Raw genomic sequence first — 61,407 nt, 5'->3', positions numbered from 1 at the left:
CGTAAATTGCGGAAGGCACACGGACAGCATCCTTTTTTTTGCGGATCTCAATAAACGGCACAGTCATGTGCATGAGTCCTAAGACTGAGCCAAACACGTGTCATCGGGTGCTATAAAGCACCCGATGACACGTTCCGGACAGCCAATCACTGTAATGCCAGTGGCCAACATGGCTACGGTATTACAGTGCGTGCCAGTACCTCCCTGCATGTTTATTGACTGCATCGACGAGTACCGCCATGTGCCGAGCATCGAGATGCTCGAGTCAAACAGGTGTTCGGCTGAGCATGCTCGATCATCACTACTTCTCTCCCCTGCTCACATTTACTAAGAGGAACATCTTAAGTTTGCAGGTCCACGCGATGAAGAGTAGATCTAGAACAGCAAGAGATCTGGTCTAGATCTACTCTATGATCTAGGCTAGATGATAGTACGTGACAGACCGCCTACTTTGGCAAGAGGTGAATAAATCCCCCAAAATTTGCAAAACTTTGCACAACAGCAGTTTGTGACTTATTGGTGCCACTTATATGGCGCAGAGAGGAGGATAAATGTGCCCTGAGCCTAGAAAATAAAACAATAAAAAGATTAATAACCTTATAAACAGTTTCACTGTGTAACATTACATTTCCGTAGACTCATCATTAAACTCTAAAATGACCATAAAGATAGGGAATTGGGCACCATTAAAGCCCCTCAGGTAGCATTTCATAGCAGTCAGTGTAAAGCCCCAATAACCAGAAGCGCAGGACCCTAATCTGACACGTTCCCGCCTTTTCTACGCTACGCTCACGCCTCTACCACATCCCGCAGGCAGGGGGCGCAGCTGCTACAGAGCACTGAATTCCAATACACGCAGCCCGGCAACGAACTCCGCCCACGTAGTGCCGCTCCCGACAGGCAGAGCGCTGGTTGCGCATGCGCACGAGTTGTCCAGACGCTAGCGGTGTAGACCCGGTGTTACTGTGCAGCGCAGGTGAGGAAAGTTTGTCCACTGGGGCAGCTTGTTGTGATATCGCGGTCTTTCTTAGTGAAGGTGAAGCCGCTGCACAATGTGTGAGGTTTCCTGTATTAGTGCACGGACTCCTCTGGTGTAGCCATGTGGCAAGCCCAGCTCTGCTATATGCACCACTGCTCCCATTACAGGGGTATATCAGACAGTGCACCATACCATTATGCCACCTATGTGTCCCCAGATGTCACGGGTGCAGGGTCAGCTCTCCCTACACTGTGCCAATTACACTGTGTATTGTGATCCCTCAACATACAATATTGCTTTGCAATCTGAGAGGTGGATCCAAAGCCTCAAAGTACAAGAGAACAAGGAGGCCGGATGAGAGCGCCAGGTGGCAGGGAGCTGTGGGAACAGCTCTATCTAATCACTGTATCAATGCAATTTCTGCTCACTCTTCATTGGTTTTCTCTATACTCCCATCATCTGGAGGACTTCTGTAGGCAGCAGCTTGTCACATGAGACAGTCAAGCACCTGCATATCCCAGGAGTGCATTGCAGTTAGGTTCGTAGACACTATTAGTGGGGCATTATGTCTGACACTGATGGAGGGCATCGGTAGACACTATTAGTGGGGCATAGTGGCTGACACTGATGGAGGGCATTGGTAGGCACTATTAGTGGGGCATTGTGGCTGACACTGATGGAGGGCATTGGTAGGCACTATTAGTGGGGCATAGTGGCTGACACTGATGGAGGGCATTGGTAGGTACTATTAGTGGGGCATTGTGGCTGACACAAGTGGAGGGCAGAGGTGCATTGGCATAGATAGATTATACATTATGACTGGCACTTAGTGCAGCCTGCCTGCTACTGTGTACAACGGTCCTGTAGGGGGTTTCATCCATTCAGCATTCCCGCAAGAAACAATTGTGCTGATTGGCTGATGGAGACCACCTGATGTGAACGCCAATATTACTTTTTTTATTGTGCTTTTGGGATGTGGAATTGGCATAAAGAAAACAATTTGCCCATTTTTTACATTCAATTTTTTTTAAAGCTGTCCACCATATGTAAATGATATATTTTTTTTTTTTTTACTCCCCCACCCCCCCCTTTTACTGCAAGTTTTTAAGTCCCTGTAGTCTTCTGATCACCCATATAATGCACTGCCGAATAGGCTTCTGTACATAGCAGGCTTTGGGGCGGCCATTGTTAGATCCCTTGCTGCCATGAATACCGCTCGACACCCTGAGATCACATTGCTGGGGTGGCTAATGGGTGGGACAGGGAGGCCCTTTGCTCTGTCTAACCACTTAGATGAAGCAGTCAGCCTTTATTGTGGCATTTAAGGGGTTAAACTGATGGGATCAAAGTTATCTTTAATCCCTTCTGTTAGAGCATGTTGCCAGCTGTATAGTACAGCTGACACCCATAAGTGATGGCGTGGGCACAGCTTCTGAGTACATCAGCTTTTTCCAAAGAAGACAAAAGCCGTGTCACCAGTGGGAAAGTGGCTGTGATTCTGCATGTAGCTGTATTTTTCGGCCAAAGCCCAGCATATAGCCTTACTGTTAGCTTCTATGTCTCTCTAGCGCTGCAGCTCAATCCTCCTCTTCTTTTCATAGACTTGGGCAGCTGTAATCTGATTCATCAGTGAGTTGAGAGCCCATCTTTAGTCTGTGAAGGTAAGTTTTGGCTCAGAATTCAGAGTGCATGTTACTTTAGGAGAAGAAGAGCTTGATAGTGTAGAAAGAGACATTTTTCTCAAATAAGTTATATAACAAAGTTTCTTTTGTCTGTACTGTTGATTTAGGTACAGTCTGACAGCTTCCCGTACTCGAATGATGTTGGCCTGGAACTCCAAGCCTTATAAATCACTGTGATACAGTGAGTTCAGCTCAAATGAGTCGCGGTTGGTCCAGGAGATGCGGCCATCACACAAACCCTGTTGCATTGACTGAATACACCCGTCTGAACGCGACCTTGTGCAACGTTTGTTGAATCGATTTGCAGCATTAACCAGAGTTCTTCCCCTGTGAGGGGCTGTCCCCTGATGGTGAAGAAACTCCTCTGCCGCTTGATTGATAGCAAGTGCAGAGGCTCTGCTTCCGCTTCCAGAGCAGCCACTGTTCATGCGCCTATACCCAGAAGTGTAGCAGTGCCGGTGCATGTACTGTTGCTGCTGTGGTAATGGAAGCAGATCCCCCTACTCGTGGTGCTGCTACTCTCAGCAGCACCACAAGTGCGACATTGTCAAGGGTTGCAAGATGTCTGGCTCTGTCAATCAAGTGGCGGGGGGGGGAGATTCTTCACCAGTGGGCACAGCCCCTCCCTGGTCAAGAACTCTTGTTAATGAGACAAATCAATTTGCTCATTAGTGACCATTAAAGGGGTTGTGTCACCTCAGACATTGATGGCATATCACTAGGATATGCCACCAATGTCAGATAGGTGTTGGGGCCCATCACTATTTCTAGAATGGGGCCCCGAAAGTGAAGGAGAGCACACTGCCCATGCGTTCCATACCACTTCTATGGGAATTCTGAAAACAGCCGAGCGAGCGCACCTCGTAAGCGCAACCACTTGTTATGGGTCTGCCAGAAATAGCCAAACCAGAGCTCAGCTATTTTTGGTACTCCCATAGAAATTAATATAGGGCCGCTGTGCATGCACAATACGCCCTTGTTCGCTTTGGGAGCCCAGTTGTAGGGATGGGACCCGCATCTCTCTGACATTGCTGCCTATCCTAGTAATATTCCACCATCGTGTGCTGTGACACAATTTTTAAAATTTGTAATTATAGCTTATATAACCACTTCCAGATCGTGCCATTTTCCCCCTTCCTGACCAGGCCTAATTTTGCAAATCTGACATGTCACTTTATGTTGGTAATAGCTTTGGAGCTTTAATTTATCCAAGCCATTTTGAGATTTTCTCGTGACACATTGTACTTTATGATAGTCATAAATTTGAGTCAATATATTTCATCTTTAGGGTACTTTCACACTAGCGGTAAGGAACTCCGGCAGGCTGTTACGGCGGGTGAACAGCCTGTCGGATCCGTGCTGCCGCTAGTGCACGCTTGCCCCCGGACTACCGCTCAGGCCCCATTGACTATAATGGGGGCGGGTTGGAGTTCCGGCGTCAGTACGGCAAACATGCCGAGGGGTGGGTGGAATAAAACTACAACATGACGTAGTTTTTTTCCGCCTGCCTCTCGACATGTTTGCTGTGCTGCCGCCGGAACTCCGTCCCACCCCTATTATAGTCAATGGGGCCGGAGCGGTAGTCTGGGGGCACACGTGCACTAGCGGCAGCACAGATCCGACACTCTGTTCACCCAACGGAACAGCCTGCCAGAGTTCCTTGCCGCTAGTATGAAACTAGAATACAACAGTCACAAAATGCACATCGATTTGCGTTCACATTTAGTGATCCTATGTGATGGAGAGTACCCTTTAGTAACGTACCCACTCAGTGTACATAAACATACACAAACAAAGGATAAACTGAGACTAGACGGGTATAGTAGCAAACTATACATATACTTTATTAGACAGTACATAAAAAAATGTATTATATGTGATGTGTCACATCGGATAAAAAGGTGGACTACACCTGAGGGGACATAACAAGGTTACATAACGATTGGGGGAAGAGGGCAGGGAGGCTACCAAAAAGCTAAGATGTACAACAAGCGCACTGACTTATGCGGATGTCGCACACAATTGTCACAAATGTCCCCCCAAAAAATATTCTGGACATTTGTGTGCGACATCCGCATAAGTCAGTGCGCTTGTTGTACATCTTAGCTTTTTGGTAGCCTTACTGCCCTCTTCCCCCAATCGTTATGTAACCATGTTATGTCCCCTTAGGTGTAGTCCACCTTTTTATCCGATGTGACACATCATATAATGTTAAAATTTGTTATGTATTGTCTAATAAAGTATATGTATATTTTGCTACTATACCCGTCTAGTCTCAGTTTATCCTTTGTTTGTGTAGTATGAAACTAGCCTAATTTATGAAAAAATACCAAATTGACAAAAAATAAATATAAGCTGTGCCAAAATCACCAATTTTTTTTAATCACCTTGGCCCGTAAAGTGTAATAATGAATGATCAAAAAAATGTACCCAAAAATTGTACCAATAAAAACGTCAACTCTTTGTGCAAAAAACGAGGCCCTGCACAAGAGGATCAGCAAAAATTAATTAAAAAAAATATGGTGGTCAGAAAATAGACATAGGGGGTTTCCACTATCTAAGCCCCACAAAGTGACTTCAGACCTGAGCTGGTCCTTAATTAGTGGGTTTTGAAAATGTATGACTATAAAAATTTCAATTTCTCTGCTTCTAAAACAGAAAGTCAAACATTCCCCATATGTCTACTTTATGTTGGCATCATTTTGTAAATGTCATTTTATTTTTTGAGGACGTTAGAAGGCTTAGGCCCCTTTCACACGGGCGAGTATTCAGCGCGGATGCGATGCGTGAGTTGAACGCATTGCACCCGCTCTGAATCCCGACCCATTCATTTCTATGGGGCTGTTCACACGAGCGGTGATTTTTACGCATCACTTATGCGTTGTGTGAAAATCGCAATTTTGTGCGTTTTTCACGTAACACAGGCCCCATAGAAATGAATGGGGTTACGTGAAAATCGCAAGCATCCGCAAGTGTGGATGCGGTGCGATTTTCACGCACGGTTGCTAGGAGACTATCGAGATGGAGACCCGATCATTATTATTTTCCCTTATAACATGGTTATAAGGACAAATAGCATTCTGAATACAGAATGCATAGTAAAATAGCGCTGGAGGGGTTAAAAAATCTTTTAAAATAATTTAACTCGCCTTAGTCCACTTGATCGCGAAGCCGGCATCTCCTTCTGTCTTCATCTTAGCTGTGTGGAGGAACAGGACCTGTGGTGACGTCACTCCAGTCATCACATGATCCATCACCATGGTAAAAGATCATGTGATGACCGGAGTGATGTCACCACAGGCCCTGCTCCTCCACACAGCTAAGATGAAGACAGAAGGAGATGCTGGCTTCGCGATCAAGTGGGCTAAGGGGAGTAAAAAATTTTAACTTTTTTTTTTTTTTTTTTTTTTTTTAACCCCTCCAGCGCTATTTTACTATGCATTCTGTATTCAGAATGCTATTATTTTCCCTTATAACCATGTTATAAGGGAAAATAATACAATCTACAGAACACCGATCCCAAGCCCGAACTTCTGTGAGGAAGTTCGGGTACCAAACATGCACGATTTTTCTCACGCGAGTGAAAAACGCATTACAATGTTTTGTACTCGCGTGGAAAAATCGCGCGTGTTCCCGCAATGCACCCGCACATTTTCCCACAACGCCCGTGTGAAAGAGGCCTTAGCATTTTAGAAGCAATTCTTAAACATTGTTACTTTTTTTTTTTTTTTTTTTTTTTTTAAACCCACTTTTTAAGGACCAGTTCAGGTCTGAAGTCACTTTGTGGGGGCTTACATAGTGGAAACCCCCCATAAGTTACCCCATTGTAGAAACTACTCCCCTCAAGTTACTCAAAACTGATATTACAAACTTTGTTAACCCTTTAGGTGTTCCACAAGAATTAAAGGAAAATGGAGACTAAATTTCACTTTTTTGGCAGATTCTCCATTTTAATAAAAAAATTTAACACATCGAGGGTTAACAGCCAAACAAAACTCAATATTTATTACCCTGATTCTGCGGTTTACAGAAACACCCCACATGTGGTCGTAAACTGATGTAAGGACACACGGCAGGGCGCAGAAGAAAAGGAGCGCCATATGGTTTTTGGAAGGCAGATTTTGCTGAACTGGTTTTTAGATGCCATGTCCCATTTGAAGCCCCTCTGATGCACCCTAACAGTAGAAACTCCCAAATAGTGACCCCATTTTTGGAAACTAGGAGATGAGGTGCCAGGTTTATTGGTACTATTTTGGGGTACATATGATTTTTAATTGCTCTATATTACGTTTTTTGTGTGAGGCAAGGTAACCACAAATATGCTGTTTTTGCACAGTTTATTTTTTACAACATTTATCTGACACGTGCTATTTTTATAGAGCAGGTTGTTACGGACGCAATGATATCAAATATTTATTTGATTCACTTTTACATAAAGCATTTTTGAAAAAAATTCTCTTTTCTGAGCACCATTTTTTATTTTTTTTTGCTCATCCTCTTGTGCAGGGGCATATTTTTTGCAGAAAGAGTGTTTTTATTGGTACCATTTTTGGGTACATATTATTTTTTTTGATCATTCATTATTACACTTTATGGGGCAAGGTGATTGGTAATTTTGGCACAGTTTATATTTATTTATTTATTGTGACATTTTTATAGAGCAGATTGTTACGGACATGGCAATACCTAATATGTATAGTTTTTCTTATTTAAGTTTTGCACAATACAGCATTTTTTAAACCCAAAAAATTTTGTTTTAGTGTCTCCATAGTCTGAGAGCCATAGCTTTTTATTTTATTTTTTGACCTATTGTTTCTTAGGGGCTCATTTTTTTGCGGGATGAGGTTTGGTACTATTTTGGGAGCATACACCTTTTCCAGGATGTCCCTCCATGACAGCACCCACTGGAGGATGTCCTATTGGATCTCTGTAGGGACAGGAACCGTGAGAGGTTAAAAGGCCCCACCCCTCCCACCAGTGTTCTTCCTGTCCCTACGGAGATAGGAGCAGTGAGGAGGAATCCCTGCTGTCGGAGTAGGGAGGAACACTAGGCCGAGGCTGGTCGGGGGGCTTATGCCTCCTCTTCAGCCTCAGACACGGTCTAAAGCTAGCACCCCTCTGGGAAGGGGTCCCCTAGCTCTCCTGGTACCTTTCCTTCACTGGATCCAAGCCGCGGTATCGGGACGCTGTTGCCGCTTCTCCGGTGTGGGAGCTCTGGGCACAGCGGTGGCTCCAGCGTTCCTCTGATGACGCGGACCACGTCACTTCCTATGCGACCGGAAGTGACACGGAGAAGATGGCGGCGTGCATCCATGCTGGAGGCCTCAGGATTCTGAGGCCTCGCATGTGGGGTCGACTCTTCTTTGAATGATGTTTAAAGGGAACCTGTCACCGGGATTTTGTGTATAGAGCTGAGGACATGGGTTGCTAGATGACCGCTAGCATATCCACAATACCCAGTCCTCATAGCTCTGTGTGCTTTTATTGTGTATAAAAAACAATTTGATACATATGCAAATTAACCTGAGATGAGTCCTGTATGTGAGTCAGGGACGGACTCATCTCAGGTTAATTTGCATATGTATCAAATCGTTTTTTATACACAATAAAAGCACACAGAGCTATGGGGACTGGGTATTGCAGATGTGTTAGCGGCCATCTAGCAACCCATGTCCTCAGCTCTATACACAAAATCCCGGTGACAGGTTCCCTTTAAGCTGCAGGCTGGTTGCATCATGGAGGCCCAGGTGTTGATTAAGCAAGATGCTTCTGCAGACCCCCTCGTCCAGGGTATTGTAAGTAGTGTCCTCCCTTTAGGATTGGCTCCTGCTTGCCCTGTTATACATCTCCATCTCCCCCTTGTCTTTAAGGTGGAAAAGGAGACTGGACACAGACCGCATGGTGACTCCAAGAAAAAAACTAAAAAGTGCGGAACCTGCAGTAGGTAGCTGGCAGAGTCATATAAGAAACCCTTATGCACAGATTGTTTAGCGAAAAATCCTAAAGGAGGAACAACCTTCCTTTCTGGCGGAACTAAGAGCCATAGTGAGGGAAGAAGTACAGGTGGCAGGAATGAGTCAGCCCCCTTCCCTTCCGGTCCCCTCTTCCCCACCTTCCAAACGATCCAGAGTACAGTTAGACTCGAGGAAGAACCGGGGTACCTTTCGGACGAATTGGAGGAAGACCATCCCCCTTCCTTGAAGGAAGAACCAAGAAGATATCTGTTTTCTACAGAGCATTTGGATTTGCTGCTAACAGCGGTTAGACAAACCATGGCGGTAGAAGAAGAACAGACGCGTACGGTGCAGGACGAAATGTTCGACGGTTTAAGAGTCAGGAAGAGGAAACTCTTTCCTGTGAATTCTAACCTGCGAGATCTAATCAAGGATGAATGGAAAGAGGGTGACAAGAAGCTTTATGTGCCTAGGGAATTTAAGAGCAGGCTGATCTTTAAGCCGGAAGAGACAAAACTTTGGGATGAGATACCGAAGGTCGACATTCAGGTGGCCAAGGTGGTGAAGAAGACATCCATACCGTTTGAAGATTCCTCACAATTAAAAGATCCAATGGATCGGAAAATGGATGGGCTTCTGAAGAAGGCCTGGGAATCTAATGCAGTCACCATAAATACAAATATTACAGCCACCTCAGTGTCCCGCGCAATGTGTCTGGCTAGATCAGCTAGAAAATCATCTTAAGATGAAGACATCCAGGGAGGAAATTTTGCAATCCTTACCTTTATTGAAGTTGGCAGCGTCATTTATGGCAGATGCCGCTGCAGAATCGATATGGTTCGCAGCAAAGAATGACGCACTCAAAAATACGGCAAGGCGAGCCCTCTGGCTCAAATCCTGGACAGGGGACATTGCCTCTAAGAATAAACTCTGTGCAATTTCCTTTACTGGAGCGTATCTCTTTGGTCAAGTCCTCGACTCCATTCTGGAAAGTGCGGCTGATAAAAAGAAGGGCTTCCCAGAGGAGAAAGTAAAGAAATCGCAGCCCTTTCGTAAAGCCCTCAAAGCAGTTTACAACCTCGGAGAGGGGGAAAGGTAAGACGGGAAGATGGAGTTACCCCAAAGGTGGAAGAGGTAGGGGTTTCCTCTTCAACCCAAACTCTAGCTCAAGCAAACAATGACATCAGGCTAGTCAGGGGGAGACTCCGCTTATTATGGGAATCCTGGACCCGGGTCACCCAGAATCAGTGGATCCTCAACACCATCCGGGAAGGAGTGAAAATAGAATTTTGCGGTACCCCCCAGCGGGTCAACAAAATCGATTGTGTCTGGACTTACAGAAGCTAATAAAACTAAATGCTATAGTTCAGGTCCCAGAGGATCAGGGATGCTTGGGCCATTATGCAAGGCTTTCTTCTAGTAAAAAAAACCAGATGGAACCTTCAGGACGATTATCAACCTGAAATCCCTGAACAAGTCGTTGGTATACCACAGATTCAAGATGGAATCCATAAAGTCATCAATCCCACTAATTTCGGTAGGGGATCTCTTATGTAACATGGACTTAAAGGATGCCTACTATCGCATCCCAATTCATCCACTATACCAACAATATCTCAGGTTTGCGATCATCCATAAAGGAACAATTCTTCACTACCAGTTCCGTGTCTTCCCTTTGGGATATCCTCGGCATCTCACATTTTCACAAAGGTAATCACAGAAGTGGTGGCATACCTAAGGCAGCAGCAAATAAGAATTATTCCGTACCTGGACGATTTCCTTCTTATTGCAGAGACAAGGCAGAGTCTAGAAAGCAGTGTCCAACAGACCATCGCCCTTTTCAAGGATCTGGGCTGGATAATAAATGACGCCAAATCGGACCAAGTACCAGGAAACAGTTCCTGGGAGTTCTCTTAGATTCAGAGAAACAATATTTCTTTCTTCCAAGGATAAAGCGGGAAAAGATAAGGAAAAAGATGGAAACCTTTCAAAAAAGAAGGGTTCATACACTGAGGGAGGCTATGCAGGTTCTGGGCCTAATGACATCCTGTATCTCGTGGTTCCGTGGGCTCAGTTCCATTCCAGGATCCTACAGAACACAGTCTTGGCGATTTGGCACATGGATCATCATTCCTTGAACTCAAAGATAGTGCTATCAAGGCAGAGTCTAGTTTCTCTATCCTGATGGACCAACCCAGAAAATTTAAGGAAAGGAGTCGCCTGGAATCCTGCACCGTCCATAGTCATTACCGCGGACGCAAGCCAGTGGGGTTGGGGAGCCCATCTGAAAGATCATTACTTTCAGGGCAGATGGTCCAACCTGGACAGTCGCAGATCCTCAAACTTCAGAGAACTGAAGGCGGTATGGGAGACTCTGAAGAAGGCAGAGCAGATTCTCTCCAACCACCATATCAGCATCCTGTTGGACAATGTGACAACGGTTTGTTACCTAAAACGTCAGGGGTAACCAGAAACCCTCATCTACAGGCTTTGACAAACCAAATATTTTGCTGGGTAGAGAAGGAAGTTCTCTCAGTATCTGCAGTTCACCTAAGAGGAGTAGAAAACTCCACTGCAGACTTCCTAAGCAGACACAGTCTCGACTCAGGTGAATGGTCCCACAAGTAGACCTATTTGCGTCAAGAAAGAACACCCAGTTGAATTATTTTTTTCTCTCTAAATCCGAGAGACAAAAACCGCTAGGTGTAGACGCCTTGTCCCAGGACTGGGACATGGACTTGGCGTACGCCATTCCTCCATTTCCCCTGATCCCATTGGTCCTGAAGAAGCTATAAACATGCTCAATGACCCTTATTCTTATAGCTCCTGCCTGGCCGAAGAGAGCCTGGTTCCCTCTGTTGAAGGAATTGTTTATAAGGGATCCAAAAACTCTTCCTGAAGGAAGGACCTTCTCTTGCAGGGGCCGCTGGAACATCCGAACCTCGAGAAGCTGAGGTTAACAGCTTGGATCCTGAAAGGCAGATCCTAAAAAGAAAGGGTCTGTCAGATAAGGTAATTTCAACCTTACAACAAAGCCGCAAGCCCGTAACCTCGGCCATATATTTAAAAATATGGAAGAAATTTTACTACATGGCTGTCAGATTCACATCCAGAGGTCTCAGTCCCATCTATAGGCTGCATTTTGGACTTTTTACAGACTGGATTCGATTTGGGCCTAAAACCCAGTACTCCTTAAGGTCCAAATTTCAGCCTTGAGTTGTTTTTTTAGAAACCCCTTTAGCAGACCACAGGTGGATTAGGAGATTTATTAAATCTATTTCCAGAATGAGACCCACTATTTGGCAGACAGTACCACCTTGAGACCTAAATATAGTTTTAGAAGGTCTATGTAATTCCCCCTTTGAACCATTGAGCAGTTATCAGACAAATTGCTTTGTCTTAAAACAATCTTTCTTCTAGCGATAACCACAACATGCAGAATAGGAGAAATTCAGGCCCTCTCCATCAGGGAACCATTCTTAAAGATTTTGGATGATCGGGTCATATTAAAATTGGACCCATCCTTTTTGCCAAAAGTGGTATCTCCGTTCCATAAAAATCAGGAAATAATGCTTCCTTCCTTTTGTGCCTCCCCAAAAATGCGCAGGAAGAAAAATTTCACTGCTTAGATGCAAGAAGATCAATGCTGGCCTACTTACAAAGAACAGCTTATTGGAGAAGATTGCAGAACCTATTTATCTTGTTTGGAGGAAAGAACAGAGGCAACAAGGCCTCAAAACAGACTTTAGCCCGTTGGATCAGAGACAAGGTTTGCGAGTCTTGCGTGCTGAAAGGACTTACTTGCCCTTTATCCATAAAAGCCAACTCCACCGGAGCCGTGGCGACTTCGTGGGCAGAAAAAGCGGAGGCTTCAGTTGAACAAATATGCAAGGCCGCTACATGGTCAAGTTTTTCTACCTTTTGTTAAACATTATAGACTAGATTCTCTTGCCAACCAGGACCTGTCTTTTGGTCGTAAGGTCCTCCAGGCAGTGGTCCCCCCTAAGTATTAAGCTGGTAGTTCTCCAGTGGGTGCTGTCATGGAGAGACGTCCTGGAAACTAAGATTTAGTCTTACCGGTAAATGGTTTTCCCTGGTGGGAGGGGCCTTTTAACATCTCACGCTTCCTGTCCCTACAGAGATCCAATAGGACATCCTCCAGTGGGTGCTGTCATGTCGGACTCCTGGCAAACCATTTACCGGTAAGACTAAATCTTAGTTTTGATCGCTTGCTGTTGTACTTTATGTGATGTTAGGTGACAGAAAATAGCTTTTTTTTGCACTGTTTATATATTTTTTTTTTTACGGTGTTCACCTGAGGGGTTAGGTCATGTGATATTTTTATAGAGCAGATTTTTATGGATGCGGCAATGCCTAATATGTCAACTTTTTTTATTTATTTCACTTTAGCACAATAATAGTTTTGAAGCAAAAAAAATCATATTTTAGTGTCATCATTGTCTGAGAGTCATAGCTTTTTATTTGTTTTTTGACCGATTGTCTTAGGTAGGGTCTAATTTTTTGCGGGATGAGGTAACGGTTTGATTGTTACTATTTTAGGGGGCATATTCCTTTTTGATCGCTTGGTGTCTTTTTTTTTTTTCTTTGACAGTTTATTTTTTTTATGGTGTTTATCGGACTGGGGGGATCATGTGATATATTTATAGAGCCAGCCATCATGGACGTGGCAATACCAAACATGTCTTTTTTATATAATATAATATAAAAAATTTCCTCATAAGTGGGGCAAATTGGCTTCTACCTCAGTTTTTTTTTTTTTGCCTCCCCCCGGATCAACTTGCAGGATAACAGGCCAAACTGGATGGACAAATGTCTTTTTTCGGCCTTATACAGGTCCTTCTAAAAAAATTAGCATATTGTGATAAAGTTCATTATTTTCTGTAATGTACTGATAAACATTAGACTTTCATATATTTTAGATTCATTACACACAACTGAAGTAGTTCAAGCCTTTTATTGTTTTAATATTGATGATTTTGGAATACAGCTCATGAAAACCCAAAATTCCCATCGAAAAAAATTAGCATATTTCATCGACCAATAAAAGAAAAGTGTTTTTAATACAAAAAAAGTCAACCTTCAAATTATGTTCAGTTATGCACTCAATACTTGGTCTGGAATCCTTTTGCAGAAATGACTTCTTCAATGCGGCGTGGCATGGAGGCAATCAGCCTGTGGCACTGCTGAGGTGTTATGGAGGCCCAGGATGCTTCGATAGCGGCCTTAAGCTCATCCAGAGTGTTGGGTCTTGCGTCTCTCAACTTTCTCTTCCCAATATCCCACAGATTCTCTATGGGGTTCAGGTCAGGAGAGTTGGCAGGCCAATTGAGCACAGTAATACCATGGTCAGTAAACCATTTACCAGTGGTTTTGGCACTGTGAGCAGGTGCCAGGTCGTGCTGAAAAATGAAATCTTCATCTCCATAAAGCTTTTCAGCAGATGGAAGCATGAAGTGCTCCAAAATCTCCTGATAGCTAGCTGCATTGACCCTGCCCTTGATAAAACACAGTGGACCAACACCAGCAGCTGACATGGCACCCCAGACCATCACTGACTGTGGGTACTTGACACTGGACTTCAGGCATTTTTGCATTTCCCTCTCCCAGTCTTCCTCCAGACTCTGGCACCTTCTTTTCCGAATGACATGCAAAATTTGCTTTCGTCTGAAAAAAGTACTTTGGACCACTGAGCAACAGTCCAGTGCTGCTTCTCTGTAGCCCAGGTCAGGCGCTTCTGCCGCTGTTTCTGGTTCAAAAGTGGCTTGACCTGGGGCATGCGGCACCTGTAGCCCATTTCCTGCACACGCCTGTACACGGTGGCTCTGGATGTTTCTACTCCAGACTCAGTTCACTGCTTCCGCAGGTCCCCCAAGGTCTGGAATCTGTCCTTCTCCACAATCTTCCTCAGGGTCCGGTCACCTCTTCTCGTTGTGCAGCGTTTTCTGCCACACTTTTTCCTTCCCACAGACTTCCCACTGAGGTGGCTTGATACAGCACTCTGGGAACAGCCTATTCGTTCAGAAATTTATTTCTGTGTCTTACCCTCTTGCTTGAGGGTGTCAATGATGGCCTTCTGGACAGCAGTCAGGTCGGCAGTCTTACCCATGATTGCGGTTTTGAGTAATGAACCAGGCTGGGAGTTTTTAAAAGCCTCAGGAATCTTTTGCAGGTGTTTAGAGTTAAACACCTGCCATCCAGAACATGGCCTCTGAAGGAGAGACATGTGACCAGACTCCTCCATCAGCGGCCTTCTTTGTATAACTGTGCATCGCATTAGAAACTAGGGCATATGCAGTGTCTCATGTGGGGATAAATGATGTTAGTTTTGTAGTTTTATTAAAGTTGTGGTAATACCAGTTGTATGTTTTTTTTTTTAGAGCATTTCTTAATGGAAAATGGTTTTTCCATTATGGAAAACTTATTCGCTGATATACGTAATACACTGCAACACCGAATCTGATCAGACCTTACCTCCAGCAAACATTAAGTCTTCATTAGGTTCATTGTAACCCATTGGCACCGCACAATTACGTCACTGGAGGGCCAGTGGGGTAACAGAGGAAGCCCCTATCTTAACTGCACTGGGTATTGACCACGGCAACTAAGGCTACTTTCACACCTGCGTTAGGTGCTGCTCCGTCTGGTATCTGCACAGACGAATCCGCACCTATAATGCAAACGCTTGTATCCGTTCAGAACGGATCCCTTTGCATTACCATGATAATGCAAACTGATCCGTTTGGACTTACATTGAAAGTGAATGGGAGGCGGATCCGTTTTCAATTGCACCATAGTGTGTCAGTGAAAACAGATCCGTCCCCATTGACTTACATTGTAAGTTAGGACAGATCCGTTTAGCTCAGTTTCCTCAGGTGGACATTAAAACGCTGCAGGCAGCGTTTTGGTGTCCGCCTCCAGAGTGGAGGCGAAACGGAGGCAAACTGATGCATTTTGAGCGGGTCCTTATCCATTCAGAATGCATTGGGGCAAAACTTATCAGTTTTGGGCCGCTTGTGAGAGCCCTGAAACGGATTTCACAAGCGGACCCAGAAACGCCAGTGTGAAAGTAGCCTAAGGCTTAAATGCCTTGAATAACCCGTTCGGATAATATGGGCACTTTTGAGACCACACTATTCTCACTCCGTGCCTATAGACTGGCAAGTGCACTTACAAGAAAATGCTTGAAATTCATGTTCCTTTCGAGTGTTTAAAAAAAAAAAAAAAGTTTGAAAAGGTTGACCAATTTGTTTAAATGGGTAGCAATATGCAATGACCTGATGGTAATCTGACATACAACTGTATGCCACATCGTAACTTAGCCCCCGTGTGCTGCTGAAGATCCCTGGTCCCCATCTATGGCTTGTGTAGACACCTCTGACTATGCGGCCATAGATTGCAAGATGGCAGCAGTGATGTGAGTCACCCACATCACCACTTTCTGCATGCGCTGAACAGTAAATGAACATGTTCAGGACAAGTGCAGAGGAGGATCTATCCAGCTACAGAGTAGTAATCAGTGATGTGGGTGTCTCGCATCACTGCTGCCATCTTGCAACTTATGGAGGAAGAGCTGCAGGTGTTTTACACAAGCCGTAGATGGGGACTAGAGGACTTTCTGCAGCACACCGAGGGTAGGTTGAACAATTGTCCCAGTGTACACAATTTAAGGTGCGGCACTGTCAGGGTGCAGTCACACAACTGTGTGTTTTGCTGTCTGCATCCGTGCAGCCTTACCGCAAATGATAGGACATGTTCTGTACTTTGCCACGACATGCAGACCACGCATCCATTGAAGTCAATAGGTCCGCACCATGACGCGGAGTGCACACGGCCAGTATCCACCATGTAAATGCTTCCTAAATCAGTTTTTTTTGCTGCAATTTGTAGACTGCCAAAGCCAGTGTGGAATTTACAGGCTTTAGTGTTAATCTTTTTCTTTTACTTTCTTATTAGGAATAATGCTTCCAACATGTCCGTGGACTCGATGCTCTGTGATCGTATAGAAATTGGCAAAGAACTAATAAAGAGAGCAGAAGTCCTCTCAAGGTCTCGAGCTGGAGGCGTTGAAGGTGGAGCAAAACTATGCAGTAAACTGAGGGCAGAACTAAAGTTCTTACAAAAAGTGGAGGCAGGAAAAGTAGCGATTAAGGAGTCTCATTTAAAAAGCACTAATCTCACTCACCTACAAGCCATTATCGAGTCAGCCGAGAGCCTGGAAGATGTGGTCAGTGTTCTCCATGTCTTCAGCTACAATGACCAGTTTGGTGAAAAGCAAACTCTGGTGGTCGATGTGGTTGCCAATGGTGGCCACACATGGATCAAAGCCATTGGGAGAAAGGCTGAGGCCCTCCATAACATATGGATTGGACGTGGCCAATATGGTGACAAAAGTGTCATTGAACAAGCGGAGGATTACCTGCAAGCAAGCCGCCAGCAGCCTGTGCAGTTTAGCAGTCCTCATATCATATTTGCCTTCTACAACAGTGTCTCCAAACCTATGGCTGAGAAGCTGAAGGAGATGGGGATATCTGTACGGGGGGATATCGTTGCTGTTAACTCATCTGTGGGAATTACTCAAGAAGAAAACGATCTAAGCTGTAGTGAATCGGACATGGAGGAGGATGACGATGACTCAGAGCTTCTTCATGTTGACGAGGTGGATAGGGAAAATATAGTTGCCAGCGTGGCTTTTCCCAGAGAGATCAAGGTTGAGGTCTGCAACCGCGTGAACTTGGACATCACGACATTAATTACTTACGTTTCTGCTCTCAGTCATGGAGGCTGCCATTTTATCTTTAAAGAGAAGGTTTTGACAGAACAAGCAGCACAAGAAAGGCAAGAGAAAGTGTTACCTTTGCTGGACTCCTTTATGGAGGGCAAGGAGCTCTTTGCCTGTGAATGTGCTGTGCGGGATTTCCAGTCCATATTGGAGACTTTAGGAGGAGCACATGAGAGGGAACGAGCTGCAGCACTCATACAGAGAATTAATGTAGTGCCTGATCAACCTTCTGAGCGTGCCTTAAAACTGTGCTCCAGCTCCAAAATTAATAGCCGCTCTGTCTCCATATTTGGGACTGGGGACTCTTTAAGAGCGATCACAATGACTGCTAATAGTGGCTTTGTGAGAGCGGCCAATAACCAGGGGGTTAAATTCAGTGTGTTTATTCACCAACCTCGAGCTCTTACTGAGAGCAAAGAGTCTTCTGCAACGCCTATATTAAAGAATGATGTGGCGTCTGACCCGCACTAACCTCCGCCATCGTTTGTGTCAGGAACTCATCAGCCTGTTTTGTCTTATTCCAAATCTTCTGCTAACATATTCCACAAGGTGGCTCCATGCAACCATCGTGTGCAGAAATTTGTTCAATAAATAGTTAATGCTATGCACTTTAGCCACCGATGGTTGTGTTTTATCTTTCTTACAGGATAGGGTTTGTGCACCTGTGAGGGGGAGGTTGACCCTCCTGATCAGACCTGTGAAGATAAACATACTTACCTGCTTCCTGGCGCAGGCTCCTTCTCTCCCTTATCTGCACTCCTGGGCTCTCTGGATGTAACTTCCTCTTTGACTTCGCTGCAGCCAATTGCTGGCCGCAGCGGTGACCTTGTTCCCATCGTGTCACGTGACAGTTTGCTATGATGCTAGGAGAGCAGGTCACTGCGGCCTGCAATTGGCTGCAGTAGCATCAAATGGAGTTTACATCTAGAGCAGGCATGCTCAACCTGCGGCCCTCCAGCTGTTGCAAAACTACAACTCCCAGCATGCCTGAACAGCCTACAGCTATCAGCCTACAGCAGGGCATTGTGGGAGTTGTAGTTTTACAACAGCTGGAGGGCCGCAGGTTGAGCATGCCTGATCTAGAGTGTCCAGTGGAGCGAAGAAGCCTGCACCAGGAAACAGGTAAGTATGCCTCTCTTCACGTATCTGCTCAGGTGGAGCCTAGGTACCCTAAGTGCAGAACCCCTTTTAAGGTCCCCGTTTGTAACAGTGTTGAGGAGTGGGTAGTACAGTAAAAGACCTCACTGGCCGCTTTACTCATGGATAAAATAACTGTTCCTGGTTCTGCAGGATCAGGTGACCTGCAGTGTGACTGCTCCTCTGATGTGAACTTGCAGCATCGTGATGATTCCAAAATGACAGTTAGTATGCTGATCTGTGGTCACGTAATACAGTGACTACAGTTCAATAACCCTTTGAGAGACTGGAATTCACAGAGGAGCAGTGTTCTTTTCGGGGAATTACTGCTCCAACATGGAGCATGTTTCCCAGGCTGAATATGCTCTTCAGAAGCTGGCCATACTTCTGGTGGAGGCTGTAGCATTTTGGTGGTCAGATTGCAGCAGAACTGCTTGTGTAAAATCTGCAACATTTTGATATCTCGCCCTATGGCTGTGGAAAAAAAACTATGTATAAACCAACTTGCACTGCAGGCTTCACATGCAACTTTCAGTTATTGCAGTCGATGCACTGGAGCTGTAACTGGAGTATAAAAGACATCTTTTAAAACCTTAACAGCCGCTTTGATAAGGCCCCATATTTTGGTGTGCTGTCTGCATCCGTATGTCCTTAGCCCAGCAAAAAAAAGATAAAACATGTCTGTTTTGCGGACAAAGATAGGCATTGTTACAGTGGACCTGCAAGAAAAACGTATGCAACACGGATGGTGCTTAGTAGTGTGAACATAAACCTTTATTCTGCCAGGTTCTCCTCCTGCAAGTATCCAGAGCGGAGCTTCACTATGAAGTGCTCTCTGCATTGATCTGCCTTATATCCCTCCCCTCTTCTCTGACAGCTGTAGTGATCAGCTGGTTGGATGCCACAGCTGTCACTCAGAAAAAGGGGGCTGTGAAGCATCGGACTGGGCAGAACACTTCTCCATGAAGCTTCACCTTTGGGCACTTGCGGGAGCACAATCTGACAGAATAAAAGTTCATATTCCTACTACTCCTGATAATAAAAGCTCCAGGCATAGTTGTACTATTCTCTCTAGTCCCTTCCAAGCACCCTCTGTAGCTTAGCATGGTCAAACCTAGAGTTGAGTGAAGCAAGCATTGGATGTTTAATCTGAAGTCGCTTCGTTCAAAACTTCGGAATAATACTGTATGGACATCCGTCTCATACAGTATTAGAATGTATGGGCTCCGATGAGCCGAAGTAAGTTATTAACGAAGTCGCGTGAGACTTCGTTGAATAACTTAGGTAATTGACTATTACAGTGAAAAAACACTTCAAAACTTGGAACCGAACTCTGCCTCGGTTCCGAGCGGTACCTTGGAGCTGAAGCAGAGTTCGGTTCTAAGGTTTTTCACTGTAATAATCAATTACCGAAGCCCGAATGGATTTCGCCTCATTAGAGGCACAGCATTATAACAAATTTTTTAACGCTTCACTCATCTCTAGTCAAAACAACTGAATTGACAGGCTTTTTTTTTTCTTTTTTTTTTTTAAACGACAGAGGATGGGATTAATAGTGTTGTTTCTGATGACACCAAACTTTGTAATACAGTCCAGTCTATGGAAGATGTTAATAAGTTGCAAGCCGACTTGGACAGACTTACTGTTTGGGCCTCCACTTGGCAAATGAGGTTCAATATACAGTAGATAAATGTAAAGTTATTCACTTGGAGGCTAATAATCTGTATGCAGCATATGTTTTAGGGTCCATTCACACGTCCGCAATTTCGTTCCGCAAAATTGCGGACCCGTTCATTTGTATGGGGCAGCACGATGGATTACTACTTGCCAGCTTCTTACCATGTGATTACGGTCCCATGTTGAATGCATCGGTTTTGTGCAATGGCTGCATAGTTATGTGGGTTCATGTATTTTGCTGTGGGTGTCTCCCTTGCATGGGAGCAGGGCATAAAAGAAAGTAGTTCTGAATACCTGTGATGCTTCCAGTAAAGTCTTGTTCCAGTATTAAGCTTGGGCTTAATTATGTGGAATTATTCAGAGATAATAGCGAATTATTGCTCCGTGGATTATTTGGCTGTGCTATTTCATGGGAAGAAGGGAAGACTAGACGGTGACACAGATGATACCGTCACATGTATTAAAAGAGGTATTGATTTGCGGGACAGGGATGTAATATTGCCACTATACAAAGCGTTGGTGTGGCCTCAACTGGAATACGCAGTTCAGTTCTGGGCACCAGTCCATAAAAAGGATTCCCTGGAGTTAGGAAAAAGTACAGAGGAGAGCGAATAAACTCATAAAGGGCCTGGAGAAGATCCTAGTTATCAGCAAAGATTAAATGAACTGAATTTGTTTAGCCTTGAAGATGTCTAAGGCTACTTTCAAAATTGCGGTAGCCTTTTCTGGAAGGCTGTTCCGGCGGGGGTACAGCCTGCTGGATCCATGCTAACACAAGTCCACCGTGCTGCCGGATGTCCGCTCTAACTCCATACACTATAATGGTGGTTGGCCGGAGGGCCACAGCACGACAAACATGTTGAGTGGCCGGAATAAAACTACAGCATGCTGTGGTTTTTGTACGGCAGCCTCTCTGCATGCCCCTATTATAGTGAATGGGGCCAGAGTGGACTTTAGCAGCACGGAAAAGGCTGCCGCTAGTGTGAAAGTAGCCTAAGGGGTGGGATATGATTAACCTGTACAAATATATAAACGGACTATACATTGAGGCTTATTACAATGTATAGAAATCTTGTTCTACACACCCTTTCCCTTTGACCCAACCTCTTTTTAAAAGGAAGATGGACATTGATCCAGGAATTTGTTCCGTGGATCGATATAGCAGGATTACAGGTTGGACTTGATGGACTTACGGTATGTCTTTTTTCCAACCTTAACTATGTAACTATCATGAACACTACAGCAGTTCCATATCTTTATGTAGCTTTTCAGTCTATGTAAACTGCACTTGGTTGCATACATTTTTATTGTTAGTTTTTAATATTTAAGCACAAACTTTGTTGATTTCAGAGTTTGGTTTGTGCTGTTTTTTTGACATCCCATGTTTTTGTGTTTAGACACACAGCCAGCAGGTGGCGCACACACAGCATTCTGTATGATTACCAGAACATATAGTGCTCATGCATACTAGCTGTACTGTTATGTATAAAGCTGAAACTATCTAAGAACAAAAAAACAAAAGCTATTTTGCTGCAATAATTATATAAAGTTTTATAGATCAGTACATGTTTTATAGATCAGTACAATAAAAATAAGTAAGAAAACAAAGAACACACGTTATTACTCCATAAAACAGTGAGCAGAAAGACATTACAGTTTTCTCGTCTGGTGGGGAACCTCAAATGCTGGAGGCCTGCATTAATAAGGTCAGACAACGCTCAGCAAGGGCCAGGTAGGGCTATGCCTAAACTAAAATACACCTCGCACACAGTCAGACTCGTGTTCTACAGTCCTCAGTGGTTTATCGTTCAAAGGTCTGGCACCTTTTGATGACTTGAATGTAGCCTGCACTATGCAGAATACAACCCCACACGTTTAGGCAAACCTCACGACCTTTGGAGAAAGAATGGCAGTACTTTGGCTTCAACATAGGATTGGATAGAACCCTGCATGTGGGGTAGACAATGCAGCATCCAAAGCAGATGGCTTTTCGGGGGTACCTGGAAATATGGAGCTCCAAGCTGAACATCCTTGTACCAAATAATGGGTAGTCAGGCTGTTCTCAGTGGAGTAAGTTTGATTTGTGGGACAGGGGGGTGGCAAGATTACTACAGTTGTACTGTTTTTCCTTTTATTATCTTGCTCACAGGGGCACATTAAGAGAGAGCCTGTCCACCTGGTTTATAGCCATAAACTGCACAACATGCTGTTGTGAAGCTGGGATTTAGGGTCTCAAACGTGCCCATATCAAATCTATCCAGTCAGTACAGTGACTGAAGATCTAAGCGGGAGAAGAGTTCGGGCCTTGTCTCTAACAGCATTGGGGTGCATGTGCCTTGCACTGATGAAGCAGAGGTTGATGGGCCTCACTTCACAGCACATATGTCTGATGCCCCAGGAGGTGAGGCCCGGATTACTCCCTACAACTTGGAACTTCATTTATTGTACTTTGTACAGCAGAGATTCGCTGGCCAATCACAAATTGAATGACCTAACAGCATGAAAGACCTGAGGTAGGGCTGGGATTTGTGGCTGTAACTAGAGTTGAGCGGACACCTGGATGTTCGGGTTCGAGAAGTTCGGCCGAACTTCCCGGAAATGTTCGGGTTCGGGATCCGAACTTCGTCCCAAACCCGAACCCCATTGAAGTCAATGGGGACCCAAACTTTTCGGCACTAAAAAGGCTGTAAAACAGCCCAGGAAAGGGCTAGAGGGCTGCAAAAGGCAGCAACATGTAGGTAAATCCCCTGCAAACAAATGTGGATAGGGAAATGAATTAAAATAAAAATAAAATAAATAAAAATTAACCAATATCAATTGGAGAGAGGTCCCATAGCAGAGAATCAGGCTTCACGTCAGCCACCACTGCAACAGTCCATTGTCAGATATTTAGGCCCAGCACCCAGGCAGAGGAGAGAGGTCCCGTAACAGACAATCTGGCTTCATGTCAGCAGAGAATCAGTCTGCATGTCATAGCAGAGAATCGGGCTTCACGTCAGCCACCACTGCAACAGTCCATTGGCATATATTTAGGCCCAGGCAGAGGAGAGAGGTCCCGTAACAGAGGATCTGGCTTCATGTCAGCAGAGAATCAGTCTGCATGTCATAGCAGAGAATCAGGCTTCACGTCAGCCACCACTGCAACAGTCCATTGGCATATATTTAGGCCCCGGCACCCAGACAGAGGAGAGGTTCATTCAACTTTTGGTAGCCTCGCAATATAATGGTAAAATGAAAATAAAAATAGGATTGAATGAGGAAGTGCCCTGGAGTACAATAATATATGGTTAAGGGGAGGTAGTTAATGTCTAATCTGGACAAGGGACGGACAAGTCCTGTGGGATCCATGCCTGGTTCATTTTTATGAACGTCAGCTTGTCCACATTGGCTGTAGACAGGCGGCTGCGTTTGTCTGTAATGACGCCCCCTGCCGTGCTGAATACACGTTCAGACAAAACGCTGGCCGCCGGGCAGGCCAGCACCTCCAAGGCATAAAAGGCTAGCTCTGGCCACGTGGACAATTTAGAGACCCAGAAGTTGAATGGGGCCGAACCATCAGTCAGTACGTGGAGGGGTGTGCACACGTACTGTTCCACCATGTTAGTGAAATGTTGCCTCCTGCTAACACGTTGCGTATCAGGTGGTGGTGCAGTTAGCTGTGGAGTGTTGACAAAAGTTTTCCACATCTCTGCCATGCTAACCCTGCCCTCAGAGGAGCTGGCCGTGACACAGCTGCCTTGGCGACCTCTTGCTCCTCCTCTGCCTTGGCCTTGGGCTTCCACTTGTTCCCCTGTGACATTTGGGAATGCTCTCAGTAGCGCGTCTACCAACGTGCGCTTGTACTCGCGCATCTTCCTATCACGCTCCAGTGCAGGAAGTAAGGTGGGCACATTGTCTTTGTACTGTGGATCCAGCAGGGTGGCAACCCAGTAGTCCGCACACGTTAAAATGTGGGCAACTCTGCTGTCGTTGCGCAGGCACTGTAGCATGTAGTTGCTCATGTGTGCCAGGGGTAAGGACAAGCTGTCCTCTGTGGGAGGCGTATCGTCATCGTCCTGCCTTTCCCCCCAGCCACGCACCAGTGATGGGCCCGAGCTGCGTTGGGTGCCACCCCGCTGTGACCATGCTTCATCCTCATCCTCCTCCACCTCCTCCTCATCCTCGTCCTCCAGTAGTGGGCCCTGGCTGGCCACATTTGTACCTGGCCTCTGCTGTTGCAAAAAACCTCCCTCTGAGTCACTTCGAATAGACTGGCCTGAAAGTGCTAAAAATGACCCCTCTTCCTCCTCCCCCTCCTCCTCCTGGGCCACCTCCTATTCCATCATCGCCCTAAGTGTTTTCTCAAGGAGACATAGAAGTGGTATTGTAACGCTGATAACTGCATCATCGCCACTGGCCATGTTGGTGGAGTACTCGAAACAGCGCAACAGGGCACACAGGTCTTGCATGGAGGCCCAGTCATTGGTGGTGAAGTGGTGCTGTTCCGCATTGCGACTGACCCGTGCGTGCTGCAGCTGAAACTCCACTATGGCCTGCTGCTGCTCGCATAGTCTGTCCAGCATGTGCAAGGTGGAGTTCCACCTGGTGGGCACGTCGCATATGAGGCGGTGAGCGGGAAGGCCGAAGTTACGCTGTAGCGCAGACAGGCGAGCAGCGGCAGGATGTGAACGCCGGAAGCGCGAACAGACGGCCCGCACTTTATGCAGCAGCTCTGACATGTCGGGGTAGTTGTGAATGAACTTCTGCACCACCAAATTCAGCACATGCGCCAGGCAAGGGATGTGCGTCAAACCGGCTAGTCCCAGAGCTGCAACGAGATTTCGCCCATTATCGCACACCACCAGGCCGGGCTTGAGGCTCACCGGCAGCAACCACTCGTCGGTCTGTTGTTCTATACCACGCCACAACTCCTGTGCGGTGTGGGGCCTGTCCCCCAAACATATGAGTTTCAGAATGGCCTGCTGACGTTTACCCCGGGCTGTGCTGAAGTTGGTGGTGAAGGTGTGTGGCTGACTGGATGAGCAGGTGGAAGAAGAGGAGGAAGCCGAGAAGGAGGAGGTGGCAACAGGAGGCAAAGAATGTTGCCCTGCGATCCTTGGCGGCGGAAGGACGTGCGCCAAACAGCTCTCCGCCTGGGGCCCAGCTGCCACTACATTTACCCAGTGTGCAGTATCTGTGGTTAGGTGGACCTTGCTACAGATGGCGTTGCGCAGTGCACACTTGATTTTATCGGATACTTGGTTGTGCAGGGAAGGCACGGCTCTCTTGGAGAAGTAGTGGCGGCTGGGAACAACATACTGTGGGACAGCAAGCGACATGAGCTGTTTGAAGCTGTCTGTGTCCACCAGCCTAAATGACAGCATTTCATAGGCCAGTAGTTTAGAAATGCTGGCATTCAGGGCCAGGGATCGAGGGTGGCTAGGTGGGAATTTATGCTTTCTCTCAAATGTTTGTGAGATGGAGAGCTGAACGCTGCCGTGTGACATGGTTGAGATGCTTGGTGACGGAGGTGGTGCTGGTGTTGGTGGTACATCCCCCTGTTTGCTGGGCGGCAGGTGCCAACGTTCCTCCAGAGGCGGAGGAAGAGGCCGAGGCGGCAGCAGCAGCAGAAGAGGCCGAGGCGGCAGCAGCAGAAGAAGTAGCAGGGGGAGCCTGAGTGACTTCCTTGGTTTTAAGGTGTTTACTCCACTGCAGTTCATGCTTTGCATGCAGGTGCCTGGTCATGCAGGTTGTGCTAAGGTTCAGAACGTTAATGCCTCGCTTCAGGCTCTGATGGCACAGCGTGCAAACCACTCGGGTCTTGTCGTCAGCACATTGTTTGAAGAAGTGCCATGCCAGGGAACTCCTTGAAGCTGCCTTTGGGGTGCTCGGTCCCAGATGGCGGCGGTCAGTAGCAGGCGGAGTCTCTTGGCGGCAGGTGTTCTGCTTTTGCCCACTGCTCCCTCTTTTGCTACGCTGTTGGCTCGGTCTCACCACTGCCTCTTCCTCCGAACTGTGAAAGTCAGTGGCACGACCTTCATTCCATGTGGGGTCTAGGACCTCATCGTCCCCTGCATCGTCTTCCACCCAGTCTTGATCCCTGACCTCCTGTTCAGTCTGCACAGTGCAGAAAGACGCAGCAGTTGGCACCTGTGTTTCGTCATCATCAGAGACTTGCTGAGGTGGTATTCCCATGTCCTCATCATCAGGAAACATAAGTGGTTGTGCGCCAGTGCATGCTATGTCTTCCACCGCTGGGGAAGGGCTAGGTGGATGCCCTTGTGAAACCCTGCCAGCAGAGTCTTCAAACAGCATAAGAGACTGCTGCATAACTTGAGGCTCAGACAGTTTCCCTGATATGCATGGAGGTGATGTGACAGACTGATGGGGTTTGTTTTCAGGCGCCATCTGTGCACTTTCTGCAGAAGACTGGGTGGGAGATAATGTGAACGTGCTGGATCCACTGTCGGCCACCCAATTGACTAATGCCTGTACCTGCTCAGGCCTTACCATCCTTAGAACGGCATTGGGCCCCACCATATATCGCTGTAAATTCTGGCGGCTACTGGGACCTGAGGTAGTTGGTACACTAGGACGTGTGGATGTGGCAGAACGGCCACGTCCTCTCCCAGCACCAAAGGGTCCACTAACACCACCACGACCATGTCCACGTCCCTTACTAGATGTTTTCCTCATTGTTATCGTTCACCACAACAACAAAAATATTATTTGGCCCAATGTATTGTATTCAAATACAGCTGAATATAAATTTGAGGCCTAGTATTTAGGCGCTGGGTGACAGGTATAGGTTTACTGACAGAATTAGACTTGGAAATGCACTGTAGCGTGTGTGTGAAGTTATTCAGAATGACCCTATGTGCACCTTGAATATTATATACCCTTTTAGGGATAGATTTCAAATAGCTCTGATACAGCAGAAACCACTCAATTAGGAAATTGCTAAATTGGGAATTGTATTTCAACCCAGAACAAAAACTGTGCTTTGACGGACACTAAATAACTTGCCCAGCCACAACAGTACAGCAGTAACGACAGATTTAGCAGGATATAAATTTGAGGCCTAGTATTTAGGCGCTGGGTGACAGGTATAGGTTTACTGACAGAATTAGACTTTGAAATGCACAGTAGCGGGTGTGTGAAGTTATTCTGAATGACCCTATGTGCACCTTGAATATGATATACCCTTTTAGGGATAGATTTCAAATAGCTCTGATACAGCAGAAACCACTAAATTATGAAATTGCTAAATTGGGAATTGTATTTCAACCCAGAAAAAAAACTGTGCTTTGACGGACACTAAATAACTTGACCAGCCTCACCAGTAACGACAGATTTAGCTGGATATAAACTTGAGGCCTAGTATTTAGGCGCTGGGTGACGGGTATACGTTTACTGACAGAATTAGACTGGGATATGGCCAAAAAATAACCACACTATTGATGGTTAAATGCACTTGGTGTGACAGCTTGACCAACTACACTACTGAGGGTTAAATGCACTTGGTGACAGGCGCAGCTTGCCCCTGATGTAGTATATGGCCAAAAAATAAACAGACTATTGCTGGTTAAATGCACTTGGTGTGACAGTTTCACCCTGCCTGATGTAGGATTTAGCCAAAAAACAACCACACCATTGAGGGTTAAATGCACTTGGTGACAGCTTGCCCCTGATGTAGTATATGGCCAAAAAATAAACAGACTATTGCTGGTTAAATGCACTTGGTGTGACAGCTTCACCCTGATGTAGGATTTAGCCAAAAAACAACCACACCATTGAGGGTTAAATGCACTTGGTGACAGGCGCAGCTTGCCCCTGATGTAGTATATGGCCAAAAAATAAACAGACTATTGCTGGTTAAATGCACTTGGTGTGACAGTTTCACCCTGCCTGATGTAGGATTTAGCCAAAAAACAACCACACCATTGAGGGTTAAATGCACTTGGTGACAGCTTGCCCCTGATGTAGTATATGGCCAAAAAATAAACAGACTATTGCTGGTTAAATGCACTTGGTGTGACAGCTTCACCCTGATGTAGGATTTAGCCAAAAAACAACCACACCATTGAGGGTTAAATGCACTTGGTGACAGGCGCAGCTTGCCCCTGATGTAGTATATGGCCAAAAAATAACCAGACTATTGTTGGTTAAATGCACTTGGTGTGACAGCTTCACACTGATGTAGGAATTAGCCAAAAAACAACCACACCATTAAGGGTTAAATGCACTTGGTCGCAGCTTGTGCTGGCACACCACAAGACACAAAATGGCCGCCGATCACCCCAGAAAAAAGTGACTGACAAACGGTCTGGGCAGCCTAAAAACAGTGAGCAATTGAGTATCAGCAGCTCAATGATCCACAGCTGCAGATCGATCAATTAATCAAGTCCTTTGGAGGAGTTAATCTGCCTAATCTCGCCCTACTGTCGCAGCCGCAACCTCTCCCTATGCTGATCAGAGCAGAGTGACGGGCGGCGCTATGTGACTCCAGCTTAAATAGAGGCTGGGTCACATGGTGCTCTGGCCAATCACAGCCATGCCAATAGTAGGCATGGCTGTGATGGCCTCTTAGGGCAAGTAGTATGACGCTTGTTGATTGGCTGCTTTGCAGCCTTTCAAAAAGCGCCAAGAAAGCGACGAACACCGAACCCGAACCCGGACTTTTGCGAAAATGTCCGGGTTCGGGTCCGTGTCACGGACACCCCAAAATTCGGTACGAACCCGAACTATACAGTTCAGGTTCGCTCATCACTAGCTGTAACACAAACGCGATAATGAACCCACTTTACGGCTGAATGAATCATTTCACCGTTTGATGAGCTGGCTATGGAAATGCATAGGGCATGACAGGATCTCCTACTGTAAGTTGTATCTTACATAATGTGCCTAGCCATTTTTATATTTTTATGTATTTTTTAGACATTTTAGATGTACAGTGTTGAGGCATATTGCAGTCCGCAATGCACGTACACAGACCGTGGGGCAGCCGCAACTTTAATGGGTCTGCGTTCCGCCCGTTCCGCAAAAAGATAGGACATATTCTGTCATTTTGCGGAGTGGAAATACGGGACAAAACCCCACGGAAGCACTCCGTTCCACACCATTTCACAGCTCCGGATTTACGGACCCGTTGACGTTAATGGGTCCGCAGTACGTCAACAGGACACCTACGGTCGTGTGTAGGAGGCCTGAGTGAAAAGTCAAAGGACAACCTTTTTATTTCAGAGATGAAAGAGAAAATATCTGAATACCCCGGCAAGTAATGGGTGAGGGGTACTATATTTATGGCTATGTACAGAACATGGGTGCCATATTGGCTGTGAGCTGTCCAGTTGCAGAAACAGTGTATCACAGCCAAGGAGAAAAAAAGCTCACCTTCTCCCTGGCTGTGACTGGTTTCCCATCTATTAGCATACAGAGCACGAAACCAGAATGGGGCGCACAGTGGGGCAGTCAATCTGAAAAAATAAAAATAAAAATTGCAGCGATGACATCTGCTAATAATGTCCTACAGTGCCATATACTTATATTGTATTGTCAGGACCGGTGAAAGACAAAAAAAACAAAAACCTGGGGGGTAATTTATGACCAGATATACGCGACTTTTGTGGTGCATATCTGGTGCAGATGCTGTCAAACGCCATGGTCTGGATGGGGCGGCAGGCTTGTCTCACTCATGATTTCTACCCCTGGTGTAGGCGTAGAAAATGGTCTAAATGTAAGACTGCTAGGAAACAGTGTAAAACGCTGGTCTTAATAAATGTGCCCCCTAGTTTTTTTGTCTGTAATATTGCAGTGTAGTAATGTGACCACAGTGTGGCAGTCTTTCATAAAGATGCTCTGTTTTATTTAAAAATAAAAATAAAAAAATGTAGTCTTCCATTCATGATCTATTCAGGAAACGCGCTTACAGAGTGGAATTGCCTTTGCTGACAAGAAGCCAAACTTAAATTAGGTTACGCTGCCTGCCAGATCATATTTATGTTGTATAGGCAGTAAGCTTTCTTACCCAAACTGCTTCAATTTTATGGACAAATAGTAATAGTCAATTGGAATTCCAGTGATAGAATCGATGAGAAACACTTAGGAATAGCGTCACATGTTAGTGATTCACGGAGGGGTGCTGTCCGCATTCTCCATGGACAGCACAAGTACCCATTCAAGAAGGGCAAATCAACGGAAAGGGCAAATCAACTAAAAGGTATAACCTTGTGGACAACGCCACAGATACAGATAATGACCGATGCAAGTGGCTACGGATGTGGTCAGAAGTAGCAGGAAAAAGATCCTCATACTACAGAGAGTTACCTTTAGGGACTCCCAGACCGACTGTATCTCAGGTCATGTTACGAGGAAAACATATTCTCAGACAATACCACGACTGTTGCATATCTAAAGAATCAAGGAGGCACAAGGTCATAAAGTTTAATGCTACTAGCAGGAAAAAATAAAAATATATATATATATATATATATATATATATCTTGGGCAGAAAAGAACGTTCTCTCAATTACAGCAGTCCATCTCAAGGGTTTGGAAAATGTAGACGCAGATTATCTGAGCAGAAGAACACTGGACCCAGGGGAATGGTCTTTAAACCAAGAAATCTTCCAACAGATCTGCAAAAAATGGGGCTCACCGCAGACAGACCTGTTCGCCTATCAGACAAAAGCAAAAATTGGATGCTTTTGCTCCCTAAATCCCAGGGAAAAACCATGGGCAGTAGATGCCTTAAAATGGTCATGGGACCTATCATATGCTTTCCCACCAAGGACTCTAATTCCAAGGACTCTAATTCTAAGGGATTCGGTAACCATGATATTAATAGTTCCCTACTGGCCAAAGAGAGGCTGGTTCGCCAGCCTGAAGAAACTAGCTCTAGAGCAACCATTGGAAATACAGCTGCTGGGGAACGTTCTGTCTCAAGGCCCAATTGTTCATCAGAATCCCAGTTTTCCACCTCATCACCACGACGGCTACGAGGAGATTGACCCCTGACCTCTGTAGGGGCAGGAACAGAGAGAGGGTTTAAATCCCCCCCCCCCTCCCACCACCAACACCAGTGTTTCCTGTCCCTACAGCAGAGGACAGGGGCAGAGAGTCTCCCCGTGGGGAGATGAAGACGGATCCTTTTTCCTGGCACCTACCGGTGTTCCCCCTGCCCTCCTGCGGTCAGCGTACTAATGCTGGGCAGGGGTGAAGGAGGGAGGCCTCGCTCCATTATTAGATGAGAGCCTGCTCCCGGTCGCGATCTCCCGCCGAGCCTCCGGGCGTTCACCGGGTGCGCACCGAAGCGCTTCTGAAGGCGGCTGACGTCACTTCCGGTGGACGGGGGAAGTGACGTCATCCAGGAAGCGTCTCAAGTTTCAAATTTCGGCGCCAACAAGCGCTGAATGTCTCCTGTACTGGCGTACTTCGGAGTCTGTGTGCGGTCATGTCGACTGAACCCCGCTCCCCTGGAGACCCTCCTGTGCCGCCAGCCCTGTGGGGAAGCGCTTATTGCTCTGTTACTTGTTCCTTAAAACACTGTACCAGGTTGCCTACTCCTCCTCCTCCTCCACTTCTCAGGCTTGGGGCTGTTATCTCCATGCATTTATTCATGGCTGATAGGGATTATTTCCAGGTTCCTAGGGAGGCCCAGAAAAAAATCAGGAAACAGGCTAATTGCGTGTCCTGCCTCAAACGGCTACCGGACGACTACCGCAAGAAACTTTGCAAGGACTGCATTTCTTGTGTCATTGCGGAAGAACAGCCTTCCTTCCTTGATGAATTGAGGTCTATGATCCATGACAAAGTAAAGACCTCCTTATCCCAAATTTCCCCCCTCTCAGGGACCCGCCTCCACCTAAAAAGCGAAGGGAACCCTCTCCCTCCTTATCTGACCCGGAGGTAATAGGGGAAGATGCTTCTACATCTAGAGCCTGGGAGGACGAGGAGGCTTCCTCTGATATTGACACTACTGAGTCAGAGAGGAAATTTGGTTTTTCGCTAGATGAGATGCCAGACCTTCTAAGGGCTGTCCGGGTCACGATGGGGATAGAAGACACACAAAAAAGCCCACTCAATTCAAGACGAAATGTTCGGGAGACTCCGGGTTAAGAAAACCCGTGTGTTTCCGATTAACGAAAATATTCGAGACATGGTTCTCGACTAATGGTCCAACCCTACGAAACGGTTGGGGGTATCCAAATCCTTTAAGAACCGTCTGTTATTTGACTCTAACGAGGGGAAGATTTTCAATGAGACACCCAAAGTGGACATTCAGGTTGCTAAGGTCAATAAAAAGACTGCCTTGCCCTTTGAAGATACCTCATGACCCCATGGATAGGAAGGCAGATAGTCTCCTAAAAAAAAATCATGGGAAGCACCCATGTTTAATCTAAAAGCTAACATCGCGGCCACCTCGGTAGCTAGGTCCATGAGGTTGTGGCTAGACGAGTTAGAATCTCACATCAGAGATAATACCCCCAGGGAAGAGATCCTTAGGTCCCTCCCCTTATTGAAGTCCGCCACAGCCTTCATGGCAGATGCCTCGGCTGAATCCGTCAGATTCGCCGCGAAGGATGCTGGGCTTTCCAACGCAGCCTGCCGCGCCTTGTGGATGAAGAGCTGGTCGGGCGACAATACTTCGAAAATGAAGCTATGCTCCATTCCGTTTTCAGGGGAATATGTCTTTGGCCCGGTCTTGGACCGTATCCTTGAAAAGGCTGCGGACAAGAAAAAGGGCTTCCCTGAGGAAAGATCCTATAAAAGGAAATATCCCTTTCGGGCCCCCACTAGCCAGAATAAACCCTTCAGGGATAAGGGGAAGTCAGGACGTTGTAGCTATCCTAAAGGGGGCAGGGGTAGAAGTAACCCCTCTTCCTCCCAAAGTAAGTCCTCGGACAAACAATGACGCCAGTGTGGGAGGGAGATTGAGGAATTTTCTGACTCCGTGGGAGTCCATTACCCCGAATCCTTGGGTCCGGGACATCATAAAATTCGGTTACCGAATTGAACTTTCCTCATCTCCCCCAAACCGCTTCATCGTCACAAATCCAAGCTCCTCCAGTATACGCATAAAAATTCTGCAGGGAATTCAGAGCCTTCTAGCAATGGACGTGATAGTACGGGTCCCTCCTTCACAACTAGGTCAGGGCTTCTATTCAAATCTTTTTCTGGTAGAGAAGAAAGAAGGGTCTTTCCGAACAATTATAAACCTGAAAGCCTTGAACAGATTCATAATTTATTGGAAGTTCAGGATGGAATCCCTAAAGTCCCTGATCCCCTTAATAGAGAAGAATGCCCTGATGTGCTCAGTGTATCTTCAGGACGCCTACTACCACGTCCCAATTCATCCGGAATCCCAGAGGTTCCTAAGATTTGCTATCCAGGACCACAGGGGGGTAATCAGCCATTTCCAGTTTACGGCCCTCCCCTTTGGGATATCCTCTGCGCCCAGAGTCTTTACGAAACTGGTAGTCGAGATGGTAGCCTTCCTGAGACACAAGGGACTAGTGATTATTCCATACCTGGACGACTTCCTCTTGGTCGGGAATTCAGAGGACAATCTCAGATCAGACTTACTAAACTTCCTATCTCTCATCCAGGATCTAGGGTATTTGGTGAACCAGAAAAAGTCAAATCTTGTACCTTCCAGCACTATCCAGTTTTTAGATGTCATCCTGGACTCCCGGGCTCAACGTACCTTTCTTCCACCAGACATGATCAAAAGCCTCCAATTGAAGATTCGTCAGTTTCAGAACAGGAGGCCTTGTCCCATAAGGGAAGCCATGAGCCTCCTGGGCCTTCTTTTGTCCTGCATCCCGTCCGTTCCCTGGAGCAAGTCCCACTTCCGATCTCTTCAGTCATGGATCCTCAGAACTTGGGACAAACAACAGTCCTCACTGAATCACAAGGTTCTGATCCCTCCTGTGGCGAAGGCCTCCATGAACTGGTGGAAAGGCACAGCCAACCTGTCCTTGGGAGTCACCTGGGAGAAGACCCCCTACATCCAAGTTCTTACGGACGCAAGCAAAAAAGGATGGGGAGCGAAAGTGGGAGATAATTTCTTTCAGGGTTCCTGGATTCCGATAACCCGCTCCCAATCTTCCAACTTCAGGTAGCTGGAAGCGGTCCGAAAAGCTCTGAAAGCGGCAGAAGTCCTCCTTGTGGGTCATCACATAAAAATACTTTCAGACAATACAACGACGGTAGCATACCTCTCTCACCAGGGGGGCACGAGATCGGAGAAGCCGATGTCCATCGCAAGAAAAATCTTCGCTTGAGTCCCGCGTGAGGTCCATCTCCGCAATTCATTTGAAAGGGATACTGAACGTGGAGGCAGACTATCCCAGTCGCCAGTTGATAGACCATACCGAATGGTCTTTGAATCAGGACGTGTTTCAGACTCTGGTGGAAAGGTGGGGCACTCCACAGGTGGACCTGTTCGCCTCCAAGAAGAACGCAAAAGTGCCGACATTTTGTTCATTGATCCCACGAGACAACCCTTGGGCTCTAGATGCACTCACGATTCCTTGGGACTGGGATCTCTGTTATGCATTCCCACCCTTGCCTCTGCTTCCCAGGATAATTCAAAAGCTCAACCTAGAAGACTCGACTCTGATCCTAATAGGTCCCTGTTGGCCGAAAAGGATCTGGTTCTCTTCCTTAAAGAACCTATCAATAGAGGACCCATGGCCTCTTCCCTCCAGGAGGGACCTTCTTCATCAAGGGACGATACTTCACCCAAACTCGAGTTTCCTCAAGTTACCTGCTTGGATCCTGAAGTCCAGAGGTTGAAATCTCAAGGGCTTTCTGACCAGGTGATATCTACCATAAAAGCAAGTAGGAAGAAAGTTACCTTCTCGATATATCTGAAGATCTGGAAGCGATTCTGTTCCTGGATCGGCAGTCCTGCCCCAAATCTAGAGCCGCCCAATTTCCAGAAAATCTTAGATTTCCTCCAGCAGGGACTTGAATTGGGTCTTAGACCTTCCACCTTGAAGGTACAAGTCTCAGCCCTAGCCTGTTTTTTTGATCAGGATCTAGCCAATCATCGCTGGATCAGAAGATTTTATGAGAGCTGCTTCTCGACTACGCCCCTCTCTGAAAACCAGGATCCCCAACTGGGACCTCAATACGGTGCTCACAGGCTTGACCCTCGCCCCGTTCGAGCCCCTAGCTAGTTGTTCTACCAAACATCTTTTTCTAAATACAGCTTTTTTGGTGGCCATTACGTCCGCAAGAAGGTTAGGCGAGATTCAAGCTCTATCGATTCAGGAACCCTATCTCCGTATCACCAATGATTGAATTGTCCTTAAATTAGATCCAGGGTTTTTACCTAAAGTAGTATCGGATTTCCACTGTAACCAGGAGATAGTATTACCCTCATTTTGCAGTAATCCCTCTAATGATAGAGAGTCTAGCTTCCATTCACTTGATGTAAGACGCTCAGTCCTGCGATATCTCGAGGTGTCTCAAGATTTCCGTAGATCCAATAACCTATTTGTCCTATTCTCAGGTAAGAATAAGGGTCCAAAAGCCTCCAGGTCCTCCTTAGCTCGGTGGATCAGGGATTCCATTTCCTCTGAGTCTCAAGGCCTTCCTTGCCCCACGAATCTGAGAGCCCACTCTACCCGAGCTATGTCCTCCTCCCAAGCCGAGCGGGCAGGAGCTTCCCTTGAAGATATTTGTAAAGCTGCTACTTGGTCTAACATTCACACCTTCACTAAGCACTATAGGTTAGACCTATCCAGTTCAGACTTGTCTTTTGGACGTAAGGTCCTTCAGGCGGTCCCCCCCACCCCCCCCAGGCTATAGTTTTTTATATCTCCTCGCAGCCGTCGTGGTGATGAGGTGGAAAGCCGGAATTAGACTTACCGGTAATTCAGTTTCCACGAGATCACCACGACGGCACGTATATTCCCTACCCTTTTATTAAGTTTCCTTGGGAGGTTATGAAGTAATACCCTCTTGACTTGTTTTTTGTTCTCACCACTTATTTTTGTCTCTGTAATTTTGGACACACTGGTGTTGGGAGGGGGGATTTAAACCCTCTCTCTGTTCCTGCCCCTACAGAGGTCAGGGGTCAATCTCCTCGTAGCAGTCGTGGTGATCTCGTGGAAACTGAATTACCGGTAAGTCTAATTCTGGCTTTTTTCAAGCTGTCAGCCTAGATCCTGAGAGCGAGATCTTGAGAGGCAAAGGCCTCTCGGACAGGGTTATAAGTACATTAAAAGCTAGTAGGAAAAAGGTTACCTCAGCTATCTACCTTAAAATCTGGAGAAGGTATTGGAGTTGGTTAGGGGATACTTCCCCGGATATGTCATTACCATGTATCCAGAATATTTTGGATTTCCTTTAGAGGGGATTAGATATGGGCCTTAGACCAAGTACTCTCAAAGTCCAGGTCTCCGCCCTGGGTGCATTCTACAATTTTAATCTGGCTAATCATAGATGGATAAAAAGATTTATAAAAGCCGCTTCCAGACTGAGACCAGCCTTAACCCCTAGGACCCCTCTGTGGGATCTTAACTTGGTTTTGAGGGGTCTGATAAAGTCTCATTTTACCCCAACATCTGATTTTTCCGTAAAACGCATTTCATTTAAAGCAGCCTTCCTTACAGCTATAACAGCTAGATGCCTGGGGGAAATTCAGGCCCTCTCCTGTAGGGAACCCTATCTTACAATATGTCCTGACAGTATCGTGCTTAGATTAGATTCTGGCTTTCTTCCAAAAATTGTCTCTGACTTCCATAGATAATCTTAGGAGATATTCTTACCTTCTTTTTGCCCGGATCCTCAAAACCCGACAATAACATTTCCATATCCTAGACGTAAGGGAAACGGTTACCAATACCTGGCAGCTACTATGGAATTCAGAAAGGATGATAACCTCCTAATTTTAGTTTTCAGGTCAAAACAAGGGGAAGAAGGTTTCCAAAGCCTCTATAGGATGTTGGATAAAGAACACAATATCCTGTTGTTACTCCCAAATGGGCCTTACGAAGCCTTCTAACGTGAGAGCCCATTCCACCAGAGCAATGGCCTCTTCTTGGGCTTAAAAAGCTGACATATCTCTTGACAAAATTTGTAGGGCCACTACTTGGTCAAGTATAAATGCGTTCTTTAAATATTATCGTTTAAATGTCTCTGCTTCTACAGACCTGACCTTTGGCCAGACAGTTCTGCAATCAGTAGCCCACCCTACCGTTGTATCTGGTAGTTCTTATGTGTAGCCGTCCTGGTGAAATGGAAAACCGGAGTTAGACTTACCGGTAATTCTGTTTCCTTGAATCCACCATGACAGCTTGTATATTCCCTCCCTAAATTATTCTCAATTGGAGTATGAGGTAATTCTCAAAAAAAATAAATATAATTGTTCTCACACCCACTTGGGTAATTTGTAAACACTGACGGGTGAGTGTGTGTGGTGGCTTTTAAACTCTGTGTGTTCTTGCTGCTATAGTGGTCAAGGGGTCAATCTCATATGTAGCTGTCATGGTGGATTCAAGGAAACAGAATTACATTCTAATAGTACAGGAGTTTTCAGAAGCGGTGATGCCCATGATGTATAATTTTTTTTTATTCTAGGGAAAGGGGTGTGATTTTAAACTTTAACTTTTTTTTTTGCAAAGCAATGTGCATGAGGCCTTACTCTGGCTTAAACAATGCATTTTAAAACTATGGCCTAGATGTACTGTGTAAATTTAGACAGCCTGCCTAGGCCTGCACCTCATTTATCAGAGGGTCTCAGGCTGGATGCTACATGGGGTGCAGGGATACACTTTTCTCTGACTCTATACCAGCTATTGGTTGGCTTACTTTGAGACAGATTTTACACCAGAATTGCTCCAAAGTTTTGGAGCAAAATGGAAATTCTTTGTCCCGCCCCTTTCCTGTGAAGCCCCACCCTCTCTACGCTAAGCCCCACCCCATTGATGAGTATGTCGGAGGGGAGGGGGGAGTTTATAAACCCTAGTTGTGCCAAACAGACAGACAGATTTTTGGTGCAGACACATTAGTAAATCTGGTCAGGGGCAGATTAAGTGCATGATGGGCCATGGGCTGTCTACCCAACTCGAGCCCCTCCCTCCGTTTTAGTTCAAAAAATATTTCTGTATGAAAAGGCTGCGGTGCTACGTGAGCTCCACGGTCTCTTCTTAGGCCATATGACATCACAATCATCGTTCACATGGTCTAGGTGCAGCTCTGGCCCATCTGAGTGATTGGGGCTGAGCTGCAATACCAAGCACAGTGCTATCAAATGGACAGTGCTGTGCTCGTCTCTACAGAGTTTGTTACACAGATACGTTAGATTTCTAAATTTTTCCATCAACCTCCCCATCCTGGTGTCCCGACAATGTCATCCTGCTGCCACTCCCAATACTGTGCCCACTGTGCTCCCCAATGTTCCAGGTACTATACTGCTGAAAAAATGGTGACTCCGGTAGACATAATTGGGGTGTAAAGTAGAACTGTCTTAGGCTACTTTCACACTGGCGTTTTGGCTTTCAGTTTGAGATCCGTTCAGGGCTCTCACAAACGGTCCAATGCATTCTGACTGGAAAAGGATCCGCTTAGAATGCATCAGTTTGCCTTCGTTCTGTCTCCATTCCACTTTGGAGGCGGACACCAAAACGCTGCTTACAGCGTTTTGGTGTCCGTCTGACGAAACTGAGCCAAAGCGTTCTGACACACAATGTAAGTCAATGGGGATGGATCTGTTTTCTAGGACACAATCTGGCATAATAGAAAACGGATCCATCCTCCATTAACTTTCAATGGTGTTCAAGACGGATCCATCTTGGCTATGTTAAAGAACTGTCCCCATATAGTAATTTCTCTCACACTGCCCCATGTAGTAATTTACACCACACTGCCCCATGAAGTAAGTTGCCCCCACACTGCCCCCCATTAAGTAATTTGCCCCCATGGAATCATTTGCCCCCACTGTCCCTGCAGTAATTTGACCTCCTCTGCCCCTCTGGCACACCTAAAAAAAAAAAACAACCTAAAGGCTAATACTTACCTGTGTCCGTGATGGTGAGGCAGACACGCGTACATCAAAGCCCTGTGCCCCAGCACAGGCGTTCAACGTCATCGAACGTGATTATTTCATCATGCACGCCTGCGCTGAGCATTTACTACCACGTAGACTTCAGGCCTGCTAGGCCTGAAGCCTATGGCGCTAATAGGTGGCGGGGCAGGGAACTATGTGCTCCCGTGCCCTGTTGCAGTATGTGGGCGTTCGGGTTGGCGTTGGGGCCCCCCAGCGATGCCGGGCCCGGGACTGTGGACCCGAACATCCCTATTATAATCTGCCACTGAATCTGGTAGTAATAAAAGTCCCTTAGAGCAACAAAACCAAAAAAAAAGTAAATTACATTTTTTTATTCGATTTATGAGCTAGTTTTAGTGCACAATGTATGTAAACATATCTGGTACAGCTGTAATTGTAACAACCTATGGCATAATGCTGTCTGTATTTTTGACGGGCCCATTGAAATGAACAGGTCCGCATCTGATCCACAAAAATACAGACCAAAAATACGGTTGTGTGAATGGGGCCTTACGCCAGTGTTGATTAATCTACCCCATTGACTTGAGAAAACAGAGCAGTGTTTAGCAGGACATATTTTGGCAATAGTCTGAACATTTTTCATAGGCAGAAAGGTCCAGATTTTTTCATGTAAAGAAAGAAAACCCTGCATATCTGAATAAACTATTCTATATGAAAACTTGTATTAATAGTATGTGCTCTCAGGGATTTTCTCACCACATGATAAATCTGGAGCCATATTTTACCCTGGAATCTTTCCAAATACAATAATCTTGCCATTAGGCCAATACTGACTTAGAAAATGTGGTCCTATTTACTTCTATGAAACCTGCCTCCAATATTAATGTTATTTTCGTTTAATACCACACCCTATGCTGGTTCTTGTCACACTGCAGTTATGATGTGCTAACAAGTGTGTAGATACAGATAATAAAATGCCACGTTCCAGACTCTTACCCTGTGTTAACTCGTTTGTACTAAGGGTAGAGATGAGATAGATGGACGGTCAGTAGTGTTGAGCGAGCATGCTCGGCCGAACTGCTGTTCGGCTCGAGCATCGTTATGCTCGGCACATGGCAGTACTCAGCCGAGTACCGCATGTGCTCAAGCGCCATGCTCGAGTCTCCTTCCCGCACGTTTTGCGGCTGCTATGCAGCCAATAAACGTGCAGGTAAGTACTGCCATTACTGTAATGCCAGTAGCCATGTTAGCTACTGGCATTACAGTGATTGGCTGGGCAGAACGCATCATAGGGTGCTATATAGCACCCGATGATGCATGTTCGGCTCATTTGTAGTTAGGGAGAGCTGTGCTTAGGAAGGGACAGATAGTGTAGGGAGTGTGATCGCAATCTATTTAGGTGAAAAATGTTTCAAAGACACACAAGTATTTTAAGGACTAGTGTGTGTGTGTGTGTGTGTGTGTGTGTGTGGCAGCAATATAATATAGCCATCAATTTTTTTTTCCCCATCATTTTCAATACTTCTATAGAGGGTGTCTGCAGTGACTTGTGACATCTGTGCAATACCGTCTGTGTGTCAGGGCCAGAGATAAGAAAAATATAAGTGAAAGCTAGTACGGTATATTGTTTTCCATCATTTTCAATACTTTTTCTATAGAGGTTGTCTACAGTGACTTGTGACATCTGTGCAATACCTTCTGTGTGTCAGGGCCAGAGATAGGAAAAATATAAGTGAAATCTGTTTTCCTTTTTCCATACTTTTACGTACTTTTTCCATATACTGTGCTTGCTGTGAACTGTGACATCCATGCCACATCTTGTGTGTCAAGCGTGCATATAACATTTATTATGAAGAAGGCGAGCATTAAGGGACGGGGAAGTGGCCATGATGCTGATGGTTCATGCAGAGGCCGTGGCCCTGAGTGCGTTGAAACTGTGCCTGCTGCCAGAGCACAAGAAAAACAATCATCCACAATACCTAGCTTAATGTCCCAGTTTGCAGGGCTTCGGAGGACAAAACTCTTGAAGTTAGACCAGTGCGACCAGGTGGTCGGTTGGATTGCAGCAGATAATGCTTCCAGTCGGTTAAGTACCAACCTGTCTTCCACCAAGCCCACTCTCACTAGCCAAGCATCTGGTCATCAGAATCCTCACCCTGATCCTCCTTCCTCCCACCATGGAGAGTCTGGCCAAACAAGTGATCCCACACTCGGAAATTCCAAGGAGCTCTTTTCATCACCATTACTTGATTTGGCCCTCTGGCCAAGCATGCTTGCAGAGGGACATGAGATCTTGTGCTCTGATTCCCAACCTCTTGACCATCCACAGTCACAAGAACGTGATGGTGGGGAACAGCAATTAGTGTTTAATGAGGTGGATGGTGATGAGTCACAGTTGCCAATGAGTCAACCGCAATTACTGTCTCAAGAGGTTGATGAAGAGGATGAGACACAGTTGTCAATCACTGAGGTTGTGGTTAGGTCAACAAATCAAGAGAATGAGCAGAGTGAGCAAGTGTAAGAGGAAGTGGTGAAAGATGAGGTCACTGACCCAACCTGCGCAGGTGGAAAGCTGAGCAAGGATAGCAGTACAGAGGTAGAGGGATCTTTAGCACTGCAACAGGCTGAAGAGGCGGTGGGTGGCAAAAGGGAGAAGACGGGCCACACCACACAGGCCTGCAACTGTTACACGGATGACCCCCTTGTGGAAATCTCCTTTGCCAAGGGGTAGGTGTTCTGCAGTACAGTATGGTGCTTTTTTGAGGAAAGTGCGGACGACAAAAGAATAGTAGTTTGCAACCTGTGCCATACGAAAATGAGCCGGGGCGTGAACACTAGCAACCTCACCACCAGCAGCATGATCCGCCACATGGCATACAAACAACGTAATAAGTCGACGAACGCCTGGGTCCACAATCTGTGTCTGCGGTTCACACCACTGCCTCCTCTTCCTCTATGGTATGTGCTGGCCGATCGCTTGTCGAAGGCGCAGACGAGGATGCCTCCCACCCTGCACCTAGACCTTTGCAAGCACCATCAGCGACCACATCCACTTCCCTGTCCCAGCGCAGCATCCAAATGTCATTACCCAGGCATTTGAATGCAAGCGCAAATACCCAGCCATCCACCCACAGGCCACTGCAGAGCTGTTGCAGGGGATAAGAGAACAGACTGAGCTGTGGTACCCTGGGATGCGACAAGTGCTACCGACGCCAAGGGTTGAGGGCCCTACTTCCATCAGGATTTCCGCCACCACCTACAATAGTGGCTGCAACCCCCCTTCTCCTCCTCCACCTCCTCCTCCACTTCCACCTCTGAATTCTCATCTTGCAGCACCAGTCAGCCATAAGTCAGTAGCTGGGAGCAGTGTAGCACCGCAGTGGGGAAGCGGCAGCAGGCTGTTCTGAAACTAATATGTTTAGGTGACAAACTGCACACCGCCGCAGAGCTGTAGTAGGGTATAAGAGACCAGACTGAGCTGTGGCTCTCGCCACTCAACCTACAACCAGGCATGGTTGTGTGTGATAATGGCCGTAACTTGGTGGCAGCTTTGAAGCTTGGAAAGCTCACACACATCCCATGCCTAGCCTACGTCTTAAACTTAGTGGTTCAGCGGGTTCTCAAAACCTACCCCAATTTGCCTGAGCTACTGGTGAAGGTGTGCCGTGTGCACATTTCCGCAAGTCATCAACAGCTTCAGCCGGTCTGTCAACGCTGCAGCAGTGCTTTAACTTGCCAGCTCACCGGCTGTTGTACGACGTGAGCACACACTGGAACTCTACGTTCTACATGTTGGCCAGGCTTTGTGTGCAGCAGAGGGCATCGCCTTTCCAGTCAGCTTCCGCTAATCAGAAGCGAGGAGTGGGCATGGATGTCTGACCTCGGTTTTAAGAAACTTTGAGGAATCAACACAGATGGTGAGCGGCGATAACGCTATTATCAGCGGACCATCCCATTTCTGTGACTACTCAAACGCTCGCTGCTCACAATTAAGGACAACGCTTTGCATGTGGAAGAAGTGTAAATAGGGGAAGAATATATTACACAGGGTGATAGCCAGACCACCTTCCCTCCGTCTTCTCAGCGCGAATTGGACAATGAAGAGGAGGAGGAGCAGGAGACGGTTGCCTTGCTACAGAGGGTAGTACCCATGGATGTACAATTCCACCTGTACAGAGTGGGTGGGCAGAAGAGGAAGAGGAGATGGACAGTCATCCTCCTGATGGTGACAGCGAAGTCTTGCCTGTTGGTACTCTGTCACACATGGCTGACTTCATGCTAGTCTGCCTTTCCCGCGACCCACGTGTTATACGCATTTTAAACAACATGGATTACTGGTTGTTCACCCTTCTCAACCCCCGCTACAAAGATAACTTCTCATCTCTCCTTCCTCAGTTGGAGAGGACGAGCAAAACAGTGCAATACCAGAAGGTCCTTGTTGAAAAATTGTTCCAAAAATTTCCATCTGACAACGCTAGCGGCAGAGTCCGAACTTCCTTGGGCAACCGAGGAGGGGGAGACAAGGGGAACACACAGCAGTTTCAACAGAAGCAGGGCAACACTCTCCAAGGCCTGGGACAGTTTCATGACACCCCGTCCGCACCCTCACCCTGATACGCGGCCTAGTGTCACAAGAAGGGAAAAGTTTTGGAAGATGGTGAAGGAGTACATAGCAGACCGTGTCGGTGTGTTCAGTGATCCCTCAGTGCCTTACAACTACTGGGTGTCCAAGCTGGATACGTAGCACGAACTGGCGCTCTACGCCTTGGAGGTGCTCGTCTGCCCTGCCGCCAGCGTTTTGTCTGAACGGGTATTTAGTGCTGCTGGTGGCATTATAACAGATAAGCGTATCCGCCTGTCAACTGAAAATGCTGACAGGTTGACTATTATAAAAATGAACAAGGCCTGGATTGCCCCAGACTTCTCGACTCCACCAGAGGAAAGCGGATGAACGAAGGCACTTTAAATGTGTTGTTTCATGTACTCAATACACTGTATTCCCATGCACCCCTTCCACCACAAAAAGGGTATATGGTTAAATCTTCCTTTTCTCATCCTCCTCTTCCATCATATCAACATGCTTATTCGTCGCATATATGCCCTCACATATCATTGTTTACAGGTTCAGCTCGCCTGCAGGCCCTCACATATAATGTTTTACAGGGTCAGCTCACCTGCAGGCCCTCGCATATAATGTTTTACAGGGTCAGCTCAACTACAGGCCTGCGTATATAATGTTTTACAGGGTCAGCCCAACTGCAGGCCCTCGCATATAGTGTTTTACAGGGTCAGCTCACCTGCAGGCCCTCGCATATAATGTTTTACAGGGTCAGCTCAACTGCAGGCCTGCGTATATAATGTTTTACAGGGTCAACCCAACTGCAGGCCCTCACATATAGTGTTTTACAGGGTCAGCTCGTCTGCAGGCCCTCTCATATAATTTTTTACAGGGTAAGCTCATCTGCAGGGCCTCACCTACAATTTTTTACAGGGTCAGCTCACCTTAGAATGATGATAGCGAAGTCTTGCCTGTTGGTACTCTGGCACACATGGCTCACTTAATGTTAGGCTGCCTTTCCCACGACCCGCGCGTTATACGCATTTTAGACAACACTGATTACTGGTTGTTCACCCTTCTCGACCCCTGCTACAAAGAGAACTTCTCATCTCTCATTCCTCTGATGGAGAGGACAAGCAAAACGGTGCTATACCAGAAGGTCCTTGTTGAAAAATTGCTCCAAAGTTTATAGGGCAGACATCCAAATGGATTGTCGCCGTCACGGGGACGTGTGATCGCTCATAGGTTATCTAGAGTCACCAATGTGGCAGCAGGCTTTCGCCCCTAATGTTTTAGATGGTCAGATCAGCAGGCCCCTGCCCAAATGTTTTTGAGGGTCACCAACAGGCCATCAATCTTAATTTTTCAAGGGTGTGTATGATGCCCTCCTTTATGTGTAACAAAGTGTGTTTTGGAGTGTCGGTTCCTTGTAATTTTTGGCAGCCCTTTCACTTAGTGCATAGGCTTTGAGTGTAGGACTCCCACTACCTGAACTATTGTACCACAATGTGAATGAGGCCCTCCATTATGTGATATACAGGTTGTATCGGAGTACATCTTCCTTGTAATTTTTGGCAGCACTTGCACTTTATATACAAGTAAATATACAGGAAAGAATGTTTCTTAATTTTTTTTTTTTTTTGTTTTGTGCATATTATTGTCAGTCTGTAAAAGTGGCGTACTACTCAGACAACATGGTTCCCAGCAGTGACCTGGGAGTCCAAGATGCATCGAGACATCCTCCCCATGCTGTTCCCGAACCATTTCGGTGGTGTTTCCATAAATTTCGGACCTTTTCCTATGAACCAGGCACCCTCCCCTCTTCAGAGCAGGGGTGCCTGGTTTAATGCTCAGGTTCTCCCATTGACTTCCATTATACCGAGCACCCGAGCATCCCGATTAGTGATGTGTGGCAGGGTTCATATTCGAAATTGCGATATTTCGCGAATATTTCATAGAATATTGGTAGAATATTGGCGAATTCAAATATTTGTTAGGAGTAGTGTTGATTGCGAATCTGTACAGATTTTAAAAAATAATTTTTAAAAAAATATTCTAGAAAACGAATATATTTGTTTTTTAGAATATTCGGAGTATTCAAAAACAAGAATATATAGCGAATATTTGAAAAAAAACTAATTTAGAGCAATTTAGCTAATATAGTGCTATAATCTTTTTTGTCTAATAGTTGTCATTTTTTTCTCATCTGAAGTTCACTTAAGAAAAAAAATTATAGCACTATATTAGCTAAATTGTTCTACATTTGTTTTTTTTTTTCGAATATTCACTATATTGCTATATATTCTTGTTTTAGAATATACGAAAAACTAATATATAGCACTAGATCGAATATATTTGTTTTTTTTTTAGAATATTTTTTTTTTCCAAGTCATGATTCCTCCATGCTTAAAGAGGACCTTTCACCGATCCTGACATTGTGAACTAAGTATACAGACATTTAGAGCGGCGCCCGGGGCTCTCACTGCACTTACTATTATCCCTGGGCACCGCTCCGTTCTCCTGCTATGCCCTCCGGTATCTTCAGTCACCTAATTATAGTAGGCGGAGTCTGTCCTTGTTCTGCTGTAGTGCTGCCCAACCGCATCGCAGAGCTCACAGCCTGGGAGACAATAACCTCCCAGGCTGTGAGCTCTGCGCTGCGATTGGCCAGCGCTACAGCAGAACAAGGGCAGACTCCGCCTACTATAACTTAGTGACTGAAATCTCCGCCTACTATAACTTAGTGAACAAAGATACCGGAGGGCATAGCAGGAGACCGGAGCGGCGCCCAGGGTCTGTATACTTAGTTCACAATGTTAGGATCGGTGAAAGGTCCTCTTTAAGTAACTTAAGCAGGGAGGAATCATGACTTCAGATGGAAAAAAAGACGAATATTTTAAAAAATGAAAATATATTCAAGATAGTGCTATATATTTGTTTTTCGAATATTTGCAATATTCAAAAACAAGATTATATAGAGAATATTCGAAAAAACCCAAATGTAGAACAATTTAGCTAATATAGTGCTATAATCTTTTTTTTTTTAATAGTTGTAATTTTTTTCCAATCTGAACTTCAGATGAGAGAAAAATTACAACTATTAGACAAAGAAGATTATAGCACTATATTAGCTAAATTGCTCTATATTAGTTTTTTTTCTTTGAATATTCGCTATATTGCTATATATTCTTGTTTTTGAATATTGCAAATATTCTAAAAACATCAAAAATTAAATAAGATGTTGCACTCGAATAAATGGACCCCAAATCGGTGCACCTGTGTATTGAGACCACTCACTCAATGCAATAGGTAAATATTAAATAGTGTAACAGGGCACTCAAGAAATCCTGACCATGTGGTACATTTAATATCTTTATTACTATTGTGAATTACTATTGTACTATTGTTCTGTATACTGAAGGAACAAAGTACCCCAAACCGACCGACTTACAGACTACACTTGGAAGCCTCCTTTGACGAAATATCTCTGCTACAAACATCACTGCAGTTTCTCCACCAACAGATTGAGATCTGGTGGACCTGGCAGTTCAATTCAACAGAAACACAGAGTCGTCTAGGTAAACCTCTAGATACATTGTGTCACAGACACTTCTGAGGAGAGGAGAGGACTCAAAGTTTAAAGTCTGGAGAACCTTCGGTTGATATAAGGTAAATCTTACTTGCAAGTAATTTTATAGCGGGACGCCGCTATCCACTTCATGTTCAGCGGGACGCTGCTGTAATTGGAAGTGGGACATAATAATATTCGATTGGACTGCACCAATACCCAGATGTTTATACCAAATTTGGACTGAATAATTGAATTTGAGATTTTATTTTATTTTATGATTGTCGATATTTACACTATATTGTTCTGAGCCCTTGTGTAAATCGATTATTTTATATTCAATATTATCAAATATTTTATTCAATGATATGAAATATTTTATTGATTCATCTATTGATTATTACAATTGATTGGTTTGAGCAACATTATTCACAATAGTAATAAAGATATTAAATGTACCACATGGTCAGGATTTCTTGAGTGCCCTGTTACACTATTTAATATTCTAAAAAACATATATTTGTTTTTTTAGAATATTCGTCTTTTAAAAAAAAAAATTGTTTTAATCCGTTCAGTTGTTCCACTTTGGCATACTCCTCCCCTGACAAGAGTCCCCGTCACCATGGGAACGCCTTGGGGTTAGAATATACCATTGTATCTGACTTTTTCACGATCTCATCAATTCTCATTACGAAAATTCGCATTACGAAAATTCACAATCAACACTACTCCTAAAGTCAAAGATATTGCAGCCTTCTCATTGGCCCTCACTCTAGAAGCAGGGAGGGATCATGTGTACTGATTAAAAAAAAAATCTCGAATATTCTTAATTTCGAATATTCATCACTATATTCTAAATATTCGCGATAAAAATTTGCTATTCGAATATTCGCGATCAACAATAATCCCGATGTGTTCGGCCAGAGCACCCGAGCACCACTAACAGTTAGTATTGCTTCTCGTGTCAGGCTGCAAATGGCACGATTCCTCCTCCTAACCCCTACATGCACATTTACCTCAATTCAGTGTGTACGTGCTGTCAGCATAAAAAAGGTGCCAAATACCTCTTTCTCCCAACAACTTCTATTGCCACCACTGAACCACCAGTGTTGTCATAATAGCAGCGACCTATCAAACCAATTAAGGTAAGAGAGGGGGCTGTTGACTGGTACTTTTAAGGGCCACTGTAGCTGGCTCCGATTGTAAGGGCACTGACATGGGTCAGTGATGTGGCTGTGTCACGGTGGGGAGTGGGAGAAACTCCCCACTGTACGATGTTCGGAATTAGGGAAAGCAACTAGGCCTGGATGCCAGGATCAGGGACCAGGTCACCTCCTAAAGCGTCCCTAATCCACACCTTAACTCCTCACCGTATGAACGGACCTGGATGGTAGGATGGCAGGATGGCTCATACCCAGGAAACCTAGGACCCTGTGTTGCCCTGATAATCCCTCACATAGGAGCAGGAGAGAAACGATCTGTTCTTCCAAGACACGGATGAACAGGAGTCTCAACTGGCCTAATGGCAGAGAAAAACCAAGTGGAATGGCAGGTAAGTATTCAGTGGCGGGAATAATCACCGAACCAAGAACCCTGGAATGCATGGTAACTTACCTGCCGCAACTGCTGGATGGCACAACAGAAGACACACCAAGGTGAACTGAAACCCATGCAAACGTACTGCAATCTGAACACCATACCAGACTCAGTACGTACTGACACACAAAGGAACCAGCACTCCAGCAACAGCTCACTGAATTGACTTTTGGTTCCACCTCCGGGGAACCTTGAGACCCCCTTCCGGAGGTGCAACAGACAGGGAAACGCCTTGCATTCAGGCCGGACATAAAAGACCAACAAACCAGACATGAAACAACAAGACATACACCACACCGTGAACATAAACCCACATCAAACATCACCCTGGACTGCAGCAGAGCTCCAGAACAAACAGCTGAAGTACAACTGACCCCAGCCAGGGAGCCACAGGAGATAAAACCCTAGTGGCCACACTTAGCCAGGAAGTTAGCACCAGACAGGGGAGTAACCAGGAGAAGGCGAGAAAAGCACATACAAGCTGACATCAACGCGTTGCCACTGGCAACCAGCATGCACGGCAACGTGTCACGTACACAACACAGAGGCCGTGACAGGCTGGCATTGTAATACTGGGGCTGGCACTGTTAAAGCAACAGTGGCAAATAATATGTTAAGGGCACTGTTATCAATTTTTTTTTTAGGGAGTTAGCACTATTTTTACCCTTTAACACTATATTACATACATATACATCATAAGCGATAAGGGGTTGTATGGAGCGGCCTCGTAAGCTGAGATCACTTCATACACGGTGAGTGCCAGTTGTGTAATACTGCTGATGCCCGTCAGCAGTGACTGGGATCGTAGGTCCTGATAGTTTAACCTCTCAGATGCCACTGTCAATAGTTCACCGCGGCATATTTTCAGTGCTCCGATTGGTTGCTAGGACAGCCTCGAGCCTTGTGAAGATTTCCAGGTCTGTTATAGCAAAATGCTTCCCATAGACTGCAATAGTATTTAATGGCAGTCTGTGGTGCAAGTGATCAGAAGATCACATGTACAAGTCCCCTAAGTTGACTAAAAATGACATTGAAATATATTTTTTTTTAAATGTGAAAAAAACATATTCAAAATTCAAATCACTCCTCTTTCCCAATTTTACATACAAAAATAATCAATAAAAAAAATAAACATAGGCATAGACACAGAGGCTACAGAAGCTAATTCATTATTTTCTATCTCACCCCTAATGCTTTATGCACATCTGTACTGCTCAGTACTTTTCTATAATGTTCAATACTGTGGATCTGAATGAGTGAGAGACTGTTGTGCCTTTTCATAGGTAAATGCATTGATATCCAATTCATTCTAGTCAAGATGAATGTTCATTGCCTTTAAGAGCTATGCTTGACTATATTTACAATTTTGTATGTCTTGAATAGTCCAAAGTAAGGTCATACAAAGGTTTCTACTCTTCAGTGTTATTCTTCTCATGAATGTACCAGTCTGAGAAGAGGCCTCCTTGTCTACTTTTAAATTTATGACAAGAGATAAAGATAAGCTCTATGCAGCTGGTGATAATTACCTATACAATTAGGCATTTATTAATGAAGCAAAATATATAATATTCATGTATTCATTTAACCACTTCAGCCCCGCTAGGTGAAACCCCCTTCATGACCAGAGCACTTTTTACACTTCGGCACTACACTCCTTTCACCGTTTATCGCTCGGTCATGCAACTTACCACCCAAATGAATTTTACCTCCTTTTCTTCTCACTAATGGAGCTTTCATTTGGTGGTATTTTATTGCTGCTGACATTTTTACTTTTTTTGTTATTAATCAAAATGTAACGATTTTTTTGCAAAAAAATGACATTTTTCACTTTCAGCTGTAAAATTTTGCAAAAAAAACGACATCCATATATAAATTTTTCGCCAAATTTATTGTTCTACATGTCTTTGATAAAAAAAAAAATGTTTGGGCAAAAAAAAAAATGGTTTGGGTAAAAGTTATAGCGTTTACAAACTATGGTACAAAAATGTGAATTTCCGCTTTTTGAAGCAGCTCTGACTTTCTGAGCACCTGTCATGATTCCTGAGGTTCTACAATGCCCAAACAGTAGAAAAACCCCACAAATGACCCCATTTCAGAAAGTAGACACCCTAAGGTATTCGCTGATGGGCATAGTGAGTTCATAGAACTTTTTATTTTTTGTCACAAGTTAGCGGAAAATGATGATGATTTTTATTTTTATTTTTTTCTTACAAAGTCTCATATTCCACTAACTTGCGACAAAAAATAAAAAATTCTAGGAACTCACCATGCCCCTCACAGAATACCTTGGGGTGTCTTCTTTCCAAAATGGGGTCACTTGTGGGGTAGTTATACTGCCCTGGCAATTTAGGGGCCCAAATGTGTGAGAAGAACTTTGCAATCAAAATGTGTAAAAAATGACCGGTGAAATCCAAAAGGTGCACTTTGGAATATGTGCCCCTTTGCCCACCTTGGCAGCAAAAAAGTGTCACACATCTGGTATCGCCGTACTCAGGAGAAGTTGGGGAATGTGTTTTGGGGTGTCATTTTACATATACCCATGCTGGGTGAGAAAAATATCTTGGTCAAATGCCAACTTTGTATAAAAAAATGGGAAAAGTTGTCTTTTGCCAAGATATTTCTCTCATCCAGCATGGGTATATGTAAAATGACACCCCAAAACACATTCCCCAACTTCTCCTGAGTACGGCGATACCAGATGTGTCACACTTTTTTGCAGCCTAGATGCGCAAAGGTGCCCAAATTCCTTTTAGATGGGCATTTTTAGACATTTGGATCCCAGACTTCTTCTCACACTTTAGGGCCCCTAAAAAGCCAGGGCAGTATAAATACCCCACATGTGACCCCACTTTGGAAAGAAGACACCCTAAGGTATCCAATGAGGGGCCTGGCAAGTTCATAGAATTTTTTTTTTTTTCGCATAAGTTAGCGGAAATTGATTTTTTTTTTTTGTTTTTTCTCACAAAGTCTCACTTTCCGCTAACTTAGGACAAAAATTTAAATCTTTCATGGACTCAATATACCCCTCAGCAAATACCTTGGGGTGTCTTCTTTCCAAAATGGGGTCAGTTGTGGAGTGTTTGTACTGCCCTGGCATTTGAGGGTCTCCGCAATCATTACATGTATGGCCAGCATTAGGAGTTTCTGCTATTCTCCTTATATTGAGCATACAGGTAATGAGATTTTTTTTTCCGTTCAGCCTCTGGGCTGAAAGAAAAAAATGAACGGCACAGATTTCTTCATTCGCATCAATCAATGTGGATGAAAAAATCTCTGCCCAAAAAAAAAGATGGAGGGGAAAGGCGTCTGCCAGGACATAGGAGCTCCGCCCTACATCCATACCCACTTAGCTCGTATGCCCTGGCAAACCAGATTTCTCCATTCACATCAATCGATGTGGATGAATAAATCATTGCCGGGATTTTTTTTTTTTTTTTTTTTATATATATATATATATATATATATACAAAGTGCTTGCCAAAGCATAGGAACGCCGCCTCCTCCTCAGCTCGTATGCCTCGGCAAACATATCTGTTACTGCAGAGGAGAAAATCCCGTCTTGCAGCGCCGCATACACCGACTTGCATGTAATCTGACAGCAGCGCAATGCTTCTGTCAGAATGCACATCGGTGCTGCAGCTGGTCGATCGGTTGGTCCACCTGGAAGGTAAAAAGACAAAAAAAAAAAAAAAAAAGAAAAAACCAGGCCGCAACGCAATAATTTTATTAACTTTGCAACAGAACATGTAACTTTAACTTTTTAAAGGGTTTCTACCACTTAGGTGTCACATATTTAGCTGTCAGACACTAGCGATCCGCTAGTGTCTGCTCTGGCCAACCATCCTAATATAATTGCTTTTGGGGCGGTGGTTTGGCTAAAAAAACTACTTTTATTAATATGCTAATGAGCCTCTAGGTGCTATGGGGGCGTCATTAGCACCTAGAGGCTCCGTCTACCTTCAGAAACTGCCGCCGCCCAGCGCGTCCCTCCAGCCCGCCCATCTCTTCCTGAATGCGATCCTCCTTGTGAGCGCCTGTATTCTGCGCATGCGCAGTGAATGTCTGACAGCTTCCCTGCTCAGACATCTCCACTGCGCCTGTTCCTCGGAGCACTATGGCGTCATCGCGCAGGCGCAGTGGAGATGTCTGAGCAAGGAAGTGGTCAGACATTCACTGCGCATGCGCAGAATACATACGATCGCATTCAGGAGGAGATGGGCGGGCTGGAGGGGCGCGCTCGGCGGCGGCAGTTTCTGAAGGTAGACGGAGCCTCTAGGTGCTAATGACACCCCCATAGCACCTAGAGGCTCATTAGCATATTAATAAAAGTAGTTTTTTTAGCCAAACCACCGCCCCAAAAGCAATTATATTAGGATGGTTGGCCAGAGCAGACACTAGCGGATCGCTAGTGTCTGACAGCTAAATATGTGACACCTAAGTGGTAGAAACCCTTTAACTGAACATTAACCTTTTTGCTTACTGGTGTTTTTTTTTTTTTTTTTTTTTACCTTTATAGAACAAACCTCTCCTTCCCCATGGGTCAATGTGCAAAGCGCAAATCGCCCAAAGATGTGGCGAAGTGCGTTATGCACTTTGTCCCATGTGAAAGGAGACGTTTGCAGCAGCAGTGAGTGAATGGGCCCTAATAGCCCTGTGTGCCTATCCTGGTGAGATGATCCCTATGCTAATAGTGTACCTGTGAGTGGTACTTCCGGAAACACTCTCCAAAGCATAGGGCAGGGTGGTCAGGACAGAAATAGCGGGTGTCACGCCTTATTCCACTCCTGCTACAGACACGACATCTTTTTCGGGGTGACGGTTGGGTTGAGGTACCAGGAACGACATTGGGGAAATGTCGCTCGTGTAGACGGCTAACTACACTGGTGGATGGGGCCACAGAACCTCCTGGGTACAGGAGGTTCTCGATGATCTCTTCCTGAAATTTGAGGAAGGATCCAGTTCTCCCAGCCTTACTGTAGAGAACAAAACTATTGTACAGAGCCAATTGAATTAAATATACAGACACCTTCTTATACCAGCGTCTGGTTCTGCGGGAAACTAAATACGGAGACAACATCTGGTCATTGAAGTCCACCCCTCCCATGTGGAGGTTATAGTCGTGGACTGAGAGGGGCTTTTCAATGACACGGGTTGCTCGCTCAATTTGTATTGTCGTGTCTGCGTGAATGGAGGAGAGCATGTAAACGTCACGCTTGTCTCTCCATTTCACCGCGAGCAGTTCTTCGTTACACAGTGCGGCCCTCTGCCCCCTTGCAAGACGGGTGGTAACGAGCCGTTGGGGGAAGCCCGCGCGACTAGTTCGCGCGGTACCACAGGCGCCAATCCGTTCTAGAAACAAATGCCTAAAGAGGGCCACACTTGTGTAAAAATTGTCCACATAAAGATGGTACCCCTTGCCGAATAAGGGTGACACCAAGTCCCAAACTGTCTTCCCACTGCTCCCCAGGTAGTCAGGGCAACCGACCAGCTCCAGGGTCTGATCTTTTCCCTCATAGATCCGAAATTTGTGGGTATAGCCTGTGGCCCTTTCACAGAGCTTATACAATTTGACCCCATACCGGGCGCGCTTGCTTGGGATGTATTGTTTGAAGCCAAGGCGCCCGGTAAAATGTATCAGGGACTCGTCTACGCAGATGTTTTGCTCTGGGGTATAAATATCTGCAAATTTCTGGTTGAAATGGTCTATGAGGGGCCGAATTTTGTGGAGCCGGTCAAAAGCAGGGTGGCCCCTGGGACGGGAGGCGGTGTTGTCACTAAAGTGCAGGAAACGCAGGATGGCCTCAAAACGTGCCCTGGACATAGCAGCAGAGAACATGGGCATGTGATGAATCGGGTTCGTGGACCAATATGACCGCAATTCATGCTTTTTTGTCAGGCCCATGTTGAGGAGGAGGCCCAGAAAAGTTTTAATTTCGGAAACTTGGAAAGGCTGGGCATAAAAGCTTCCCGGGTTAGCGGTGATAAATTGTGTGGCATATCTGTTTGTTTCGGCCACAACTATGTCTAAAAGCTCCGCAGTCAAGAACAGCTCAAAAAATCCCAGGGCCGAACCGATCTGAGCTGTCTCAACCCGAACTCCAGACTGGGCAGTGAAAGGGAAAACTACGGGTGCGGCTGAAGTTGGGGACTGCCAATCAGGGTTTGCCAGCACCTCTGGGATTCTAGGGGCTCTACGGGCACGTCTTTGCGGTGGCTGCGACGGGGTCACTACTGCACGTGCCACCGTACCAGCTTCAACTGCCCTTCTGGTGCTCGCTACTTCACCAGGTTGTACGGCAGTGCTGGTACTAGGTCCAGGGAGGGCTGGGCTGCTGGTGTATGCCTCACCACGTAATCCGACAGCACCAGCCCCACTCTGCTGCTCTTGAAGCGGATCCTGCGCAACCTTTGGTCTAGCGACACGGGGCCGGGTACGCCTGGTGGTATCAGGGACCTCAGCCTCCTCGTCCGAACTTTGGGTCAGAGAGCCACTGCTTTCTACAGGTTCGTATTCTGACCCGCTGGATTCATCAGATGAGGGTTCCCACTCCTCATCCGACTGGGTCAGAAGCCTGTAGGCCTCTTCAGAAGAATACCCCCTGTTAGACATGTGGGCAACTAAATTTAGGGGTATTCCCTGAGACTACCCAAGAAAAAAAAAGCAAGCCTGTCTTACAAAGGGGAGGCTAGCGAAGTACCGGAGACCGCTGCGGTTGATAAAAAATATCAAAACTGATTTTTTTATCGCCGCAGTGCGTGTAAAGTGATTGTGCAGTGAACCAAAAAATATTTTTTTTTTGTCACTGCGGTGGGGCGGGTGTGGGCCAACGCACGTGTGGGCGACCGATCAGGCCTGATCGGGCAAACACTGCGTTTTGGGTGGAGGGCGAACTAAAGTGACACTAGTACTATTATAGATCTGACCGTGATCAGTTTTGATCACTTCCAGATACTATAAAAGTACAAATGCTGATTAGCGATACGCTAATCAGCGAATAACGGACTGCGGTGCGGTGGGCTGGGCGCTAACTGATCGCTAACTACCTAACCAAGGGGCCTAAACTATACCTAAAACCTAACGGTCAATACCAGTGAAAAAAAAAAGTGACAGTTTACACTGATCACTTTTTTCCTTTCACTAGTGATTGACAAAGGGGTGATCAAAGGGTTAATTGGGGTTCAGGGGGGTGATCTGGGGCTAAAGTGTGCTGTTTGGTGTACTCACTGTGAAGCCTGCTCCTCTGCTGGATCCAACCGACGAAAAGAACCAGCAGAGGAGCAGGCAGCCATATATCAGATCATATTTACTAATATGATCTGATATCTGGCCTTTGATTGGTTTTTTTAAAAATCGCCAGCCTGCCAGCCGCGATCATTGGCTGACAGGCTGGTGACCCGACCCCCCTCTACGAAATGCCGGCGCGAACTGTGCATGCGCGCGCGCATATTCGCGTCATCTCGCGTCTCGCGAGATGACGCGTATATGCGTGACTGTGCGCAGCGCTGCCGCCTCCGGACCGCACATCTGCGTTAGGCGGTCCGGAGGCGGTTAATGAGCCTTAGTCCTTAGCATAAGACAATCAGTCGGACATATACACTCACCTAAAGAATTATTAGGAACACCTGTTCTATTTCTCATTAATGCGATTATCTAGTCAACCAATCACATGGCAGTTGCTTCAATGCATGTAGGGTTGTGGTCCTGGTCAAGACAATCTCCTGAACTCCAAACTGAATGTCAGAATAGGAAAGAAAGGTGGGCTACAACAGCAGAAGACCCCACCGGGTACCACTCATCTCCACTACAAATAGGAAAAAGAGGCTAAAATTTGCACGAGCTCACCAAAATTGGACTGTTGAAGACTGGAAAAATGTTGCCTGGTCTGATGAGTCTCGATTTCTGTTGAGACATTTAAATGGTAGAGTCCGAATTTGGCGTAAACAGAATGAGAACATGTATCCATCATGCCTTGTTACCACTGTGCAGGCTGGTGGCGGTGGTGTAATGGTGTGGGGGATGTTTTCTGGGCACACTTTAGGCCCCTTAGTGCCAATTGGCCATCGTTTAAATGCCACGGGCTACCTGAGGATTGTTTCTGACCATGTTCATCCCTTCATGACCACCATGTACCCATCCTCTGATGGCTACTTCCAGCAGGATAATGCACCATGTCACAAAGCTTGAATCATTTCAAATTGGTTTCTTGAACATGACAATGAGTTCACTGTCCTAAAATGGCCCCCACAGTCACCAGATCTCAACCCAATAGGGCATCTTTGGGATGTGGTGGAACGGGAGCTTCGTGCCCTGGATGTGCATCCCTCAAATCTCCATCAACTACAAGATGCTATCCTATCAATATGGGCCAACATTTCTAAAGAATGCTATTAGCACCTTGTGGAATCAATGCCACGTAGAATTAAGGCAGTTCTGAAGGCAAAAGGGGGTCCAACACCGTATTAGTATGGTGTTCCTAATAATTCTTTAGGTGAGTGTATATACTTTATATTATACTGTTATATGTTATGAAGACATGTATCCAGTATATTATATATATTTCTCATTAGGAGAATATTCGTCTCTAAAAGAGTGTCTGTGAAGATGTGTTTTGTAACAATTATTCACCTCTTTGGTATGAGAGGAGGTACTGATATCTCTGTGAGAAAACAAAGCCAGTGAAGTTATTTATGATTCACAAATAAACAGTGTGAGAAACATTCAGAGAGACGCCTAGAGGTCTGTCTCTAATTGCTACAAGTGTCAGAATTAATCCCTATAGCTTTGAATTAAAGCTTCTAAGGTCAAAATGTATAGAATACATTTTATTCAGACTTCCATAAGTTAACCCTTTATACTATGATGTAAATAGCTTACACGGCAGTGCCACCTAGGTATGAGTAGGTGACATTACAACAGTAGCAACAGTTCATTCTGGGTAAGGTTATGATGTCACATTTTTATCAATAGTCACACCCATCCGACAATGATTGGAAAGTTCTAAACTAGGAAGGTGTGTCTAACTGATAAGTTTGTGATCATAAACCATACACAGGGGGAGAAAAAACACACACAAGAAAGAGAGGAAAGAGAAGTTAAGCTCTTTAGAGGGGTCTATCAAGATGAAAGCCATGGTGAGATGTGCTATGATGGACCACCCAGCTTTCCTAGGAGCAGAAGTGAGATTTCTACTAGGACTTGGTAAGAGACACAGAAAATGATATTTCATTTTATTAAGACTAATTTGATAGTGTGGGTGAAATTATACCATCTAGATTGGCGAATAAATACATTAATTAATTGATCATCTCCATATTTGAGATGTAGTCTTAGGATATTGTGAGACTTCATTCTACCTGCAGAAGAATCAAGACTCATAATCTAGCAAAGCATTAAATAATTGCTTAGATATATATATATTGATAGAACATTCTTCGCCAAGCTAAGTGATGGATTCCCACAGGAAAGACTTATTTCAAGTCCTTCCCATTTAAGATATGATCTAGCAATGATCCTAGATCCCTGTTATTTGTCTTAATAGTCTTACCAAAGTTATATGTGTGAAAATAGTCCAGGATGGGGCGGAAGGATACAGTTATTTCTTCTAAGTTATATCCTTGAATGGATTTGCCCATGCCTGAAGTCATGTGATGTGTAGTTGGTTAGAGGGGGGCGGAATGTATTTAGCATTCCATATTGATGTCTAGGATTAGACATGCCCGTCCTGATATCATGAGGTTTTCTCTGAACAGGAGTAATATATATAACTTATGTTCCTACTTTGATATCCTAACCTAATAATAGCTTGGTTATAATGTGACAAGTTATTTCCACTCACATGTATTGTTAAGCTTGTAATGCTTTATATTAACGCTATATATATTCATTTGCATGTATCATTGTGTTTATTTACGTATATATGTTTATAACCTTGTAATCAATAAATCTGCATATTTTTATAAACCTGTGTATTATTGTGTAATGTAGAACTACATGTTTTATCATTAACGTCATCTCACGTCAAAAAGAACTTATTTATCTGAGGAAATAGTCGTACTCAGATGTGAATTGTATCAATTAGGTTGTCTACAATTCACCAGGTCATGATTTTAAGAATTTATGACAAATTTTATAAATTTTATTTTTTTATGGTTAATTATTTTTATGACCATAATTAATAATTCTTAATTGAATTATTACAACCCGACAATACAGGGAGCAGAATCTTCTGTTTTCTCCCTGTGTAGTCCATGGGAGACATATAGCAGCTAGTCTACACCCACTATGAAGCTGAGCTCTGAGTCACATGCACCACTGCAGCCAATGACGGGCTCAGCAGTGATGTGTCCCCAAGTGGCATATGACCCAGCAGTAACATGCCACTTGGGGACATGTCACTGCAGAGACCAGTCATTGGCTGCAATAAAGCATGTGACCCCCAGCTGTTTAGAGGTTTATAGAATGGGGATAGGAAAACCATTAAAGGGAGCTGAAATGGCGCATCAAGGAACAGGTGAGTATGACTTTTTCAACAGGTAGAGCATGCTGATATTGATAGGTAAAATTGTCCAAAAAGCTGGACAAGCCCTACAAGGGTACTGTGGCTGGGCTGGGTACACTTGTTTCTAAGGGCCAACCATTTAGCTATACAGAGACATCACATGTTGGATTTTCTTTTTGGCAGGATTCAAGTGGGTACTAGTGCTTAATGGAGCAAGAATACCCAGACAATGTTAGCTTGGTTTCATTGTATCATTCAATTAAAATATACTGTAGGGCACTGGAAATGTACCAGAGTGAGTGTTAGAGTAAATTGTTTCATGGTTTATATACAAAATAAATATTTTATACTGCATGTATCTGTCCCATTTTCTCAAATGCAAGATTTGATAACCATATAGAGCATATTATGGGTCTTTTGATTATTATCCCCAGTCCAGTACTCAACCTACGGTATAAACATACCCTCACTGCCTATGACTACAGAAATATTGGATCCTCCGGTGGATATATAACCTGCATAGGCCAGGGGAAGCCATTAACAGACAAGCATCATGGATACAGAAGAGCAATTTTCTACAAACACATAGAAGTTGTTTTATTCTCCAAAAATAAGTCTTATTCTTTACATTGGTGTTTAGTTAAAAAGCCTTTGCACTGAGGTATTTTCCTGTCCAAGTGAAACAAGTAATAACTTGCTATCATAGTCGGGGTGCATAAATTGAACGATGATTAGGATGTACTTATTGCAGGGCTCTACTTTTTTCCACATATAACCGAGCTCTAGGGACTAACGCTGCAATGTTCTTGAAATAACAGTAATAAATGAAAAGCTTCTTTCTGTCCAAAGACAACTAGCAAACTTCCTTGTGTTAAACTGTAAATCTTTTATTAGGTTACTCTGCCAGTAAAAGCAAATGAAGACCAAATACAGGCAAGAAAAAAAAATATGGAATTCTACATAAAATTTATTTCTAGAGATGAGCAAATTTCAGGTTATGAAATTAATTTGTTTACTGGTAAAAGGTGAATTGCGTTATGGATTCTGTTACCACGGACCATAACGCAATTCTATGATGGAATGCATAACGGAATGCCTTTAGAGGCATTCCGTTATTCATTCCGCCATAATAGAAGTCTATGGCTTGTACAACGGATCCGTCCCGTTTCCGTTATGCAGGAGAGGACTCCCCTGCATAACGGAAACGGGACGGATCTGTTTTGCATCCCATTCACTTCTATTATGACGGAATGAAGGCATTCAGTTATGCATTCCATTATAGAATTGTGTTATAGTCCGTGGTAAGGGAATCCATAACACAATTCACCTTTTACCAGTAAGCGAAGCGTGAACGAATTTCATAACCTGAAATTCGCTCATCTCTAAAATTATTTCCACTAGGTCTGAGCCATGAAACATCATAGCCAGATTTGCATGGTAATTTAGTAATTTATTACTGCACTTGCAGTCTGATTGATTACGTCTAATACTTTATGTATGCAGGAGCCCCTTGTCTACTTTCATGTGAGATCTTTCATCCAGCATTCTGGACACCAGCTTCTATACGCCAAAGATACTGAGTCCATTGGGAGGTAGGGGAAGGATCTGTAAAATTTAAAAAATATATCTCTTGTACTACCCAGAGTCAACTGGTGCCCTAGGCATCGTAGGCTCAGTGCCTAGTGGCAAATACAGCCTGACTACACTATACTTACACTGTTGCTGTATGGTGCTCTTCTCTCCATGTGTGTTACAGGTTTATTCGGAAGGAGAGTTCTAGATCTTTGTGTGGTGCAGTTGACTAACTGATCTCTTGCGCAGTGTCAAATACGGCCCTGCATACAGAATATAGGAAGGCGACAGTAAGTACCATCCCTATAAATTCATTGCTATTTTAATAAACAGATTGGGTTTTAAATGAGGAAGACATTAGCAATAAATACTGTAATATCCTAAT

General features: G+C 45.1%; 1 protein-coding gene across 5 annotated transcripts; it reads left to right on the top strand.

Annotated features, from left to right (window-relative positions):
* Window positions 1-904: 904 nt before the first annotated feature.
* C5H7orf25 (chromosome 5 C7orf25 homolog) lies at window positions 905-18,028 on the top strand. 5 transcript variants are annotated; one of them, XM_044294244.1, is made up of 5 exons: window positions 939-976; window positions 2,581-2,640; window positions 2,769-2,842; window positions 12,755-12,817; window positions 16,590-18,028. In XM_044294244.1, the coding sequence occupies exons 4-5, from the start codon at window positions 12,789-12,791 to the stop codon at window positions 17,884-17,886; spliced, it is 1,326 nt and encodes a 441-aa protein (XP_044150179.1). In that variant the 5' UTR covers window positions 939-976; window positions 2,581-2,640; window positions 2,769-2,842; window positions 12,755-12,788; the 3' UTR covers window positions 17,887-18,028. The 5 variants fall into 5 exon arrangements, with proteins under 5 accessions (XP_044150182.1, XP_044150178.1, XP_044150180.1 ...); XM_044294243.1 differs by lacking the exon at window positions 2,769-2,842 and having other exon boundaries at window positions 916-976; XM_044294246.1 differs by lacking the exon at window positions 12,755-12,817 and having other exon boundaries at window positions 932-976.
* Window positions 18,029-61,407: the final 43,379 nt, after the last annotated feature.

The sequence above is a fragment of the Bufo gargarizans genome, chromosome 5, assembly GCF_014858855.1.
Source record: "Bufo gargarizans isolate SCDJY-AF-19 chromosome 5, ASM1485885v1, whole genome shotgun sequence".
In the NCBI taxonomy this organism is placed as follows: domain Eukaryota; kingdom Metazoa; phylum Chordata; class Amphibia; order Anura; family Bufonidae; genus Bufo; species Bufo gargarizans.
This window is presented reverse-complemented; position numbering and strand designations above follow the sequence as displayed.

Excerpts from the sequence above, each read along its gene's own strand:
- C5H7orf25 (XM_044294243.1), top strand. The coding sequence starts at position 12,789 with ATGTCGGACTCCTGGCAAACCATTTACCG. Across the intron at positions 12,818-16,589 it reads TCCTGGCAAACCATTTACCG|GAATAATGCTTCCAACATGT; the intron begins GTAAGACTAAAT and ends CTTTCTTATTAG.